We start from the raw sequence: 72,089 nt of genomic DNA on the forward strand, positions 1-72,089 counted from the left end.
TCCCCACCCTTGTCAGAGTTCTTAGAATTTTGCTTCTTAGGGTCACCACCTTGGTTCTGTACCTTCTGCCTCACTCTGGTTCTGACCCATTTGTCTGCCTTCTTTCCCAATTCTTGGGGAGAGGTCAGAGTCTACCAGGTACTGGTGCAATAGCTAATTCTGACAGTTATTAAGAATCTACTCGCTCCTTATCAGATTGTACAATCCTGTGAAGTCACACACCTTACTGCCCAATAACCAACCTTTCCGAGCCTTAGCAGAACAGTCAACAAAGTCCACCCAGTCTTGATCCTGTGCCTTCTGGGTATCCCTGAACTTTAACCTGTATTGTTCAGTGGTTAGGCCAAACCCATCTATCAGTGCCCTTTTCAAGACCTGGTAATCATCAGCATCCTTTTCTCTTACAGTGAGGAGCGTATCTCTACCTATGTCGGCAAAGGAGAGCCATACGATTGCAGCCCACTGCACTTGGGGGACCCTCTGTACTTTACAGGTCCTCTCCAAGGCAGTTGTCCATTTGTGGATGTCATCCCCACTCTGGTAGGGAGGGACAATCTTACTTAGGTTTCTACTGTCATAAGACCTCTCCCTATCTCTAGGGAAGTTACTGACACCAAGGGACTCTAGTCTCTCCTTTTTTCTAGCTCTGTAGAGCTCTAGGGCTTCCTTAACTAGGGCCATCTGTTGTTTTCTGAGGTGAAGCTGAGCTTGCTCATACTTCAGCAGTCTCTCCTCTCCTGGGAGGTTTCCCTCCCTCTGTGAGAAGAAATAGAGGTCCCTACAGATGAGGTAGAATGGACAGACTCCCTTGAGAGGGATCTATCCCTTCAAACCCTACTTTCAACTCTTCCTGGAGGGACAAAGAGGGGAGCATTGTGCTCTTCCTCATCATCCTCATCCAGTGCAGCTGGGTTGTGCAGATCCTGATCATTGTCATCAGTCTGGTCAGCAGCAGAGGTTGGGCCAGGGGGAGTTCCACCCCTAGGTCCACCCTCAACTGCTGCCCCACCCACTCTGCCTACCCCTTCAGGCCCACTAGGCCCTGAGAGATCATCCAGCCTGAGTATCTCCAAGAGACACTGGGTGATTGGGCTTTTGCCTGTCTTCAGCTTCCTAATAGAACATAAGGTCCTAAACTGAGCAAAGGTGAGATCCCCATATATATAGGGGAGAAGCCCACTGGCTTCTGGCAGGGCCCCACTGGTTCCTGGCTGATTAGACATTACTAGTGTGGTGTGGTGTATTGCACTACCTACACTAGTGTGGCCTACTAAACTCTCTTGAGTTGTAGAAAGGGTGTGCTAAGCCCTTGACACACAACTCTAAGTTCAGTAGAACTTACTGTATACTAAGCTTGATATTATATGTGCCTAAGGTACCTTTAGTGGTTTTAAGTTGATCAATTCAATTGAGATTATCTGGTATAACAATAGCAAGCTGGAATCCCAAATGCTGCACACAAATGTGAGAAGTTGGCCTGGTATATGCTGTCCACTAATTATAGTGGGCACCCTGTACCAGTCCAAACAACCCCTTATGGTGATAGGTTAAAGACAACCTTTATTGAAAGCTATCCTAGTGGTAGCTATGGAGAGCAGCCTTCAGGCTAAGTCTTGAAGGAATGTAAAGCAGCTCGTTTTACCAGTCTATAATCTCTTGAATGACCAAATGAAAGGACAACCACACCAGGTATATATTCAAAATATATGTATTTAAGATAAAACACACCCCTCTAGTCTCTTTATGAGGCTGCAGTTTCCGAAGTACTTAATTTACAAGTCAGTATTCAACAGTAAAAGCACAAATACACATTTGGGCCCTAGGGGCGTACCAAACGATATACCAATAAAGTGGTATAAGAACCACGACTGAACTAGACACAAGGCCTAGAGCCTTTAGAAGTGCTTGGGCCCCTAGGAACCACCCAAGGTAGTGACGTAGGGGACCCACGGGGGACGCGTGCAGTGTTAGAACACAGGCGCAAATCGCCGTTTACTTCTATGGGGAAAGTTGCGGTTGGAAAATTACAAGTTAAGGACACTTAGAGGACGGCTACAAGCAAACCCTTTTGGACTTAGAGGTGTCTAGGGCCAACACCAAAGGGTGTCTTTTGGTGTCGGGTCGCGGCGTCGTTTTCAAAGCAAGCTGGCAAAGAAGTGCTGCTGCCGTAAAGAGGAGAAGTGTCCAAAGAGATCCGAGCCTGGATCGAGGATGGAAGGGATCTGAAAGCAGAGGGGACAGAGTCTGGGTCACTTACCAGTGACCAGGGGCACGATAGTCCAATGCCCACAGATGTCGGGTGCTTCAGGTGAGTTGATGGGTGTCTTGACTCTTCAGCCACGAGGTCCAGGAGGCGTCGACGACCACCAGGAGCTGGATTCAAGCTGTCCCACAAAGTCTGTCGAGTGCTGCGGTGTCGGCGACCAGAATGGACTCAACAAGCCTTGGCAACAGCAAGTCAAGTGGAAATGGAAGAAAGACGTCGGTGCAGACCAGCAAGGTCTGGGGTACTCACCCAGCAAGGGTAAGTCAAGTCACATCTGGAGCAACCAGGAAAGCCCAAACAGAAAAGGAGCTGCCTTCGTGGGGACCCACTAGCCAACGGGCTAGCGATCGCGAAGTAGACTTGAGCATTCGCACTGGAAACTGGCCCACGGGTCACTCAAGGAGTGGAGGCCAGAGATCTTCAGTGCAGTCGGTGAAGATGATGTACCGGCAAAAGATCACGCTGTCCAGGGGTCATGGTTCCACGTCACCCATGATAGCCATGGGCCTCAGCTTTGCTGTGGACTCAGGGTAGCCTCGGGGAAGTCTGGAAATCTACATCTGGTGATGCAAAGACTTCGACGTCCGGCGGCATCCTCAGAGTCGCAGACCAGACAGTTGTTTCTTTGTTGCCTGCCAAGCAGGGGAGTCACTCCTTGACCCCAAGGGAGATTTCTTCAGTCTTCTAGTCGAAATAGAATGTCGAAGGTCCAGGATATATGTTTCAGAGTTTCATCCAGGGTAATCCAAAGTCTCAAGGACTGGGTTCCTATACTTATACTAAGATAGGGGGTTGGACATACTCTGGGGACCCACCAATGGGAGGGTTTGGAAAGAGGGGTGGTTACACCGATTTCCTTTGTCCTTTGAACTGGACTACGCACAGGGACACCAAGTGTGCCCCCAGTGCAGGACTTCAAAGCAGCAGAGAGTGCTCCCGCCAAGCCCCAATACACATCTGCCTGTCTGGGGAGGTGGTTACACCTCCCTGGGACAGGAAAACTATTGTCCAGGCCTCCCCTGCCGGAGTTTCGGTCAGCAGCAGGAGTCCAGACCCGTGTCTGTGGCAGTGACATCCATTTTGGGATGCCAGGGCTTTAGAAAGTTTTTACCAGGCAGACCAGTGTAAACATGTCTCTCCCGCTATAAGGGTGGAATGCTACCCCCGCCACCAGAACAGGTGGGGGGTAGCATTCCAAAGTGTTTGACACCAAACACAACATGTTTCCAAGCAGCCAGTCCAAAGTTAGCATTTACAGCGAGGTTATAATGCACTTAAGAGTATATGGTCAGGCTGCACCACAAACAGCATCAGAGGAGGTACACCGAATGCTGCAGAGGGGCTCTGCTCATGCAGAGGCACCCTCTCACATAAAAACCAAGCACTCTGCCTTCGGGATTGTTAAGGACTGCCAAAGGAGTGACTTATAGGTTTTATATGTGTGTGCAATGGTAGTGATATAGGTAGCCTATACCACAGTAAGGGGTGCATGCACCACCTTACCCAGGCTGTAGTAGCAGACCTGTGGTGTCATTTTGGAGTGCTTCCCTGGGGTGGCATAATACATGCTGCAGCCCCTGGTAGGCCTCTGAGGTAACTATGCCCTGGGTACATAGTAAACCATATACTAGGGACTTATAAAGCACTCCAGAATCCAATTAGAGATGCACCTAATATACATGGTAACCATTTTAGAGAGGAATCAGCTAGGCTGGGGTCCTGATTAGCATGGCCACAGCCAGACTAAGGTCGAAAAACATTGAAACACCAGCAAAAAGTGGGTGTACCCATGTCAAGCAGATCCTACTCTTCTACACAACCCCCCTCCCCCCCCCCAAGGAAGGGGCATTAAACTAACCTTGACCAGTTGAGTCTTCATGTTCTAAGTGGAAATACCTAGAGAGTCCATCTGCATTGGCATGGTTACTCCCAGGTCTATGTTCCACTGTAAAGTCCATCCCCTGTAGGGCCTGTGTCCACCTCTCAGCAAGCCCTAGGCTAGATGGACCCTAAGGACCTCCAGCAGTGAAGGGGACTTCAATCCCCATTTAAGAGCATGCCAGTTAGCACGTTGGCACAGTGGTGGGCAAAGGGAGCGTGGCCTGCTATGAGAATTTACCAATCCTGCTGTGTGGGACTTGCTGGAGGTAATAGGAGGGGTAGTTGGCACCTAAGTATCTACTTGGGGCCAACTACCCCTCCTGTTACCTTCAGTAAATCCCACACAGTGGTATTGCTAAGAGGTCTTCGGAGGCCACGCCCCCGTTTTCCACCACTCTGCAAACGCGTCTCCTGGCACACTACTGGTTGGGGGATGAAGTCCACTTTACTCCTGAGGGATTTTGGGTGCCAAGAAGCCCTCCTGGTACCTCCTGTAAGTCCTGCGAAGCAGAATTCCTGAGCGCTGGTCGGAGGCCCGGCCCCCTCACTCCACCTCTCGGCAAACGTGACTACTAGTTAAAGAAGCATTTGCATTGTAAAAGGTCTCGCATATGCAAAACTTGGGGATATTGGTGTTGTAAATGTAAAAGTTTTTTACTAACGTTTTTGAGTGGATTGAATGTGCGTTGTGAATAGTGGAATTATGTGGTATGGTGTGCTGTGAAAATATTTCAATACAAAGTGTGTGGTATTTAGTGTATAGGAATTATGTAGAATGGGATTATGTGTTATGGAAAGTAATTATGTGGTATGGTAGTCTGGATTGTGGAGTGGTAAACTCAGGTTTAGTCTTCGTCATTTCAATAGAAGCTAAACTATGAACTCAATGAGACAAAAAAAGAAGGAACCACTGAGGAGCACTTCTAAACCTAGTCAGAGGAATAGCAGGGCCACTGGAATTATACCACTGCTCGGCTGCATCGATTTTTGCATAATTAAATATTTTCTGCATTTGCCACATAATCCATCATCTACTGCATAATCTGCAGATTTGAACAAAAAAATATTGTTTCTAGCTCAAACGGCTCAAAAGTCACCAAAAATGCAGCCTCAAGTGTTACAGCGTGGTGGAAGGACCTTTGCAAACCTGGAATGGTCACCTGTTATTTATTGCTAAATGTGGGTGTTAAGTTGGTACTAATGGTACACAAACAACACTTGCTTCTTTCTCCGCCTCTCTTGTCTCCTTCTGCATTTCTCTTTGAGCACCTCTTTTCCTTTTTCAGCACTTCTCTTGCCTTTTTTTGCACATCTCTACCGCTTTCTGCACCTCCCTTTATTCTGCATCTCTCTTGCTTTTTTCTGCACCTCTCTTGCTTTTTTCTTCTGCACCTCTCTTGCCTCTTTCTGCACCACTGTTGCTTCTTTCTGCTCTTCTCTTACTGCTTTCTGCACCCTCTTCCATCTTTCTGTGCCTCTCTTGCCTCTTTCTGCACCTCTTTTGCCTCTTTCTGCACTTTTCTTGCTTCATTTTGCACCTCACTTGCTTCTTCCTGCACTTCCCTTGCTTCTTTCTGCACCTCTCTTTTGTCTTTTTGCACCCCTTTTGCCTCTTTCTGCACCTTTGCTGCTTATTGCTGCACTTCTCTTGCTTCTTTCTGCACCTCTCTTGCTTCTTTCTGCATCCCTCTTCCCTATTTCTGCACCCCTCTTCCCACTTTCTGCACCCCTCTTCAATCTATCAGCACTTCTATTGCCTGTTTCTGCACATCTCTTGCTCTTTCGAACTTCTCTTGCCTCATTCTGCACTCCTCTTGCCTCATTCTGCACTTCTGTTGCATCTTTCTGCACTTCTCTTGCCTCTTTCTGTATCCTTCTTCCCTCTTTCTGTACCTCTCCTGCCTCTTTCTGCATCTCTCTTGCCTCTTTCTGTAGGTCTCTTACCTCTTTCTGCATCTCTGTTGCTTCTTTCTGCACTTCTGTTGCCTCTTTCTTCACCCCTCTTGCCTCTTTCTGCACCTTCTTTGGTTCTGTCTGAACTTCTCTTGCTTTTTTCTGCATCTCTCTTGCTTCTTTCTGCAACTCTCTTGCCTCTTTCTGCAGTTCTCTTGCCTCCTTCTGCACCTCTGTTGCTTCTTTTAGCACTTCTCTTGGCTATTTCTTCACCCCTCTTGCCTATTTCTGCATTTCAGTTGCCTCTTTCTGCACTTCTATTGCCTCTTTCAACACTTCTCCTCCCTCTTTTTGCACCTCAACTTCTTCTTTCTGCACCTCTCATGCCTCTTTCTTCACCTCATTTGCTTCTTTATTCACCCCTCTTGCCTCTTTCTGCACCTCTCTTCCCTCTTTCTGTATCTCCCTTGTCTCTTTCTGCACCCGTGTTCCTTCTTTCTGCAATTCTCCAGCCTGTTTCTGCACCTGTCTTGCCTCTTTCTGTACTTCTCTTGTCTCTTTTTATGCCTCTGTTGCTTCTTTCTGCACCCCTCTTACCTCGTTCTGCACCTCTGTTGCTTCTTTCACCACTTCTCTTGCTTCATTCTATAGCTCTCTTGATTCTTTCTGCACCCCTCTTGCCTTTTTTCTGCACCCTCCTTCCCTCTTTGTGCACCTCTCTTACCTCTTTCGGCACCTCTCTTTCCTCTTTCTGCAACTCTGTTTCATCTTTCTGCTCTTCTCTTCCTTCTTTCTGCACCTCTCTTGCTTCTTTCTGTACCCCTCTTCCCTCTTTATGCACCCTTCTTCCCTCTTTCTTCACCTGTCTTGCCTCTTTCTGTACCTCTCTTGTCTCTTTCTCTAGTTCTCTTGCTTCTTTCAGCACCTCTGTTGCCTGTTTCTGCAATACTCTTGCCTCTTTCTGCACCACTCTTTCCTCTTTCTGTACATCTCTTGCTTTTTCTGCAGTTCTCTTGCCTCCTTTTGCACCTCTGTTGCTTCTTTCTGCACTTCTATTGCCTCTTTCTGTACTCCTCTTGCCTCTTTCTGCACCTCTGGTGCTTCTTTCTACACTTCTCTTGCTTCTTTCTGTACCTCTCTTGCTTCTGTCTGCACTCCCTCTTCCTGCACCCTTCTTCCCTCTTTCTGCACCTCTGTCGCCTGTTGCTGTACCTCTCTTGCCTCTTTTTGCTCTTCTCTTGCCTCTTTCTGCATTTGTGTTGCCTTTCTGCACTTCTCTTGCCTCTTTCAGCACCCCTCCTAGCTCTTTCTGCACCTCTGTTGCTTCTTTCCACACTTCTCTTGCTTCTTTCTACACCTATATTGCTTCTTTGTGCACCTCTATTGCTTCTTTGTGCACCCTTCTTGCCTCTTTCTGTACATCTCTTGCCTCTTTCTGCACCTCTCTTGCCTGTTAATGCAACTTTCTTGCCTCTTTCTGCAGTTCTCTTGCCTCCTTATTAACCTCTGTTGCTTCTTTATGCACTTCTCTTGCCTCTTTCTGCACCTCCATTGGTTCTTTCTGCACTGCTCTTGCTTCTTTCTGCACCTCTCTTAGGGGCATATGTATGAAATCAAAATTTAGTCGAAAACGCTGCGAATCGCAAAAAACAGCGTTTGCGACTAAATTTTCGCTATTTCATATGTATGACACACATTCCTAGTGAAAATTAAGAAATCGCTAAATTAGCGATTTCTTAGGCTGCGACACTCAAAAATAGCGAATATTTGTGCGATTCCTTAAATTGCGATATTTTTAATTAGCTAAATTCGCAATAAGGAAAATTAAGAAAACGCTAACAAATGTATGAAAAAGTCGCTAATTGCGATTTCACGAAGTTCGCAAAATAAGAAATTGCATTTAACACCAATTGCATGCAGGTGGTAAACTGGTGCAAGGTACTTAAACCATCCCACAATGCAACAGACCCAACCACAATGGCAGCAATGTTCGTGATAGCCAGGAGGCTGCGTATTCGGTCTCTTGCACAGAGGAGAATGAGACAGGAACGTATATTCAGGCTGCGCATCACTCTGTTCCAGCACACTGAAGAGGACATCTATGACAAGTACAGGCTGCACCCACAGACCATAATGGATCTGATTGAGGAGCTGAAACCCTATTTGGAACACCCTACACGCAGGACACAAACAATTCCCACACATGTGCAGGTCCTGTGCTCCCTGCACCTCCTGGCGTCAGGGAGTTTTCAACGGGTAATAGCGGAGGTTGGTGGGGTGTCACAGAGTGCACTTTCGTGCTTCTTACATGCCTTTCTAGATGCAATGCTACAGAGGCTCCCACATCACATATACTTCCCAAACACACAACAGGCATTACAGCAAACAAAACTGGGCTTCTACCAGATTGCACGTTTCCCCCACGTCATTGGCTGCATCGATGGGACCCATGTGGCCATCACACCCCCATCAGCAACTGAATATGTCTACAAAAACCGGAAATGCTACCATTCCCTCAATATACAGATTGTGTGCAACGCAAAGTATATCATCACTGACATTGTACCCAATTACCCCGGCAGTACACATGACTCTTTCATCTTTAGACACAGTGGAATACACAGACGTCTGAGTGCTGGAGAGTTTGGGGAGGGATACCTGCTAGGTAAATACATGGCACACATCAATACATCCACTACATCACTGGAGGGTGGGGGCATTGACTTACCTATTGTGTCTATCCCTGCAGGTGACAGTGACCCCATATCTGAATCCAGCAAATGCAAGTGAGAAGAGCTACAACAGGGCACACGCTAAGTCATAGAGCGTACGTTTGGAATCCTGAAGAGCCGCTTCCGGTGCCTGCATAAAAGTGGAGGCGCACTGCAATACAGCCCTGAGACCTGCTGTAAAATCGTGGCAAGCTGTGCAATGCTACATAACATGGCAATGAGGAAAGGCATCACACTTGATGTGACCGATACAGACACATCGGATGACGATCGCCCTGCTCCCCCTGGCAGACCTGCATCAGGAGTCGGGGCAGCTGCTGGACGCCAGAGACGGACTGAGATCACTCAAAACTACTTCTAGGTGAGCAATGATGACATGAGACAAAAAAGCTTGTTAATGTGTGCAGTGTTTATTCACACTTCACAATAATGAAAATTGTAGCTGTCCCCAGCACATGTTATGCACACAGTGCAGGTAAGGCACAAGTAACTATGCAAACAGCATAGTAGGGTTACTTCACCCTTTTTGCATTAAGTGTCACCGCACAGTTCACCTCCTTCGGTGACGCATTGGTGGTGTTTGGCGTTCAGGCTGAGTGCCCCCCATGGTGTTCCCTTGTCCTGCACCCTGTCTGAAATTGCGCCGTCTTTCTCCTGGCAATGTAGGAGTGATGCTGCTCCTACTGGAGGTGTCATCACTCTCGCCAGAGGCCATGAGAGCGCTGCCACCTGCGTTGGCCGACTGCAGCTGCTCCACAGCACTGGTGACCTGTGCTAGTCCTCTGGCTATGTCCTGGCAGCAGTGCGCCATTTCCACCTGCATGGTGACGCTTCTGTGTGTGAGAGTGTTACTGGTGGTGCAGAGGCGGTTCACAACCTTGGTATAGTTGTGAAGGCGTGCATTGGCACGTCGGCCAGCCCTCTCACCGGCGGATTGGTTGTGCCTCAGAGTGTCACATAGGTCACGGATGGCACCTGCCATGGCCATGATGCCCTCCCCCATGTTTTTCTGATCCTTGTGGATACGGCATAGCTGCCTATTTATTGACCTGAGTGATTTACTTTGCAGGCGCTGTTCCTGCAGCATGCTGTGTTCCAGGCCAGAAAAAACGGTTTCTTCGGCTTCAGTGGCAGTGCTGCTCCTGGGCCTTGACCTGTGTGTGTCCTGTGGTCGGATCCTTTGCCTTGGTGTGTCCTGAATGGCCGTGTGTGACACACCCTGACTCCCCTCTCTCCTGTCACTGTCCTCCCCTGTGGCACATGTGTGCGCTTCCTGCGCTGGATTGGTATGAGCTCTGTCTCGTCACTGGAGTCCCCAGGATGTGCAGGCTCCTCTCCCTCTGCACTGTCTTCACGTGCCCTGGATTGTGCTGTGGATGTAAAGGGGACTACATGAGTTTGTGTCTTTGTCTGCAATTAGCAATCAATAAAGTTCATACAGTTTGTATTGGCTAACCTCTGACACTGAATCATTCACTTATCCCCAACCCACATGTTGCATTAGATTTCCTTTGTCTCATGGACACACTGTCAGACATAGTACTACAAGTCCCATGATGCATTGCTGGGTGTGCTGTAACACTTGGACTGGAATGACATTTTGTTAGGTTATTTAGCGCATTTGGGGAAGTGTGCATGGGATGGGGATAAGTGCAGATTGATTTTGCATGCATCTTACCTTGGCTGCTGGATGCAGGGTCGGAGCTGTCAATGTCAGACACACCACCGACACTCTCAGGCAGGAGAGTGGACTCAACAAGCTCCTCGTGGGGTGTTGGCTGTGCTGCTGTGGATGGTCCTCCCCCAGTCTGGTTTGCGTCCTTTAGTCTGGCTGCCACCCTCTCCTTCGACCTCTGGCGCATATCATACCATCGCTTGCGCAATTCTTCAATGGTGCGATTGGTCACTCCCACTGCATTAACCTTACTTTGGATGTCCAGCCAGATTTTGCGTTTCCTTGCCTCTGGGACACGCAGTACCTTCTTGCCAAACAGGAGCTCATGGCTGCACACCATCTCCTCAATGAGGACCTCCTGCTCCTTTTCTGAAAACTTGTGTTTCCTCTTCCTCTTCTCTGCATCCTTGCCCACCTGTTGTTTGTTGGCCTCCATTGCTGTTTGCTCTCTCCTGGGATGCCTCCTCACACTCTCCAAGCAGCCTCTGGGTGTTGCTCAGGTGAGCAGGTGCAGGAAATCACTCCAGTTTCCTGTTTGTGATGTCATCAGGCTGCACCTGTTTTGCAGATTTCCGTTTTTGCAATTTCTTAATTTGCAAATTTCGCAATTAAGAAATCGCAAATGCGGTTTCTGAGAATATTTTGCGATTTTTAAGAAATCGCTAAACATTAGCGATTTTTTTTTACATCCCGCTTTGCGAATCTCAATTTGCTAATCGCTAAATATCGCAAATTGGGATTCGCAAAACGGGAGTTTCATACATATGCCCCTTGCTTCTTTCTGTGCCTTTCTTCCTCTTTCTGTACATGTCCTTCCTATGTAGTCAAAGTTAGAAAGCATTTAAAAAACCTTAGCAATTCACTGAAAAAACCATAGGCTTCAGGGATGTTATAGTTAGGAATTAGCATAAAAAACAATAGAAATTCACTTAAAACAACACAGGTTTCAGGGACGTTATAGTTAGGAATTAGCATTTCAAAAAAACCTTAGACATTTACTGAAAAAACACAGGTTTTTGAGTACCCAACTACTCACCAACAATTTTCAATGGTCTAGCAGACTCAGGTGCAACTTTTGAGCATCAGGACTCAGTCACCCTGGCTGCACGTTGGCAGTCAGAGCTTCTTTAGCTTTTGTGGCCCTGGTGCTGTAACAGGAAGTTAGACTTTTGGGATTCACTTCCTCTGTCTGGGGCTAGGAAGCGACTTTTTAATGAGAAAAGCACTGCATGAGCAGACCTCTCTTTGCTAGCCCAAGGAACAGCAGGTGCACTCTAGTTGTTGGTGCAGGCTCATTGCTAGTTCAAGGAAACAGCAAGGATAGCTCAAAATGGCATCACCCAAAAATCACTTGCCACATCTGTTTTAGGCTCATTCCCTCGTTAATATCACTGTCATTGCCTCCCCCCAGAACATCTTCAAAGAATCCCACCCTCTGGTTTGGCTATAGAGGTCTGGACTCTCTCTTTTGTTGAGTGGCCTGAGGCAGACCCTCTTACTGGCACAGGATGGCAGCTGGCTGACTGATGCAGAGAATCAATACCACCCTCCTCCAGGGCTGACTTAAGCAATGTTAATGGCTCCCTTTGATGGGTGAAGCCTTTGTTCATATACCTGAAGAGAAAAGTAATTAACACAACCCAGCAGGGTAACAAATGGCCTGGGCTCTGATCCTGAGATGAGTCAGAGAAATATGACATTACAGGATAAGCCATTAGCTTTACAGCTTTTGGACTTTACAGAATTGTTCTTTTCACCCCGGTTACAGTGCACATTGATGGAATCTGGAACTGTCGCTGCACCATAAGGCAGCCTTTCCCATGGGAATATAATGGAGAGGCACTACTGTCAAAGACAGCAAAAGAACACTGACTTCCCTACATGTGTACCCTTCCTTTATAAGACCTAATCCAACTTAAACTTAACTGCACCAGTGTACTTGTAAACAGTTCTTGGGTTGTCCTCAGCAGGAGTCTCCCACATTCAGCCCTCTCACATGTGCAAACTTGTCCACATGCAGCCAGCACAGTGCCCCTTATCATTGCTGCACCGTAGCAGCCTTATCTTAAAAAGCGGACACTGGCAGTAAATACGTGCAGTCTATTGTACCATGAGTTTGCCATGGGTGAGTCACAGGTTATGAGGCTCTGCCTTAGTAAAAGGTAAAAAACTAGGTGATCAAAAAGCAAACCATCCAAGTCAATCAGATAGTCAGGACCTACTCTCTGTGTAAATTGTGAACATGATTGGTTTTCCCTGATTGGCATATTTGATTTAACAGTAGGTCGCTAGTAACGTGCACTAAGTGTGCCAGGGCTGGTAAATCAAATGCTACTTGTGGGCCTGCAGCACTGATTGTGCCACCCACAGGAGAAGCTCTGAAAATATTTCTCAGGCCTGCCACCGCCCTGTCCAGGGGTGTACCTTGGGACTACCATAGGGGAGTTCTATGTGTAAGAAAAGGGAAGGTTGGGGCCTGGCAAGTCGGTGCATTTGCCAGCTCGACATGGCAGTTTACAAACTGCGCACAGACTTGCCAGGCCCCAACCTTCCCTTTTCTTACACATAGAACTCCCCTATGGTAGTCCCAAGGTACACCCCTGGACAGGGTGCAGTGTATGTGAAAGGTAGGACATGTACTAATGTGTATAACATCTTCTGATAGTGAATTGCTGCCAATTTTGTTTTTCACTGTTGCGAAGCTACCTGTTCCCACAGGACAGAATGGGCAGTTTGTTTATAACATCTTATAAACATAACTGCCCCTGCGAACAAGGTAGGAAAATAAAGTTTATTTTGCCTGAGCTCAGAATGTTAAGATGCATTTTTTAGTGAGGTTGATTATTACATTCTTTGTTTGAAAATACCACTTTTAGAAAGTAGGTAGTTTCTTGTTCAACCATTCAGTGTGCCGCTGCTGAGATTGTGGATTGCCTTTCTGGGGCTGGAGTGTCAGGGGCTGGAGAGGAGCAGTGGCTCTAGAGAGTCTGATGAGTCAGGGCTGGGTTGAATAGACCTGGGCTGCATTTAGAGTGGGGGGAGGAGATTTCCTTTTCACCTGAATGGGCCTAGTCTGCCTTCCACAATGCTGGCTCCACATCCTGCCAGGAAGATGCACCAGAGAGGACAGAACTGGTTTTGGCTGGGTACAGGGCTTCTCTGCCACCAGAACTCTGCTGGTGTGAGTACTGACCGGCCTAGAGTTGCCTGTGCCAGTTTTTGGGGTCTCTGGAGGTTGTTGCTGCTGTTTGGGAGCTTGAAGAAAGAAGAAACGTGAAGAGCTGCTAAAATCAATGCATCGCTCTTCTTGCGGCTGTTTATACGACTCATCTCCACTGCGTGAGAAGAATATCCACGCATCGCCATGCCGCTGAGAAAACCATACCAGCACCTGTCGCCACTGCAAGAATCGACGCATCGAGGGATCACGGCGGAAGAGGGTCGACGCAGCGCCGCGCAATATCGTCACATCGATCGTTGACGCATCCTGAAGATCCACGCATCATACCTGTGTGGCACGCTTTCCCGACGCATCCCCTGCGAACCAGAACCGGCACAAAGAATCAAAGCATCACTCCCCATACAGAATGCAGAACTGTTGCATCGCCTTCCTAAGGTCTCAGTTGTGGCACATCTCTTTGTTTTCCAAATTTGTGGTTGTTTGGCTTGGTAACTTTTAACGCATCTACAGGTACTTTGGTGAAAAATCACGCAGCCATAGATTTCTATGGTTCAAGTTCTTGAAAACTTTTGAAAGTCATATTTTTAACTGTGTATGTTGTACTTTTGTCGTTTTGGTCTTGTTGAGTTTAGATGAAAAAGATACTTTATTTTACTAAACTGGTGTGGTGTTCATTTGTGGTACTATCACTGTGTCACTGTGAGTGTTGGTACAAATACTTTACACATTGCCTTTGGGATGAGCCTGCCTGCTCATGCCAAGCTACAGAGGGGGTGAGCAGGTGTTATCTAAAGTGTGTATCCCCCTTACCCTGACTAGAAGCTCCCGTGGTCCGGTTCCCGCTCTGGTTCCAGCTTGCAGAGCAGTGCAGCGCGATAGCCTGCTGGGAGACTCCCTTCAGCTTCTTCCAGCCTGCTGCAATCCCCCTCGCTTTGCCCTCCCACTTGGCTCCATCAGTTTATCTCCCGGCTGGGAAGCCTGCCGTGAGCGCCGCGGGCCATGAGCCGCGGGTGCAGTGAGTGCCGTGGGTGGCTCCAAACGGCCACCAGCAGCCTTGTCCCTCGGTTAGTGGTGTGGTGCGGTGGTGAGGTGGCACCGCGGGTGGTTTCAACCAGCCTGTAGCAGCTTGTGGCAGCCCTCGCTTGGCCCCCACTGGCCTCCTCAGCTTGTAGTGTGGCAGTGGGGCACTCCAAGGAATCCGCGAACAGCGAACAAAAGCGGGGAAGCGGAGCTGAGAGGGCTTGCTGTCCTCCCAGCTTTGGTGTGCATTGAGCTGTGGTCTTCCTTTCCTCTGGCCCATGTGCCCGACACTGGACTTCTTGCCTCAGACCCACATGAGGCATTGTGAGATCGGTGAGGCTGGTGGAAAGAGGAGTGGTGAGCTGCGGCGGGGACGTCCCAAGGCCTGAGGAAGGCTTGAGGAAGGAGCGTCGGGGGCCTCCAGGGTTCTGGCGGGGTCTGGCGGAGTCTGGTGGAGTTGAGCTGGGGGGTGATGCAGGTAGGTGGAGAGGTGTAGGTGGTGGGGATAGTGTAAACACAGCTGTTTTCAGTGGTGACCACTGAGTGAAGTACCAGGCGAGCCCATGACAAGGTTGGGTGTGGCTAACGGGACCCCAACGTGCCCTGCTTCTGAGCCTCTCTCTCTCCCTCTGCCCCCTCCACTCTGCCCCTGCCCTCACCATCTCATCAAGGCCTGGTAACTGCGGTCACTCCCACCAGTGCAGCCTTCACCAGCCTTCACCAACCTTCACCGTCGATAATCATCACCCGTATCCTATCTGTATTCCATCTGTATCCTACCACACTCTGCCACACGCCGCCTAGAGCAGCCTGGTGCTGTCGTAACATACTTGGACTACGGTGCTAATACAGTCATGAGATCGGGCCGAGTAAGGAAGACTCCCTTAAGGCCAAACACCAAACCAAAAAAAGAAAAAATAAGCATAGATGTTTCAAGTGGCCTTGGATTAGGACCAGTATCCAACAAAACAATCATAGAAAGCAACACAGCCAAGGGGGACACCAGCCCTTGCTCTGGCATAATCTCTTCAATCAATGGCGAAGGTGCCAGTGAAGTGCGAAGAACGGGAAAAATAACTTCTCGTCAAATAGCTGACTTGGTGCCGTCACCAGGTACCCAAATGGATAAAGATCTTATAAGTATTGACCGGGCACCCCAAAGGAAAAACCCCTGTACTTTCCAACCAAAAATCGACACAAAACTATCTTTCTTGAAAGATCCTGGAACAGTAATTTACTCCAAAAGTGAGAACGTAAAAAGGCTGCAAACGCCTTTACAGCCAGAGAAGTACGGATCAACTCACCAGCCTCTTATTGCGTCCCCGGAACCCCTATCCCACCACCATGTTAAAAACCATCAAAGGAACACGCTTACGGTGGGTGACCAGGTTCCATTAAAAAATACCACCGACACCCAGTCAGGTGGAGATTCCGAAGTAACAAAAGGCGTAAGAGTCGACAGGAATGACAGTGTGCCAACCCAGGCGGTAGCTGCCAATATGTTAGGCAGTCCTAAAAACCATGTAAGGCCTGGGAAACTCCAACAAGTGGATACAAAAGGTCTACAAAATACAAGCATTCCAGAGGATTTGGAGAATCCGGAAATTGAAATCGACTTACGAGGGGACATGAGGGACCCTCATGTCTACTCCCAAGTCAGTCTGCAGAACACATGGGAACGGTCCCCCATTTGCAGACAAAAAACAGCTCCCCACTACAGCTGCAAGAATTACAAGCAGGTGCTCCTGCAGATCTGGCAGCTTTCAATAGAGCACTGGACAGCAAACCATCTGAGTGCGGTTTGATGTCTCCATATGAAGATTCTCACGCAACAAGTACGGAGCTCGTTGCTTCCTATAATTTAAAACCTGTTCGAAATCATACACCCCCTGAAACAACTAATATACCGTTGTTGGAAAGATGCACACAGAATCTATTTGGGTGGCAATCTTAAATACAAGGCAATAGTCAACTACAGCCCTACAATACCAATCGCATAAAATAGATTTACAGCTCACGGTCCTTCAGACCTTGGCCGACTTTACGTCAGGGATTGACAAAAAGTTATCAGAGCTCAATAGCTTAATTAAGCGGGGACAAGAAGCGGTACATGGAAACCAAACAGCCCAACTTGAATGCACCTGCGCCCCAATAATTGATAAGCTAATAACTTTACCATCTATGTTAGGAAATCTCTTATCAGACATAAAAGCATCACTTCAACGTCCACCAACTCCATAGATGGACTGTGTAAGCCAGGAACAGCTCCATCCGAACCCCAAATATGGATCCAACATCAGCCAACTTATCCAATAATCTTATAGGCAGTAAAGCAACGGCAACAATGGCCCCAACACAAATGAGTCCTGCCAAAAAAATCCCCACACCTCAGAAAGCCCATCACAAACAAAAAAGGAAGGGACGAAACAAGAAGCCACTAGCCCTCGCTCTTAGTGTTTCAAGCAAACCATATGCAACTGTGGCTGCACCAGACTCTGATGTTGAAGAAATTGGGCCCGACCCCTTCTCCACCTTGGCAGGCAGGTCAGATCACTCTATCGCAGGGCCTACTACAACCACGGCTGCCACTTTGGGGCCACCCTTGAGGTAATCAAGACGGAACATCTAAAAAACGGACGACAGACAGGAGTCAACCCTATTAGTAAAAGAGCCAGTAACTCCAACGCAAGAACTACCTTACAACATTAAGGAAGAACAAACCTTAAGGACGTCCTCCAATGAAGTCCATCTGTCTGAAAATGAAGACGGAGCACAACAGTCGGCTGGGGGCTCCGCAAAACAAAGTTGCTCTCCTAGCAAAACTCAGGGGCATATTAACAAGCCAGGCGATAAAATTATCGCCGCTTTAGCGGCAGAAAACTGCCGCTAAAACGGCGAGAATGGGCTTGATAATATGCTCTATGGAATTCCAATTGAAGCCCATGTTAAATGTGAGGACGTCTAACATGGGCTTCAATTGGAATTCCATAGAGCATATTATCAAGCCCATTATCGCCGTTTTAGCGGCAGTTTTCTGCCGCTAAAGCGGTGATAATTTTATCGCCTGGCTTGTTAATATGCCCAAAAGTCTCTAACTGTCCTCCTGCCAATCTCCCATACTCATACCAACCAAGGAGCGGGACAGAACATCCTTTTGCAATCAAGGCTTCATCCTCAGGAGAAAATCTCTACTCACGGAACGAAGCCGAGCACTACTGAAGAACAGGTCACCATCATTTTCATCCCTGAATATGAATCCCGGGGAAGAGTTGACATATTAAACAGAGGGAATGTACTACGACTTTTAAATTCCATCCCGAGCCTTGGAAACATAAGCTCATCAGACCTACTCTCCAAAGAATTCCTTCCAAGTAATAATCGGAGTTCCAGTGGAATTGCGAATAAAATCAAGGAAGAAGAAAGCAAGCTTAAGCTCTGGGGTATAAAGCTGGAACCCAGATTGAAATCTCCCTGCCCAACTCCGTTCCTAAATGCTTGGATCAACGACCCAGATAAAATTACCACCTCAGTATTAAGAGGGGCAAAGAAGCAGAACTCCTGGTGAACTAACTGCTTGCATAAAGGTTTTCAGTCCAAGTACAAGCTTTGGGACATCAATTCCAACTTTGACACCGGGAACACAGACTCGGACACAAATAACACACACAATAATAACAGAGCATCCAAATTTACAAGAGAGCTGCGCCTTGCAGATACTCCCTGATTAGCCAGAAACTGGTCCCAGGATGCTTGTTTCCGGTCCAGCGAAGACATGGCTTTGCAGTTCGGGCTGGACTGTTCCCATGCGGCACAGGGTCAGACTGATTTGCATATGGCCATGTCTGAACTGGGGTGACGGAGTGAGCTAAAGAATGATAATGGATTAAACCCAGATCAGTTGACTGGGGGGTGAGTGCTTGCAATGTTCAACACTCCGTCCATCATCCCCTTTGGTTTTGCTTTGTTCGCCCTAAGTTGGCATGGTATGCCCAGACGTGGGTCCCTTGCTGACTTTGCCACTGGATTCATGCTAGTCTGGCTGATGATGGCTGATTAGCCAGAAACCGGTCCCAGGATGCTTGTTTCCGGTCCAGGGAAGACATGGCTTGGCAGTTCGGGCTGGACTGTTCCCATGAGGCACAGGGTCAGACTGATTTGCATATGGCCATGTTTGGACTGGGGTGGCGGAGTGAGCTAAAGAATGATGATGGATTAAACCCAGATCAGTTAACTGGGGGTGAGTGCTTTCAATTTTCAACACTCCGTCCATCATCCCCTTTGGTTTTGTTTTACAGATACCCCCTGCAGAGCAATGGAAAATCAAACTGTGTATTTGGAACATTAATGGCCTGGCAGGTAAAAGTGACGACCACAAGGTAGTTAACTACTTAAAGTCATTTGACAAGATACTCCTCCAGGAAACCAGGGTAGATAAGGCCTTAGAGCTCCAGAGGTACACCTCCTATTTCGTTCCAGCCATAAAGGGCTCTAATTTTGGTCGCCGTTCGGGGGGGTTAATGATGCTAGTTTCAATAACTACAATAGGCAAAACACAGTCCATAGAGGCGAAAATCACACCACCAAACGTGGTTCAAGCAGTAATGATAACGCTCAAGTTCAACAATATGCCTCAAGAAGTTATAATAATTAACACCCATGTGCATCCCAAACAAAAACAAAAAGCTGTAAAGGAGCTGATAAAAGAAATAAAAAGGATTATGGACAAGCAAGATACCGACCATATAATCCTTGCTGGCGATTTCAATTGACACCTTTTGAGGTCAGGCCAAGATGACGGCCCTGCACACGAACTCACAGCAATATGGGGGATACCGAATCAAGGCCGAGCAAAAATTAATAAACCAACTAGATGGTCTAAACATCTGCTACTGGAATTAGAACACTTACATTTAAGAGCACTGAACGGCTGCTTCTTGGAGGAGAATCCACCAGTCACCACATTCAATTCTTCAAAAACTTCCTCTTATCTAGATTTTACGTTTACAACATTATCTATGTTCAACAAAATAGCAACTTTTAGAATAGGTGTCAACACACATAGTGATCACCTACCGCAGGAAGTGCTGTTGAATGCGAGACCGGCTTTTATACTAGATGCTTGGAATCCCATTGTAACTGAAGAGATCTCTAACCTAAAGCGTAGAAGGTGCAATCTTAACAATATTGAAGCACTATCAGCCTCCACCAAAATCCTACACGAGAGAGAAAAAGAATCCACCTTCCCAACGGTAAAAGCATGGGAAAATTTTATTACGACCTTCAGTGGGAAATTTGCAATTAGGATAGGGACCACACCAAGACAACTGAAAGATGATCTAACAAAAGTGAAATGCAGGCTAGAATCAAAGAGTCTAAAACGCACCATAAATCAAACACTGAGACAACTTCGAAAAACACCAGGGAACTTGGACTTGCAGTTGACCCTTCGGCATATGAAGGTATTACTGAAAAGGAGGAAGTGGAGGAAAATAAGATTAAAGAATGATGAATTGGTGGCCAAGTTACTGCATGATGTCAAGCAAAAACACAGCGCTAAGTTTTGGCAAACGATCCACAAGATAGAGCGACCGAACCATACACGAATAAGCTCCAATATAACAGAGGCCGCTTGGGTAGATTATCTCTCCACCCACTTGAACAACAATAGGCAAAAGGAAGCGAAATCGAACAAGAAAACGGGTATTGTGACAATGGATAGGGAACCCCTCAAAAGGGTAGAAGTGACACAAAATCGCACTATCAAAGATCAATCGGCCGATAGTTCTAATACCCGCAAACAACAGGGGATCCTCCTGGCCACCAATTTAGATTAATTAGCCTCCATTTAAGAGGAATGGTATGCACCCATGGAAAAACAGATAAAATATCTGATAGCCAGGGATAGAGCTATGGGTGCCCCTGGCCCCAATGGCATCCCTCGGTTATTGTACAAACATGACGCCGACTTCTGGAGCAAGGCTTTATTACCAGTCTTTAGGGGCATAACTTCTACAGCCACCATCCCAGAATCTTGGGAAGGATCAATTATCAGTCCTATTTTTAAACAGGGCAATAGAAACGATCTAAACAACTATCGACTAATCGCCCTTATCGACGTAGATGCAAAATACTACGCAGGAACAATCTTGGACGAGTTAACTTCTTGGGCCTCAGAAAACTCCATCATTCCTACCAATCAAACTGGGTTTTTCTGTGGCCAAGGAACAACAACTAACATCTTGGCCCTAACACTGTTAATGGATGCAGATAAGGAATCAAAAACCCCCTCTTCCTCAGCTTTATTGACTATACAGCCGCCTTCGATCATGTTGACCGAGCCAAACTCTGGGGAAAACTTGAAAGCTGGGGTTTACGTAATTCACTATTGGATCGGCTTAAACAGTTACACACAGATACTTGGATCAGGATTAAATTAGGCGCAGGGACACATATCTCAAAACGAATCATGACCACGAAAGGCCTCAAGCAGGGGTGTGTCCTTGCGCCGCTTCTTTTTCACCTCTTTTTAGCTGATCTCCCACGGGAGCTGGATAGTTGCATATCCCACGCTCCAAAATTGGGAAACAAGTTATTGTCAAACCTGCTATATGCTGACGACCTGGTTTTGATTAGTCAGACTCCCATTGGTCTTCAGCATCTTTTAAATACGACAAGTAGTTTCTCACATCGGAGCGCTCTCCAAATAAATCTCAAGAAACCTAAAATTATGGCAGTTAACTATCATAAAAAGAAGAATAACAGCTGGTTCCTAGATGGCCAACGTTTGGATCAGGTAACGAGTTATAAATATCTGAGAATACTAATGGACCATAAAAGCTCCTTTAAACCTCAGCTAGAGTCCATGCGGAGAAAGGGAACTACAACTCATTTAGCACTGAAATCATTGAAGAGACGGCTTCCCGACCTCACGCTTGATCCCCTCCTACAGGTTCTGCGGGCCAAACTGTTGCCAGCACTAACATACAGGAGTGAGGCTCTTAAAGACAAAGACGCGGCAACCCTAGGCGTAGTAATAGCCAATTCTTACAGAGCAATTTTCCATCTTCCAAAATATGTCTCCCCTGCTCAAATACGGCTGAAATTTGTGATCCAAAGACAATGGTGGAAAGAAGTAGTGCTTATGTAAAAAGTTGGCATAAAATCCGAAGTGCAGAGGCAGGATCCCTAAACTCCCACCTCTGGAATGCCTTACTTCGTCAAGGTAAATGCTCAGCCAGGGATTACCTGTTTGACTCCATTGAGCTACTGGGTCTGTCTGAACTCTGAGCCATACCAACAGATGATCTTTCCTTCAAAAAAGCAGTGAAAAAGACAACGTCCATGTTATCTGTTTTAGAAGACAAAGCAATTGTTACTAAAAAGGCACACGGCTGGATAGTGCTCAGTGATTACGTAAGGCTCAAACCCCAATCCTACTTGAGTGCAGGAGTCAACATAAGAACGAAGGAAAATTTTCTAAAGCTCCGATTGGGGATAATTGCGATTAATCCCCATCTCTCACCATGGGAAAGAAGAGGAGGTACACCAACTTGCGGTCTATGCGGAAGCGGGAAGGAGGACATTATTCATGTAATCGGTAACTGTCCCAACTTAAAGGATATAAGATGCACCTTGTTACGTCCCTTTTTCAGGTATTATGGCACCCGGCCCTACAGGCAGGCAGTGAAGCTTTGCTTCAACCCTGTTGACGTTCAGCTTAACTGTCGGCTAACAACATTTTTGGAGACGGTAACCAAGAGACTCAAGATTTTGTCGTTATTTGAAGTATATTAAAAATAGAGTACAAGGGCATCAGAAGGGAGTCGCAAAAAATCAAAAATGAATATTTACCATTTTACAATTGTACCAGCACTTTTATTTGTTGCCTAAAGGTCAAGAAAACACTTTTGTATATGTTAAATGAACTTAATACCTTCCTATAGTTGCACTAGCATTTTAAATTAATAATGCCCAATAGTTTGAACAATGGACTTGGTTATGCTGTGTCAGGCGGCATGTAATTCAATGGTAGTTATTGCCAGCTCAGCACTATTTGAAGTATAAGTACTTATGTGTAATGTCTTACAGAACAACTAATCGTACATACTGTGAATAATTTACTGATGATCATTTTAATGTTGTTTTTAAGCTTAATAATTTGTGTACAATGGGAATCTTTTTGTTATGTATTTGCAAAGATTTTAATTAATCAAGCAAAAATAAATATTTCCTTACCATACCTGACTAGAAGCAACAGTCCCTATTTGCACAAAGGTACCTACCTCTGCCAACTAGAGAACCCCATTTCTAACATTGGTGGTCAGCGGTGAGGATTTGAACCTGTATTTGTTCTTGACCCACAGTGATTGGTGTACATCCCTAGTTTAGTGAAGATCACTATGAAACCACATACTGTGTTTTGTTTTTGGTTCTATTTTTGAGTGACCCTTAAAGTAGCCATGCATCATGTCTCAGAAGGGTACACCCGGAAGCGAGATGGAAGAATTGGAGTTTGATATTGAGATTTTGCATACCTTCAGAGTAGATCAGCTGAAGCAATTTTGCAAATATTTTGGATGTCCCATGAAGAGCAACTTCAGGAAGGAGGAGCTACAGAAGGCCTCAAGGGCCTGGTGGGAGGCCAAAGAGGCTGGGGAGACAGTTGATGCAGAGAGGGATGAGGATGCATAAGGGAATGGTTTCAGGTCACAGTATCTGCCTGTGTCAAGAGCAGCCTCCAGGGCGGCTGCAACTAATCCGCTAGGACTTTTCCCCAGATGAGTTGGAGGAAAACCAAAGGGTCAGAGATCATGCGTTACAGATTTTAACCTTTAAGATGAAGCAATTGGAAATGGAGAACCAAAAGGCTGCCATGGAGAGAAAAAAGATGGCAGAGGAGAGCAAGAACGCTCTTTCTTTGGAGGAAAAGAAATTGCTTTTGGAGAAGGAAAGGTGGCAGAGGAGAGCAAGAAGATGTATGCCCTGGAAGAAAGGAAATTGACCTTGGCACATGAATTAAGAATGAGGGAGCTTGATTTGGAGCTCGAGAGGCTTGAGGCCATGAGTGTCTTAGCCAATTAAGAGGAAAAGTGTGCAGCTCATGAAGTGAGCTTGGCTGGGTTCAAAGTAGAGTCCAGCTTAGATGGTGGCCGCAAACATTTAGTATCTAGTGCTGAGAGAGAAGTACTTACACCCAGAGATGTGGCGCTTGACTTGAGGGATAGGGGTTGACACAAACCAGGGGGTTCAAGGATAGGAGGTAGCTCCAGTGGTATGCGGTGTCCCTGATGTGGATTGGGGAACTGGCACAAAGGTTCATAGGGTTCATAGCCCTAGTGGTGGGAGAGACACTCTACTGACTCTAGATGAGAGGTGCAGGGAGAGAGGTTCCCCCAAGGTAGAAGCCTTAGTGTATGAGTGTGGAGACCGCCCAGATGTGTGTGGGTTGAGTGACAGAGATAGTCAGACACTGTCTTGCCAATCTCAGGAGAGTGGTGTGGGGTACTAGTGTGAGGCACTGGATAGTGAGGCAAAGGGTAGCTTGGATAACGCTTGTGTGGGGCTGTATGTTGGAGGGCATATTTGAAGTCCTTCTGTCCCAGAGCTATTCCAAAAGCCGGTGGAGTGTGAGTTCTCTGACCGCAGGGAGCTTGCACTGGAGGCAGACCTTTTGGTGGATTCCAGAGGGTCTGAAGAAGCTTTTGGGAGTGATCTTGAAGGGGGTGGCTCAGGGTTTCCCCAACCAAGTGAGGTAGGGGAGGTTTGTGGTAGCCCAGATAAGTCTCAGTGTAGTGGGAGTGGTGTAAGGTCCCACATCCTGTCTCAGAGGAGAAGGCGTGGGAGTGGGCTGTGACCCAAGGTGCCTAAAACCCAGTCCCAGGGCCTGGTTGGTTCCATAAGTGAACACCGGGAGGGGGGCCTAGTCTGTACTGGGAGGCCATTTCCTGTGAGGGATCCCAAAGTGTCAGATGAACTCGGGGGGGACTGCAGTAACAAGCATCCCACCAGTTCTGGTGTCTAGGAGCACTGCTCCACTGGGGAGGGTGCATGAGTCCAGAGAAAAGGGGGAGGAGGGGACACAGTCCCCAGTGGAAGGACCAGTGGGCCCGGGGTTGCCAGCTCTGAGGTCAGAGCACCCCAAGACTGACCCTGGTGAGGCCCCGTTTGGCCTGGGGGGTCTTCATGCACTGTCAAATGGGCAGGAGGCTGGAGACCTGTGTCAGGCAGACTCTCATACAACTCATGAGGAGTGTGTTTCCCTTGGGGGGGTTGGTGTGCTCCGCCGGAAGTCCTAGTTTGCCAGGCACAGGCCCAACCTAAGGGTACAGACCCCGGGTTGGTAGACCAGGTTCAGGGTGTCCCCCTTGACCTGGAGGAAGGTGTGACTGCTAATAGTGCCCCTACCAAGTTGTCTTCTGGGGGTACCACTCCAGGTGGGAGAGTGCAGAACCCCAAGGAGAAAGACAGGGTGTGGGAGAGTTTATTGTCCAGCTGCAGGGTACAGAACCCTGAGCTGGTGGGCCAGTGTAAGGATGCCATACCTTACTTGCCAGGAGGGAGAGGAAAGAGAAGGTGGCAGGCACCTGGGGCTACCACCCCCCACTTTCTGATGCCACAGAGGTTAGAGAGGCCTGATGGCATAAGGCCTGGCTATCATCATTGACAGTTGTCAGTTGCCACTGTGGCTTGCTGTCCTGGTGGACAGAGTTGCCCCGGGGAGGGAGGCAGGAGTCACACCCCGGGGTGGATTGGGCCTCACCACTGTGTTGGCCATTTGGTTCCTATCTACCTATTGGGACACATCTGTGAGCAAAGTAAGTTTAGGTGCCTCACAGATGGGGTCCCCGGGTTAGCAGAAGGGTCCCCCTTGGGATAGCATAGTGGGCCCTGAGAGTATGGTAGAGGGATCCAACTGGGTTCAGGAAGGCATAGAACGGGAATAGGCCCCTGCTGTTTGGGCCAGGTTTAATGTTCTATCACCCTGAGCATGTAAGCCCTTCGAGGTATTAATTGGTCTACCCTGGCTTTAGGCTGGAGGGGGGTTGTGTTGGAAATTGCCCTTTTTGCAGAGTTATCCCCAAACCTTTTGCTTCTTCCTCCTATTTTTTTTCTGATCTGTTGTTGTTGGATTTAGGACTCTGGGAACTTTACCATGACTGATCAGTGCTAAAGTGCATATGCTCTCTGTGTAAATTGTGAACATGATTGATTTTCCCTGATTGGAATATTTGATTTATCAATAGGTCCCTAGTAAAGTGCACTAAGTGTGCCAGGGCTGGTAAATCAAATGCTACCAGTGGGCCTGCAGCACTGATTGTGACACCCACAGGAGTAACCCTGAAAAGATGTCTCAGGCCTGCCACTGCAGTGTCTGTGCACAGTTTGCAAACTGCCATGTCGACATGGTATGTGCACCCACTTGCCAGGACCCAACCTTCCCTTTTCTTATACATAGGACACCCCTATGGTAGGCCCAAGGTACCTCCCTGGGCAGGGTGCAGTGTATGTGAAAGGTAGGACATGTACTGATGTGTGTAACATGTCTTAAAAGTGAATTACGTCATTTTTTGTTTTTCACTGTTGCAAAGCTGCCTGTTCCCATAGGACAGAATGGGGAGTTTGTTTATAACATCTTATAAATATAACTGCCCCTGGGAACAAGGTGGTAAAATTTAGTTTAGAATGCCTGAGCTCAGAATGTTAAGATGCGTCTTTTAGTGAGTGTGATTTTTAGATTCTGTGTTTGAAAATACCACTTTTATAAAGTAGGTATTTTCTTTTTCAACCATCCAGTGTGCCTATGCTGAGAATTTGGATTGCCTGACTGGGTTTGGAGTGTCAGGGGCTGGGGAGGAGCAGTGGCTCCAGAGAGCCTGATGAGTCAGGGCTGGGTTCAATAGACCAGGGCTGCATTCAAAGTAGTGGGAGGAGATTTCCTTTCACCTGAATGGGCCTGGTCTGCCTTCCACAATGCTGTGATCACCTTCTGCCAGGAAGCTGTACCAGAGAGGACAGAACGGGTTTTGGCTGTGTTTCAGGCCTTCTCTGCCACCGGAGATCAAAGGATTTTGTAGTATAAATATTGGTGCCCATACCCCAGAACTTTAGATCATTCCTGGAATTTAAGAAGGCCCTTTGCCAAGGAGAAGAGCTGGAGAAACTGTGGAGAAGCACTGCCCTTGCTGTGTGTCTGGGCTTGGCCTGCAGTTGCTGTTTCTGCCAAGGAAAGGAGAAGGATTTTGCTGTGTGATGTGTCCCCTGCTTGAAGAAGATCTCCAAGGGCCTGTATGAGCTGGCCTCCTGTTCTGAAGTCTCAGGGACACAAAGACTTCACCTCCAGCTCCCCTGAACTCTGCACTTGTGAGTTCTGACCTGCCTAGAGTTGCCTGTGCCAGATTTTTGGGGCCTCTGGAGGTTGCTGCTGCTGTTTGGGAGCTGGACGAAATAAGAAATGTGAAGAACTGCTAAAATAGACATATTGCTCTTCTTACAGCTGTTTTCGCAACACATCTCCACGGTGCAAGAAGATTTCCCATGCATTGCCGTGCAAAATCTTGTAGCGCCTGTCGCCGCTGCAAGAATTGACAAATTGATGGATTGGGGCTGAAGAGAACCGACGCAGTGCAATGCCGCCACATCGATCGCCGACGCATCCCGAAGATCCACGCATCGTACCTGTGCAGCACGCTTTCCCGACACATCCCCTGCGAACCGGAACTGGCACAAAGAATTGACGCATCACTCCCAATACAGACCGGAACTGACGCAACTTACCTTTGCAGACCGCAGAACTGTAGCATCGCCTTCCTTAGGTCTCAGGAGTGTCGCATCATGGTTAACATCCTGAGAGCATTGCACTGGAACACTACTGCCAAAGTGCGTTTTAATTTGGAAGGGGGCACTACGGCACCTTTTGCTTGCAATAGTGGGGTCAGACAGGGATGTATTTTGGCCCCGTTTTTGTTTTCCCTAAATATTAATAATTTAGACCAGGCACTAGGCAAATTAAAAGTAGATTCCCCTCGAGTAGGTTCCCGCCCTGTCCCTGTGTTGTTGTATGCAGATGATGCGGTTCTTTTAGCCCGCACCCCCAAGGGACTTCAGTACCTGATAGATGGGTTTGTCAGTTTTATGGACACCTTAGACTTGTCGGCAAACCTGACTAAGTCCTATGTCATGTTGGCTGGAACCAAACCTTGTAAGAAGTTCTCATACAAAATAGGCACACACAAACTAGGGCAGGTACAGACCTTCCCCTACCTTGGCTTGTTATTTGATGGGCTTTTAAATTTTAAATTTTTAATTGAAGAGCGGTGTTCCAAATTAGTGGCCTCGACGGGGGCGATCATGAATTATGGACGCAGGCTGGGCCGGTGGTCGCCAGAACAAGTTATGAACCTGTACAGCTCAATCTGTTGTTCAAAAGTGGTATATGGGTCTGAAGTTTGGGGTTTTGTTATCACTCAGCAGTTACAGACAGAGTAGAATAAATATTTGAGAAAGGTGCTCAAAACCCCACAAAGTACTCCCGCCTACATCATCCATGAAGAATTAGGAAGGGCATACATTGAGGACCTGATAAAGGTCAGACCTCTTATGGCCTGGCTAAAGACAAATTATTAGAGACTGTATAGAAAGGGACAAAGGAATTAGTATCCCCTGGCTAAAATACGTGAAGTCCACACTTGAGGGAATTGGTTGTAAGGATCTTTTTACCAATCCAACGGAAATTATCCCCCAAGATACATTGAGAGTCAAAAAAAAAATCCTGGACCTGGTAGCCTCACGTAGAGCGGCTGCGGAAGAAAGTAAATCCTCAGTCTGTGCTCATAGAATGGTGAAAACAGAGGAAGGAATAGAACCTTATCTCGCTCTTATGTATAACGCCCAGGATAGATTTTTAATCACTCGTTTTAGGCTCAACCTTTTACACCACCTATTGGCTGACCCACCAGGTTTTACTTCAACCGTTGAGCAGAAGGGTTCCTGCGGCTGCGACAATAGGTCTCCGCAGGATACCCTTCATTTGGTACTATTATGCCCATTTTATGTTTTACCTAGGCGTAGCTTTTTAGTAGGAATTTTAAAACAGGCAAAGTTTAAACATGCCAAGGTTGCCTTATTATTCTTGCAAAGGGCTAATGATCCTCATACACTGGTTTGTATTATGAATTTCATTAAGGTTGCTTTAAGGTTAAGGGACTCAAGAGGGCGTTGTTGAATGAATTTTATTTTTTTGGGCCAATTGTCTCCAACCATGTGTTATGAACCGTATTTTACTGATTTTAACTGTATATGTACTTTTATGGTATTTTTTAAGTACCGAATAAAGGACTATTGATTGATTGAGTGTCGCATCTCTTTGTTTTCGGAATTTGTGACTGTTTGGCTTGGGGTATTTTGGTGAAAAGTCACGCATCCATAGATTTCTGTGGTACAAGTTATTGAAACCTTTTGAAAGTCATATTTTTAACTGTGGATGTTGGATTTTTGTCGTTTTGGTCTTGTTAAGTTTAGATAAAGATACTTTATTGTTCTAACCGGTGTGGTGTCCATTTGTGGTGCTATCACTGTGTTACTGTGAGTGTTGGTACAAATACATTGCCTTTGGGATAAGCCTGTCTGCTAGTGCCAAGCTACTTAGGGGGTTGGCAAGGGTTATCTAAAATGTGTATCTCCCTTACCCTGACTAGAAGCAAGGGTCCCTATTTGGACAAAGGTACCTACCTCTGCCAACTAGAGTACCCCATTTCTAACATTTGGTGGTCAGCGGTGAAGATTTGAACCTGAATTTGTTCTTGACCCACATGATTGGTGTACATCACTAGTTTAGTGCAGATCAATACGCAACCACATACTGTGTTTTGTGTTTGGTGCTTTTTTTGAGTGACCCTTAAAGTATCCACGCATCGTGTCTAGACTAGAAGCAAGGGTCCCTATTTGGATATAGATACCTACCTCTGTCAACTAGAGACCCCGATTTCTAACAACCTGCATATGCTATCCGATTGAAGCACAGTTGCTCCATATTAGAGCACAGTAGTTTCAATAAATATTGTAAGTTTCCCTGGTGTCTCTTTTACATTTATTGTGAACATGTATGGGTGAGAGAACGAAAGGTAATGATCTGCTAACACGATCACTGAGAGGGTCAGGAGTGTTGTGTTCTGGGGTGCCAAATCACTTCTTTTGTCTGGATTTCGGCACATAGGTACTGATGTGGTATGGTGTCTCAGACCCTACATACTGATGTTCTGTGGTCCCAGTTATAGCTCAGTTTCTTAGTATTGTATTATATTGTAATTGCATTTATACAGCGCCCACTACTCCTGAGGCGTCGAAGTGCTTTTTCAGCGAATATCACGCTACTCCGGAACCCATAAAGGATTAGTGTTGAATTAGTAGAGTGAAATATGAAAGTAATGTGAGTGATGGATAGGTTAGTCAGTTATTTGGATTGAGAAGGATAGCGGAGGGATAGAAGAGGAAAAATGTTTTGCATTTATATAGCGCTTGTTACCCCTGATGGGGTGTTGAAGCGCTTTTTTGGTGAGTAACACGCTACTCCAGAACTCATAAAGGATTAATGGTGAATTAGTATAATGAAATATGAAAATAATTTGAGTGGTGGATAGGTTAGTCAGTTAGAAGAATCATTACAACAAAGTCAGCACGTGGCACTGTCATCATAAATGCACCACCATGTTCTAATACACACCTAGTGAGTTACTGTAGGAGAGTAGGGTCTGCTATCCTATGGTCACCCCAAATTTTTGCTTTTTGCTTCACTGGTTTTTGACATATTGAGGTTGTGGGCCTGCCAATCAGACCCCCAGCCTGCTGTTCTCTCTACTAAATTAAAACTATGCACCCTAGGTGCATAACCAATTGGAAGTGGATCACCCTGTCAGCCCCTGTACCAGTGTACACTAGGTACCCAGGGCATTGGTGTACCCAAGGCCTGCCCGGGGTTGAAGCATGTATTATACCACCCCAGGCTTGGCCTAACAAATCTGACACAACTGGCTGATCACTCAGCTGGGGTAAGTTGGTGTAACCACCTCTTACTTAGGTGTAGTATACCTATACCTAACCTTAAATGGGACACCTGGTAACCTATAAGTCACTCCTATGGCAGGCCTTAACAATCCTGAAGGCAGAGTGCTTGGTTCCATGTGAGATGGTGCTCTGGCATGAGCTGAGCCTGTCTGCAGTGGTCGGAACAACTTCCTTCTACTGTTTCCAGGTATCGTCATACCATATACTCTTAAGTGCATTATGAACCTCGCGGTTAAATGCTATCTTTGGTTTGGCTTTATCAAAACATGTCGAGTAAGGTGTCATACGAATTGGAATACTAACCCCTCGCCAATTCTGGTGACGGGGTTAGCATTCCACCCTTCTAGAGGGACACGACATGTACAGTACCTGAAACCCGGGTAAAATCAGACATAGCCTCAGCTCCACAAAATGGATGCTGCCACCACAGACACAAGTCTGCCCTCCTGCTGCTGGGAGTCCTTCCAGCTTGGGAGGTGTGGACAAAGGGTTTCCTGCCAGGGGAGGTGCGTGCACCACCCCAGACAGGATTTTGTGTATTGGTCAGGTAGGGCTTGAAAGAAACCAGACATGCCTGTGGCTCACAAGGAGCCTCGGGGCATATGCCAGTTCAAACCGGTCCTGGGGCACACCAGTCCCGGGCCTGGGGCGAGCTGGACAAAGGATTGGGGGTGTAACCACCCCCTTCCTGGTCCCACCCTTAGGGAGGGACCTAGCAGGTAGTCCGGCCCCTAGAATCCGCTTAAAGGTAGGAGCTGTGTCCTAAGACTTCAGACATCCTGGAATCAACTTGAAACTAAGAAGAAGACGGGAACTTCGATGCTCTGCCGCACAGAGGACTGAAGCCAATCTCCCCTGTGGTCAGGGAGTGACCACCTTGCTAACGCAAGCACCATCCAGCGAATCAACGTCTGCTTTGCCGCCGCCTCCCGCCGGAGCCCAAGCCCAGAGACTGACAAGACCTGGACCTCCAGACCTCTCACCGCCCGATCCACAGTCCCTGAAAAGAGGAGACCCGTGGAGGCACCGAGACACGTGGAGCCAGCCATCTTGGAACGACTACGACAAGCTGACAAGTGCAACAACCGAGGCTCCCTCCAAGTTGTGCTTTGGGATCTGAGAAGCCCAACCCTCGAGCAGCATCTGCACCAAAGGTGAGCCCTCCAGCATCTCCACGATCTGCGTGGGGCCCTTCTGCATTTTGCCACTCGACGCGCCTAACCGGTTGCTGGCCCGCTGGCTAGTGGCCATCTTGGCGACGAACTTTACAAAATACACCGCTGGTCTGGTTGCTCCAGACTGGCCCTTGCTCCCCTCCAAAGGAGCAGTTCCTCTGACCTTGCTGGTCAGAGCCATCAGCTTATTTCCTTTCCTACAACAATTGCTTTTGCCAAGGCTTGTTTGCTTCGATCAAGTCGCCGACACTGCCGACAGCGAGAGCCTGCGTGGGACAGCTCGTGACTCGACTCCTGGACGTCGTCGACCTTCAGGGACCACGTGGCTGCAGAGACAAGCTACACCTTTCTTCCTGTTTGCACCCGACATCGCCTGGTACCCACCTGGTGCCACGCTGGTCACTGGCTAGTGACTGTGAACACTGTCCCCTCTGCTTACAGGTCTTCAACATCTCCGATCCACCCTTGGATCCACTGCATCTCCTCCGGGCCGGTCGCCTGCAGCATCTTTGTCTTCAGGCTCCACGGAACAGATAGAAGAAACCCGACGCACTTCGAGGCCTATGCACCCGCTTCCTGTGGGTGAGGTAAAGCTGGCACTCCTGTGCCCAAGTGTAGTATTACATCTCTAGTGCCTGTGTTCCAAGTCTTGAGTTCCTAGCCCATCCGGAAGATCCTCTTTGCAGTAACTTTGTACTTTTTACGCACCCATTGAAACCTATGGGAGCACGCGTGTGACTATTTGCTCTGCACACACAACCCGTGGACCTCCTGGTCACTAACTGAAGTTAGCTCCTTGTAGGCCCAGCGATTCTAGAGGCCCTAGGCCTTTTCCCTTTTCTGTTCGTGGTACTTATACCACTATTTTAGTATATGGTTTGAGTGGCCACCAGGGCCTATCCATATAAAGTGCAACTTCTGTGTATTCTGTGATAATCTTGTTTGACGATTTGTGCTCCTGTGCTCATAAAGAGACTAGGGGTTACTTTGAGAAATAAATACATATATATTTTGAATATATATCTGTGTGGTGTCCTTTCATTGGTATAAAAGGGGGTTGCATTTGGTAAAACAGCTGGCTTAACACGCATCACGAGTTTAGCCTCAAAGACTGCTTAGCCTACGCTACCACTAGGGCAGCTAGTCCGAAAAGGTTGACTTACAACCACACCATAAGGGTTGCTTGGCATGGTACAAGGTGGTCACTTTAACTAGTGAACATCATATACCAGGCCAACTTCTCACATTGGTGAGCAGCGGTTGGATTTGAGCGTGCTGTGTTTTACCATTGTAATCTCTTGGTTACCAATTGAAAGATCACATAGGTACCTGTAGGTACATATAAAACAAGATTAGATATACTTAAGTTCTACTGAACTTAGTTGTTGTAGAGCAAAGGGAGTAGCACACCCTGACTACAACAACTAGATAGGTTTAGTAGGTAAACCCAAGTGTAGGTAGATTGCAACACATCCACCCACACTTAAGAGCAATGGCTGGGGCAGAGGGGTCCACTGTACCCATCTCTGTTGAGAGTGACCCCCCGAGGGCACCATCCATCTTTGCTACCCTTAATCAGAATGAGCTCAGACATTTGGCAACTCTTAGAGGCCTTAAACAGCCCAAGAACCCTACCTCTGCTAAGCTCAGAGAACTCTTGCAGGATGATGAGAATCAAAGAGAGCTCAAGAAAGCCTCCCAGTTAGCCCCCTTAGGGACAGGAACAGGAGGCCCCCCTTCTGAAGATGCCACTGAGGTACCCCTTTCCAATAGCCATCCCTTAGATGAACACCATACTACAGAGGAGGAAAGTGAGGGGGATACAGATGTGAGTGAGGAAGAAGGGAGAACTAGCCCAGTGCCAAGTGTTATACTTGGCTCAGCTAAACCAAGGCTATTGGGGACTGACAGTGGGTTTACCCCATTGGATCTCCCAAGTGGACTTAACCCAGGGCTTGGGAGGCAAAGGAATCACTCAGGTGAATCCAATGCTTTCCATGGCTCTAGAGGCTCTCAAGGTCACTCCAGGAGAAGGATGACCACCCCTCAGAGGAGGGAACATGAGGCCAAGATGCAAGAAGCCCAGCTGAGGATCAGGAAGCAGGAGCTAGAAGTAGCCCTGATGGAAGAGAAACTGAGCAAGGCTAGGCAGCATAAAGAGAGTGGGTCTATACCCACTGGTGGCAGCATTGTCCCTAGGGACAAAGATAGGGTTTTCGATAATAGAAACCTGTCTAAGGTTGTGCCCCCCTACAAAAGTGGGGATGACATCCACAAGTGGATAACTGCTCTTGAGAGAGCCTGCAAAGTACAGCAGGTTCCTGAAGACCAGTGGGCAGCAATCCTCTGGCTCTCCTTTGAAGGAAGAGGCAGAGACAGACTCCTCACTGTTAGAGAAGAGGATGTCAGAAACTACAGAGTCCTGAAGAGTGTCCTAGTTGATGGGTTAGGCTTAACCACTGAACAGTACAGGTTAATGTTCAGAGACACCCAAAAGACACAGACTCAGGACTGGTCTGAATACATTGAATGTGCCACTAAGGCTTTGGAGGGTTGGTTGCTGGGAAGTAAGGTATCTGATTTTACAGGATTGTATAATTTGATGATGAGAGAACAGATTTTAAATAACTGTCAAAACCAGCAACTGCATCAACACTTGGTTGACTCTGATCTGACCTCTCCCCAAGAATTGGGAAAGAAGGCAGACAAATGGGGCAGAACCAGGGTTAAGCAAAAGAACCAGAACCAGGGCCAAGGGGGTGATCAGAAGAAAACAGACCAGAAGGGTGGAGATCAGAAACCTAAAGACCAGAAGTCTTCAACAGGGCCCCAAACTACTGCTAAGGAGGCTGGGTCCCAACAGTCCAAAAAGAAGAAAGAAGGTCAAAAGAAACCCTGGTGCAATCATTGCAAGAATACAACTCACTGGACTAGTGATTGCAAAAAGGGTGGAGCCCCCAACACTCTTGCCCCTAAGGCACCTGCTCCCAGTACTACTGTTAGCAGTGTTGGTCCCCAGACAAAGGGTGTAGTGGGAATCACTATGGGAACTGAAGGAGATTCTGACTTAGACAGAACCCTGACACAGGCAGTCCTGATCTGTGATGGGGACATCGATTTGTCCCTGACTGTGAGCCCCAGTAACCTGGGCAAGTACAGACAGACTCCTTTAATTAATGACAAAGTGGCTCAAGCCTACAGGGACACATGTGCCAGTGTCACTATGGTGACACCAGGCTTTGTGGATCCTGGACAGTACATACCAGGTGAGAATTACCTGGTGACCAATGCCAGCAATGCCACTACTTCACATAGTGTGGCAGTTGTTAACTTCTCATGGGGAGGGGTAACTGGCCTCAAAAGGGTTGTGGTTAGTGCAGACCTCCCAGTAGAATGTTTGTTGGGCAATGACCTAGAGAGTTCTCTATGGTCAGAAGTGGAGTACAGGACTCATGCAGAGATGTTAGGTATATCATCACATGTCCTTGCTGTGACCAGGTCACAGGCCAAAAAGTGCCTCACTGAACCACAGGTCTTGGATCCTGGAACAATGGACCAAGCACCTACCAAGAAGAAGAACAGGAGGGTCAAGGCTGTGCCTTCCCCCCTGCCTCAGAGTGATGATCAGCCTTCCCAGGAAGCTGATCTAGAGGACCCTGAAGGAACTGTCCCTGAAGAGCTTGAACCTGACCAGGTTGAGTTTCTGGGGACAGGGGGACCTTCAAGGGCTGACTTGAGGCAGGCTCAGTTATCCTGTCCCTCTCTTGAACCCCTCAGACAGCTGGCTGCTGCTGAGGCTGCTGGGAATGCTCAAGGTACCCATAAAGTGTATTGGGATGAAGGGCTCCTTTATTCAGAGGCTAGAGACCCCAAGCCTGGTGCAACCAGGAGGTTGGTTATACCTCTGCAATTTAGGGGCTTCCTTCTTACCTTGGCCCATGATATTCCTTTAGCAGGACACCTAGGCCAGAATAAGACCTGGGACAGACTTGTCCCTCACTTTCACTGGCCTCATATGAATGAAGATACAAAGGAGTTTTGTCGCTCCTGTGTTACCTGCCAAGCCAGTGGCAAATCAGGTGGCACAACAAAGGCCCCCCTGATACCACTACCTGTGGTGGGGGTTCCCTTTGAAAGAGTGGGAATAGATATAGTGGGTCCCATGGATCCTCACACTGCATCTGGGCACAGATTTATACTGGTGGTAGTGGATCATGCCACCAGGTATCCAGAGGCAATTCCCCTTAGGACCACTACAGCACCTGTTGTGGCCAGGGCCCTGCTGGGAGTATTCTCCAGAGTGGGGTTTCCTAAGGAGGTAGTATCTGACAGAGGTACCAACTTTATGTCAGGATACTTGACAGCTATGTGGAAGGAATGTGGTGTCAACTACAAGTTCACCACCCCTTATCACCCACAATGCAATGGGCTTGTTGAGAGATTCAACAAGACCCTAAAGGGTATGATCAAAGGATTACCTGAAAAGCTCAGGCGAAGATGGGACATCCTTCTACCCTGCCTTCTGTTTGCTTACAGAGAGGTCCCACAAAAGGGGGTTGGCTACAGCCCCTTTGAATTGTTGTTTGGGCACCCTGTGAGAGGCCCACTGTGTTTGGTGAAGGAAGGATGGGAGTTACCTCTCAAAAAGCCTAAGCTAGACATAGTGGACTATGTACTTGGTCTCCGCTCCAGGATGGCTGAGTATATGGAGAAGGCATCCAAAAACCTTGAGGCAAGCCAGGCCTTACAGAAAGCTTGGCATGACCAAAAGGCTGTCTTGGTTGAGTATCAGCCAGGACAGAAGGTATGGGTGTTGGAGCCAGTGGCCCCAGCAGCACTCCAAGACAAATGGTCTGGACCCCATACAATCCTGGAAAAGAAGGGAGAGGTCACCTACTTGGTGGACCTAGGAACTCCCAGGAGTCCCCACAGGGTACTCCATGTTAACAGGCTCAAAGCATATGTTGACAGGGCAGACATGGGCTTGCTCATGGCTACAGATGAGGGACAGGAGGAAGAGAGTGACCCTCTCCCAGACCTGTTGTCTCAGAACCCTGAAGATGGCTCAGTGGAAGGAGTGACCCTTGGAGGCAACCTCACTGCCCATCAGCAGACTGAATGTAGACAGGTTCTACAATCATTTTCACATATGTTTTCCTTGATACCTAGTCAAACTGACTGGTGCACCCATGTGGTGGACACTGGTGACAGTCTGCCTGTAAAGAACAAGCTTTACAGACAACCTGACCACGTCAGGGACTGTATAAAGGCTGAGGTACATAAAATGGTGGAATTAGGTGTCATTGAACCCTCGGAGAGCCCCTGGGCTAGCCCAGTGGTTCTGGTCCCCAAACCTCACACCAAAGATGGCAAGAGAGAGATGAGGTTCTGTGTGGACTACAGGGGTCTCAATGCTGTCACCAGGACAGATGCACACCCTATTCCAAGGGCAGATGAGCTCATAGACAAACTAGCTTCTGCAAAGTTTTTGAGCACATTTGACTTAACAGCTGGCTATTGGAAAATCAGATTAGCTGAGGAGTCTAAGGCCAAAACAGCATTCTCAACCCCAGGTGTGCATTATCAGTTTGTGGTGATGCCCTTTGGTCTGAAGAATGCACCTGCCACCTTCCAACGGTTGGTGAACCAAGTCCTCACTGGGTTGGATGACTTTTGCGCAGCATATCTGGATGACATTGCTGTCTTTAGCTCCACCTGGGAGGATCACCTGATCCACCTGAAGAAGGCTCTTGAGGCCCTGCAGAGGGCAGGCCTCACTATCAAGGCTACTAAGTGCCAGATAGGGCAGAGTAAGGTTGTGTATTTGGGCCACCTTGTAGGTGGAGGCCAAGTTCAACCACTGGAGAGTAAGATCCAATCCATCAAGGACTGGTCCCCTCCAACCACCCAGACTCAAGTTCGAGCTTTCTTGGGCTTGACTGGGTACTACAGGAAGTTTGTTAAGAACTATGGGTCCATTGTGACTCCTCTTAATGATCTGACATCCAAGAAGATGCCCAAAAACGTTCAGTGGACAGTAAGCTGTCAAAAGGCATTTGATGACCTGAAGGAAGCCATGTGCTCTGCACCTATCCTGAAAAGTCCTGACTACTCCAAAGAGGTTATTGTCCAAACAGATGCTTCTGAGTTGGGTGTGGGAGCTGTGCTGTCACAACTTAATGTAGATTTTCAAGACCAACCCATTGCTTTTATTAGCAGAAGGTTGACCCCCAGAGAGAAGAATTGGTCAGCTATTGAGAGGGAGGCCTTTGCTGTGGTGTGGGCCCTGAAGAAGCTGAGGCCATACTTGTTTGGCACTCACTTCAAGATTCAGACCGACCATAAGCCCCTCTTGTGGCTAAATCAGATGAAGGGTGAAAATCCCAAACTGCTTAGGTGGTCCATTTCCCTACAGGGGATGGACTTTACAGTGGAGCACGGGCCAGGTACTGACCATGGGAATGCAGATGGTCTCTCCAGGTACTTCCACTTAGGACATGAAGACGAGACTGGTCAAGGCTAGTTTAATGTCCCAGCGTTTGGGGGGGGGGGTTGTGTAGGAGAGTAGGGTCTGCTATCCTATGGTCACCCCAAATTTTTGCTTTTTGCTTCACTGGTTTTTGACATATTGAGGCTGTGGGCCTGCCAATCAGACCCCCAGCCTGCTGTTCTCTCTACTAAATTAAAACTATGCACCCTAGGTGCATAACCAATTGGAAGTGGATCACCCTGTCAGCCCCTGTACCAGTGTACACTAGGTACCCAGGGCATTGGTGTACCCAAGGCCTGCCCGGGGCTGAAGCATGTATTATACCACCCCAGGCTTGGCCTAACAAATCTGACACAACTGGCTAATCACTCAGCTGGGGTAAGTTGGTGTAACCACCTCTTACTTAGGTGTAGTATACCTATACCTAACCTTAAATGGGACACCTGGTAACCTATAAGTCACTCCTATGGCAGGCCTTAACAATCCTGAAGGCAGAGTGCTTGGTTCCATGTGAGATGGTGCTCTGGCATGAGCTGAGCCTGTCTGCAGTGGTCGGAACAACTTCCTTCTACTGTTTCCAGGTATCGTCATACCATATACTCTTAAGTGCATTATGAACCTCGCGGTTAAATGCTATCTTTGGTTTGGCTTTATCAAAACATGTCGAGTAAGGTGTCATACGGATTGGAATACTAACCCCTCGCCAATTCTGGCGACGGGGTTAGCATTCCACCCTTCTAGAGGGACACGACATGTACAGTACCTGAAACCCGGGTAAAATCAGACATAGCCTCAGCTCCACAAAATGAATGCTGCCACCATAGACACAAGTCTGCCCTCCTGCTGCTGGGAGTCCTTCCAGCTTGGGAGGTGTGGACAAAGGGTTTCCTGCCAGGGGAGGTGCGTGCACCACCCCAGACAGGATTTTGTGTATTGGTCAGGTAGGGCTTGAAAGAAACCAGACATGCCTGTGGCTCACAAGGAGCCTCGGGGCATATGCCAGTTCAAACCGGTCCTGGGGCACACCAGTCCCGGGCCTGGGGCGAGCTGGACAAAGGATTGGGGGTGTAACCACCCCCTTCCTGGTCCCACCCTTAGGGAGGGACCTACCAGGTAGTCCGGCCCCTAGAATCCGCTTAAAGGTAGGAGCTGTGTCCTAAGACTTCAGACATCCTGGAATCAACTTGAAACTAAGAAGAAGACGGGAACTTCGACGCTCTGCCGCACAGAGGACTGAAGCCAATCTCCCCTGTGGTCAGGGAGTGACCACCTTGCTAACGCAAGCACCATCCAGCGAATCAACGTCTGCTTTGCCGCCGCCTCCCGCCAGAGCCCGAGCCCAGAGACTGACAAGACCTGGACCTCCAGACCTCTCACCGCCCGATCCACAGTCCCTGAAAAGAGGAGACCCGTGGAGGCACCGAGACACGTGGAGCCAGCCATCTTGGAACGACTACGACAAGCTGACAAGTGCAACAACCGAGGCTCCCTCCAAGTTGTGCTTTGGGATCTGAGAAGCCCAACCCTCGAGCAGCATCTGCACCAAAGGTGAGCCCTCCAGCATCTCCACGATCTGCGTGGGGCCCTTCTGCATTTTGCCACTCGACGCGCCTAACCGGTTGCTGGCCCGCTGGCTAGTGGCCATCTTGGCGACGAACTTTACAAAATACACCGCTGGTCTGGTTGCTCCAGACTGGCCCTTGCTCCCCTCCAAAGGAGCAGTTCCTCTGACCTTGCTGGTCAGAGCCATCAGCTTATTTCCTTTCCTACAACAATTGCTTTTGCCAAGGCATGTTTGCTTCGATCAAGTCGCCGACACCGCCGACAGCGAGAGCCTGCGTGGGACAGCTCGTGACTCGACTCCTGGACGTCGTCGACCTTCAGGGACCACGTGGCTGCAGAGACAAGCTACACCTTTCTTCCTGTTTGCACCCGACATCGCCTGGTACCCACCTGGTGCCACGCTGGTCACTGGCTAGTGACTGTGAACACTGTCGCCTCTGCTTACAGGTCTTCAACATCTCCGATCCACCCTTGGATCCACTGCATCTCCTCCGGGCCGGTCGCCTGCAGCATCTTTGTCTTCAGGCTCCACGGAACAGATAGAAGAAACCCGACGCACTTCGAGGCCTATGCACCCGCTTCCTGTGGGTGAGGTAAAGCTGGCACTCATGTGCCCAAGTGTAGTATTACATCTCTAGTGCCTGTGTTCCAAGTCTTGAGTTCCTAGCCCATCCGGAAGATCCTCTTTGCAGTAACTTTGTACTTTTTACGCACCCATTGAAACCTATGGGAGCACGCGTGTGACTATTTGCTCTGCACACGCAACCCGTGGACCTCCTGGTCACTAACTGAAGTTAGCTCCTTGTAGGCCCAGCGATTCTAGAGGCCCTAGGCCTTTTCCCTTTTCTGTTCGTGGTACTTATACCACTATTTTAGTATATGGTTTGAGTGGCCACCAGGGCCTATCCATATAAAGTGCAACTTCTGTGTATTCTGTGATAATCTTGTTTGACGATTTGTGCTCCTGTGCTCATAAAGAGACTAGAGGTTACTTTGAGAAATAAATACATATATATTTTGAATATATATCTGTGTGGTGTCCTTTCATTGGTATAAAAGGGGGTTGCATTTGGTAAAACAGCTGGCTTAACACGCATCACGAGTTTAGCCTCAAAGACTGCTTAGCCTACGCTACCACTAGGGCAGCTAGTCCGAAAAGGTTGACTTACAACCACACCATAAGGGTTGCTTGGCATGGTACAAGGTGGTCACTTTAACTAGTGAACATCATATACCAGGCCAACTTCTCACAGTTACCCCTCACAGCACATCAGAGGTGTGTGTAATATGCACACACAGACATCCACATATCTTAAAAAGTGTTCTCCAAGTGTTATTTGAGAGAAGCGGTTACTGTATATGGCCTTCAGAGACTCTTCTCCCTCTGAATCAAGACCTGTTTACCTCTTACGCTTCTATTAGCTGTTTCTACAGATTCACATACATCTCTGTGGTGCATGTGAGTGGGATGAAGGCAACTCCACCCTGGGCATCGAAGGTACATTCAGAAGTGTAAAATCAGCCACTCCTGGACCACGCTGTCCATCAAAGACAGCACAGTTCTATTCTGCTGCTGTTCTACGTTACTACCACACAACGGGGTAGAGCAGAAAACAGAGATTCCCCCCCGCCCCTCCCCCCCCGTTGTACAGCAGGAGGTCACGTTTACCAAGGAGGGGAGTCAGGAAAAATGAGCCAAGGAGTTAGAGAAGTGCTAAGAGGACCCCTGGTGCTGGTCCGCCATTAAGATCCTTGACATTAAGAGGAGAGCTATCCGGTGGCAGACAAATACCAGCCCTGGTGCTTCCCAATGTGTCAGCACATTCTGCAAAAAGCCTGCCATGACCTCCTGCCATTACCTCCTTGGCCAGCTGCTGGCACCTAAGGAGAAGTATGATGGGGAACACATCCCCACCCTATGCAAATTGTCATTATGTACATGTAAACCATGCCTATGACATGCCTGGTATTTTAAGGTATGTCATTGCAACATTACTTTGAGGTACATGTCATAAAATGTGACAGGCATACAATAATCATTCATGATGTCATGGTGAGATCAGCGGTAAGATAGAGAGAGCATGTGTTTTTGTGTGTGTAGTGTGTGTGGGGGGAGGGTATATTGAACTTGATACAGTAAGGAATGTGGCTGACATTGATTAAGGGATATGTAGGAAAGTTGGTTTCTTTTGCAGTGCCCCCCCTTTTTTGCCTAGCTTAGGATGCAACTTTGACTGTAGAGTACTGGGTCCCTGCTACACAGATTTGCAGTACCAGTGTTCTTTCCCAAAACTGTACCATTGTTTTCACAATTGGCTCACCTCTGGCTCGCTTAAATGACCCTTGTAAACCAAGGAGGGTCTCTTAGGGCTGCAGCATGTATTATGCCACCCCAAGAGACCCCTCACCTGACACATGCACAGTGCCACTACAGCCTGTGTGTTTTGATGCAGATAAAAGTGAACAGTCGACCTCACACACCTCCCTGTGTGCCTGGCCTACCAGCACTGCAAGAGGCAAAGGTAAGTCACCCCTAAGGCAGGCCTTACAGCCCTAAAGCAGGGTGCGCTGTACCTCATGTGAGAGTATACCTGAATGAGCAGAGGGAGTGGACATACAAAGTGTGCAGTCTCCCTAAAAGGTGAGTAGCCTATTGGCTACTACCTTTTAATCCCTGTAATTCTAGATTGAGAATTGAGGGGCACCCCCGAACCTTAATTCTCATATTACTGACGACCTATGAAGAAGAGGACTAAGAAGAGCCGTGCAGCAGTGAAGATTGAAGACACCAATCAACTTAGTCCCAGCCCTACCGGCCTGTCTGAAGCCCTCAAAGACCCTGCTACCAAAGAGCGACTCATCCCACAGAACAACAACCTCCAGAACCCTGGGAAGACTGCCTGCCTTCTAAAAATACTCTTGATCTCTTGCGGACAGTGGAGCAGTCCAGAAGAAAACCAAGTTTATTTAAAGACCAAATCTCTGCCTGTGGAACCACCAACCGACCACCTCTGCACCCGACAACAACGGCCTGAGTCCAAGTGGCCCACCGGTCCAGAAAAGGTTCCCCAGCGATCCTGAGAAACAGTCCCTCATCGGTTATCCCTTACAGTCTCCACATCGAGACGTGCAGCCTCTGCACAATGCCCCCCAACCATGACTGCACCAGTAAGCTGATTTCCGACGCCTACATCGGGAGCCCCTGGGCCTTGGGGAGATCAACCAACAGTGTCTTGATGCTCCAGCACATCCTAACTTTCTAACTTACATGTGCAGCTACAGGATTATTTTGTTCAGTTTCCTGGCCTGAGCCTGCAGCCATTTTCCAAGTTCGAGATTCCCCATTGGTTTGCATTGGGCGCCCTTCTCTGTGTTGGCACTCTGCACCCGGCTATCGCTGTGCCGCTGGAGATGTAAGTTTAATGCTGCCTTGTAAATAAGGCCCCCTTTCTCGCTCTGCTTAGTGTGAAAGGGAAGAGCAATGGGTGTTGCAGTGGGCGTTCTACTGCAACACCCATTGATTCTGACGCTGCCCCCTATTTACAAGGGAGGCATAAATAGGAGGCAGCGCCAGAATTATGTCCATGGAAAACCTCGTCTTACCCTGGGGCAACGAGGAGAAATGTTTCATTTCTTGTAATTTTTGCTGGTTTCATGCGTTCTGCATTGTGCATACAGCAAAAGGCGAAAGATTGTGTATGCACAGGAAGGTCCCCCTTCCTGCACATAAACAATCATTTTTAAGTCGAGCATCAGCGATGACCTGTTGTATCTCACTGTGTGGCTTTGGAAAATCCACCCATAGCTATTGGCTGTTAGCTGCAGCATTCAGAAATGCTGGTTTCTTACTGGTGCATTTGTGTTAAAGTCCCTCCTTTGTGTGTTTAGCTCTCTTTCCGGGCGATTTCACTCAGAGAGCATTTTGGTCAGCTATCACACATTACAGCATGTGATGGCCTCTCTTTCCCCCTCCCTGCAGGCTACTGCAGGTTAGCATTGCTTTCCCCCAACCCCCTTGTTTTTAGGTCTCGCTAGAGCCAGCAAATGGCTGGTCTGGCGAGACATTTAGTAATCAGGTTTTTAAAGTGCTACCAAAGGGGCCACCAGCTTGCTGTTACGCGCACAAGGGCGCGCGCCTCGCTCCACCTCTCCAATGTTCTGTTGCTGATCTCTTTCACTTTCCCGCGCGCGGATGCGCACACAACTCCTGTTCGCGCCCGCATGTTTTGTTTACACAAACATTAGCGGCTTGTTTAACTTGCAGCGTGAGCCCTGCCTCAGCAGCACCTGCTGAGTTTGACCTGGCCGTTCCCACGCAGGCAGGAAGAACCATTTTAGTTTGCACAGTATGTACGTGCACGCGTTTATCTGTCGACGACACGCATTTAGCACGGCCGTTGAAAAACACAGGAGCTGTAGTGTGAACTCGGACACTTTCAGAAGCAGCTGGTTGTGTGTTAAAAATGGCTCCTCCTCATCCCTGGACGAAGTACGTTTAATACAACTTACAAGGTTTGTGATGCTCACAAGGACAGCCTCGAGGGAAGGTGATGCTCTCCGACCCACACACCAGGAGCTAATTATTTACATGAAAGGATTTAAAGCTGTAGGAACTTTCTCTTCACAGGGCGAACACCATTCTAACTCCCAGAGTCACAATCAGGTCACGGGACAGAAACTAGGCGTTGGTGCATCAACTAGGCGGTTAGTAAACTGGGCAAGCAATGATGCAAATACTAACCAAAGGGTAACACACTGGGCAAAATGTAGGACATTGGGCACACGCTAGGCCAAGGGAAAAAAACAGATAACAGAATGCACAATAACCAGTGGCAATAAAGGCAACAGTGAGCACACTATGAAATGCGGCACACACAATGCCAACAGCAGTCTCGTGCAGCAACGCTGTCATTTTCTTCCAAGCGGCACGTCTACCAGATAAGCATGACTGCAGCCTCCCAGGGCGTGATAAACCCAACATCACTCTCCTTCAAGCTCAATATCTTTACAAACAGAAGCTGACAATTAGTACGGTGCCCTCAAAAAGGCACAATTCCAATAGAGTAAAATAACTCCCATCATGAAAACGTTGAAATGAGAAATAGTGTGTAAAAAATTTTTTGGAAACCCTATGGATGTACAATAAGCAAAATATACTATTTGTAGGGATACATATAACATTCTCAGACAAAAAGAGCAAACATGCTCACACGGACACAATTTACGACCCCATCTATGAGACCCTAGCAGTTTCCTGGTCTAAGGAACAACACAGTAATAAAGAAAACATGCCAACCGTTTTGCCAGCCCAACTTTAAGCTTAAAGAAGCTGAACGCATTCTATATAGGCAGGCGATGCGCGTTAGCTCACTCGGAAGATGACGTACATGCTCAGCTAAAATGGACCATCTTCCGGTCACCACGTGCCACTCGGCCATGTATGCTCCTTTGCGTCAGTAATCCCTTCACATTGAAACAGGCATGCCGCTGTTTATGCGAGAGCGTACCCACTTGCGTCTGGATGGGACAAACAAATCTCGTCAAAACGAGAAAAGGCAATCTCGACGACAGATGACGATGGCCAGAACTGTCGCCTTCTCGGCCCAATTTCACAGAAAGCTGTAAAACTGCAGACTCGTTGTCTCCAGCACCGCTGTCTTTCTTCTTACCCTGGGGATATTAGTCTGTGTCTTTCCCAGGGCTTTTCAGATTATATTACGAATTTAGGACGGGGAACCTTTGCTTTTAGAAGCAGTTCCGTGGATGAACACTTTTTTTGTAAAGCATAATTTCCATACAGTCAGTCAAAAACAATGTTTATTTAGACCTTGGTCTTTAAACAATTATGGAACCAATTAAAAAAACAAAAACAAAAAAAACATCACAATATATACATTATCAATGTTAGGGAATTGATCAATTTTTCAATAAATAGTACATGAATCCAGTTTTCCTGCTCAGGGAGGCTCAACACATTTTAAAATATATGCAATATAAAGATATTCTTATAAAATACGATATTAGTACCATAATACAAAAGTTAAAATGGTTTAAAATCATTAAATCTTTTAACTAATTCATTGCTAGGAAATGTATTTATTTATTTTTAATTTCTTTCATATATTTCCCAATTGCAATCGCTATATCAAGATTTGGCATTTCAGTAAGTAGTTCTGCTGCCTTATTCCTTTGCCTTATTTCATATTTTAAAAATATTGGGCGGAGATAACATTTACGCTGTTCTAGTAGCGTTGTACAGTCCAACAGAATGTGCAATATATCGCCTTTAGTGCCCAAATTACACTTACAATTAATAATAATTCCCATACATTACTCACCTTGCTCCAAAGTGATACCTTTGCTGAAATTCGTGCACCTCGTCTACCCCAGAGGCACCCAAATGCCTCCATCACTCCTCCTCTACATTACATTAGAGACACTTCACAGCGAGATGTGAGCATCTGAACAGCAGTCCAGACCACAGGGCCTGCGGTGTCTCAGTCAGCCTGGAAAAACGAGTGCCAGATTCCTCCAAACCAGAGCTTGTGTGCCCTCATGCAAGCAGGATTCCACAACATGTCTAATTGTGCAGAAGGATTTCAAGGTCTGGCTGCTGCACTGGTCTGCTCCCAAATTTAATGTGAATTCGGCTGATCTCCAGCTCCCCAAACCACCAAGGTGAATATTGTGTGCTGGCACAATGTGCCACCCTAAGCCTGTCTCCCGCCTATGCTATTCATTTCCATTATGCACAAGGGGTGAAGACTCATGAGTACAAAGGGAAAAGGCCTGGCCCCTGTGGCTGAGGCGATCCATCTGATACCACAAACAGGCGGGGCTCTGGTGACAAGTCTAATGACACCACTGGCGTTAATAAATCAGATCATTTTCTTTGAGGTCACAAATCCATAGACAATGGGGCCCGGGCATGGTGAAGAAAGCCCTGCTCAGTTCATTACTTTTCCTCATGGGAGGGTGCAATGGAGGGATTGGCCTTTGAAGTTCCCTGGAATGGCCCAGGTGATGTGATGGCCAAGTACTGTTCGGCTAGTGTAGTGATTTGAGGGCCTGCTGCAGTGACCTGTGGCCAGCTAGCCACGGGTTACTATCCCAGCAAGTTAGGGTCATCCTTTCATCTTTCACAGACACAGAGTTCTTCAATCTGTGGGGCGCGCCCCCGCCCCCCCCCAGGCGGGCGCGACATCATCTCAGGGAGGGCGCACACTCCAGCTAAGAATTTACCTTTGTAGGACCTTTACTCAATCAATCAATCAATCAAGGAATTTGTATCGCGCACTACTCACCCGGAAGGGTCTCAAGGCGCTTGGGGGAGGGGGTCTGCTACTGCTCGAACAGCCAGGTCTTGAGCTGTTTCCTGAAGGCGAGGTGGTCCTGGGTCAGCCGCAGGTGGGCGGGCAGGGAGTTCCATGTCTTAGCCGCCAGGGAGGAGAAGGATCTTCCTCCGGCGGTGGCTCTCTGGATGCGAGGGACGACGGCGAGGGCGAGGTTCGCGGATCGTAGCTGTCGGGTGGGCGTGTAGATGGTCAGGCGGTCGTTGAGGTACCTTGGGCCCAGGTCGTGGAGGGATTTGTGTGCGTGGGTGAGGAGTCTGAACGTGATCCTCTTGTTGACAGGGAGCCAGTGCAGGTCTCTCAGGTGGCTCGAGATGTGGCTGCGTCGGGGGGCATCCAGGATGAGACGGGCGGAGGCGTTCTGGATACGCTGAAGTCTTTTCTGAAGCTTGGCTGTTGTACCGGCGTAGAGGGTGTTTCCGTAGTCTAGTCTGCTGGTGACGAGGGTCTGGGTGACAGTCTTCCTGGTCTCGGTCGGGATCCATCTGAAGATCTTGCGGAGCATGCGGAGGTTGTGGAAGCAAGATGAGGAGACGGCGTTGACTTGTCTGGTCATCGATAGGGAGGAGTCCAGGATGACGCCCAAGTTGCGTGCGTGGTCCGTTGGCTTGGGTGCGGTGCCCAGGGCCGGGGGCCACCAGGAGTCGTCCCATGCGGAGGGTGACGGTCCCAGGATGAGGACTTCTGTCTTGTCCGTGTTCAACTTCAGGCGGCTGATGGTCATCCATTCGGCGACATCTTTCATCCCTTCGTGTAGGTCGGCTTTGGCGGTGTCGGGGTCTCTGGTGAGGGAGAGAATCAGCTGGGTGTCATCGGCGTAGGAAATGATGTTGAGGTTGTGTTGGCGTGCGATGGCAGCGAGGGGTTTCATGTAGATGTTGAAGAGAGTGGGGCTGAGCGATGATCCTTGCGGGACGCCGCAGATGACTTCGGTGGCCTCAGAGCGGAACGGAGGGAGGCGTACTCTCTGTGTTCTGCCGGAGAGGTATGAGATGATCCATTCCAGAGCAATCCCCTGGATGCCGGTGTCGTTGAGGCGTTGGACTAGGGTGCGTGGCAGTCAGTGTCAAATGCTGCGGAGAGGTCAAGGAGGATGAGTGCCGCTGTTTCACCTTTGTCGAGCAGGGCTCGGATGTCGTCGGTGGCTGCGATGAGGGCGGTCTCGGTGCTGTGGTTGGCTCTGAATCCGGATTGCGATGGGTCGAGGGATCCGTTCGTCTCGAGGAAGGCGGCCAGCTGCTTGTTGACGACCTTCTCGATGACTTTGGCAGGGAATGGAAGGAGCGAGATAGGGCGGAAGTTCTTGAGGTCGGTCGGGTCCGCAGTTGGTTTCTTCAGTAGTGCGCTGAGCTCGGCGTGCTTCCAGCTCTCCGGGAAGGTGGCTGTGTCGAAGGAGGCGTTGATGATGTCTCGGAGGTGGGGTGCGATGGTAGAGGCGACCTTGTTGAAGACATGGTGGGGGCATGGGTCGGTCGGAGATCCGGAGTGGATGGTGTTCATCATGCGTGTCGTGTCTTCGAGGGTCACTTTGGTCCATGTCTGGAGGATAGCGGCGGGGTGCGTAGGTTCGGTCGATGGGTGCGGGGGTGGAGCGCCGAAACTGTTGTGGATGTCGGCGATCTTGCGGTGGAAGTACGAGGCGAGGGAGTCGCAGAGGTCCTGCGAGGGAGTGATGTCGTTGTTGCCGGTGCTGGGGTTGGAGAACTCCTTGACGATGTTGAAGAGCTCCTTGCTGTCATGGGCGTTCTTGTCCAGTCGTTCCTTCAAAGATTTCTTCTTGGTGGTGCGGATGAGCTGGTGATGTCTGCGGGTGGCGAGTTTGAGGGCGGTCATGTTGTCGGTGGTCTTGTCGAGGAGCCAGGCCTTCTCGAGGGTGCGGCAGGCCTTCTTGGAGTCCTTGAGTTCGTCGGTGAACCAGGGGGCCTTCTTGCTCCTGGGCCTGGTGAGTGGGTTCTTCAGTGGGGCGAGGTCGTTGGCACAGGAGGTCAGCCATTGCGTGAGGTCGAGGGCTGCTGTGTTAGGGTCCGTTGTCCTGACCGGTGGGTTCTGGCTGAGGGAGGTGGTGAGCTGGTCGACGGTGATCTTGCTCCAGTTCCTGTGGGGAACCTGCTTCGGGTGGTGCTGGACCGTGTTCTTCTTGAAGCTGAAGTGGACGCAGCTGTGGTCAGTCCAGTGGAGTCCGGTGCAGTGGCTGAAGGTGATGTGCTTGCTGGATGAGAAGAGGGGGTCGAGCGTGTGGCTGGCGTAGTGGTGTGGGGTGTTGACCAGTTGCTGGAGTCCGAGGTTGGCGAGGTTGTCCAGCAGGGTGGTCGTGTTGCGGTCGTTGTTGTTCTCCAGGTGGAAGTTGAGGTCTCCGAGGAGGATGTAGTCGGTGGAGGGGAGGGCGTGAGGGCTGATGAAGTCCGTGACGTCTTCGCAGAACTGTGCGCGTGGTCCCGGGGGTCTGTAGATGAGGGTGCCTCTGAGGGTAGTCTTGGGGTCGGTGTGGATCTGGAAGTGCAGGTATTCGGCGGTGTTGAATGCGTCGGTGGAGTCAGTCGAGATGCGAATGGTGCTTTTGTGAGCGATGGCGATGCCCCCTCCGGTCTGGTTGTTGCGATCCCTCCTGATGATCTTGTAGCCGTCCGGGATGGCTATGGCGATGTCGGGGGCTGAGGAGTCGTTCATCCAGGTTTCCGTGAGGATGGCGACGTCTGGAGATGCGGTGTCGAGGAGGTTCCAGAGTTCCACGGCGTGTCTGTGGATGGAGCGGGTGTTGATCAGGATGCACTTGAGGTGGTTGCTGTTGTCCGTCTTGGTGGGCGTGGTGCCTGTTTGGAGGCAGGAGAAGTTGCAGGATCGGCAGACGAAGGGTCCATGGGTGCGTCGCGGGGATGCTTGGTAGCATCCGGGGGCTCGGGCGGTTTTGAGTGCGATGAGCGTAGCGAAGTCGTAGGTCCTGCGGGGGGGCTGGCGGGCGCGGGGGCCAGGGGGTCTGGCGCTGGGCGCGGTCCAGGCGCGGACGGGCGCAGACGGGCTTACCTTTGGCGCACCTTCGGCGCTCAATCGGCGCTCCCGCTGCGCGCGTCCGCTGCGCGGTCGCTGAGGGGGTGACATAAATAAGGAGCCGGGAGGGAGGGTCAGCGGGAGGCGGGAGCGGGGTGGCCAATGGGCAGGGAGGGGGGGCGGGCCGGAGGTGGAGGCGGGAGTGGGAGGAGGCGCCTGGGGCAGCGGCGGCGGGAAAAACGGCGGGAAACGGCGGAGCAGGCAGGAAGTCACCCGGTGCCCAGCGGAGGTCAGCAGGTAGGAGGAGTGAAGGCAGCGGCGTGAGGAGCGGCCAGGAGGCAGCAGGCGTTACCTGGGAGGCGGGAGGCGGTATCCGGAGGCAGGCAGCGGTGTCAGGTAAGTGGCGGGAAAAAGATGCGGCGGGAAGAAGATGCGGAGATCAGGCGTCAGGCAGCGGAGGCAGGTAAGTGGCAGAGCAGTGGCGGGGAGCGTCCGTTCTGTGAGGACAGGACTGTCCCGAGGCGTGGCAAGTCTTCACCAATTTCAAATGGTAATTCTTTATTGGCGAGCTCTGGTAACAGAGGGTTGGAGGGGGGAGGGAGGGAAAATAGATGAGGTACAACTTGCGCTTTTGTCCTGTATAGAGCTAATAGTTAACCTTCCCAGGAGGGGGTTGATTAGTAGAGCTGAAGTACTTGGGCTGCAGTGGGAAGCAGTGTCTCCTCTGCTAAAACCGAAAGCAAATCCTTTGCCTTTGATTTCATATCAGAGGAGACATCCTGCCTCCCACTGCAGCTGAAGCATTTCAGCTCTACAAGTTTAACCCCGTCCTGGGAGGGTTAGCTCTTAGCAGAAAGGAGACAACGTTTCTTTTAAATTTACACAGGCAGGCGCCACAATGCCCACAGGGCTTCAAGTTACCAACAGAAAAATGCCAGCCAGCCATGTGTTTTTTAAACAGCCTGCAAATTGCTGATCTTGACACTAAATATGCTTATAAATAAATAAGTATATATACATTTGAAATGTGACTTTTCTGTCTTTGTTCCATTTTATTATCAGTCATGGACAATTCAGGCAGCTATAGAACACAATTAAATGTGCTACTATTTATATTTGCTGTTCAAAGCATGCACAGACGAGTGCTGACAATACAGCTTTAGGTGACTGTTTATTTTTCGTACTGCATGGGACATCAAGAGAATGAGCTGGCAACCCTAATCATAAAACTGAAAGTTTGTAGCACATTTATTTCCTCCACCCTGATCCCTGGTAATGCCATAATAGCAATAGTTCAACATATCTGAAACCCTACGCTGCCGTCAATAACCTCCTGAGTTACTTCAAGTGTCTGGGAATGCACCATGCATTCAGACAACTCAGTCCTCATTCTCACACTTCACTTTCATGCTCACCCTGCACTCACAGCGATCACAATCCACTCACACTGATCACCATCCACTCACACTGATCACTCCTCACCCTGAACTCAGTAATCACTCTGCACTCACAATGCACTTGTGCTGTTCACCCTGTACCTCACCCTGCAGTCACACAAGCACACTACTCACCCTGCACTCATGCAACACTTCACTCACATGTCCCCCCTTACTGCTCAATGTGCAAACTCACTCAAATAAGACCATCACTAACGATACATTCATTTGTCCCACTCTGCACTTACATCTACACCCAAATTCATATGGGAGACCTTACCTGTCGCGAGGGGCTTTGTTGGTGCCTCGTCCCTGGGCCGTTGTTGCTGCCACTTGCTGCTCTGTCCCTCCATCGCAGCTGCCGCCATCTGTGGGATCCACACGCTGGTAGTCTCCCCTATCGCCGCAACTTCACCGCGGCCGCGAATAGGGGGAGACTACAGCTCCCAGACCTCCCTGCGGCTGCTGACGCGATTAACGCGCCCGGAGGCGCTGAAAAGGAAGCAACTCCCTCGACGGAGCGGGAGACCTTACCTGTCGCGAGGGGCTTTGTTGGTGCCTCGTCCCTGGGCCGTTGTTGCTGCCACTTGCTGCTCTGTCCCTCCATCGCAGCTGCCGCCATCTGTGGGATCCACACGCTGGTAGTCTCCCCTATCGCCGCAACTTCACCGCGGCCGCGAATAGGGGGAGACTACAGCGCCCAGACCTCCCTGCGGCTGCTGACGCGATTAACGCGCCCGGAGGCGCTGAAAAGGAAGCAACTCCCTCGACGGAGCGGGAGACCTTACCTGTCGCGAGGGGCTTTGTTGGTGCCTCGTCCCTGGGCCGTTGTTGCTGCCACTTGCTGCTCTGTCCCTCCATCGCAGCTGCCGCCATCTGTGGGATCCACACGCTGGTAGTCTCCCCTATCGCCGCAACTTCACCGCGGCCGCGAATAGGGGGAGACTACAGCTCCCAGACCTCCCTGCGGCTGCTGACGCGATTAACGCGCCCGGAGGCGCTGAAAAGGAAGCAACTCCCTCGACGGAGCGGGAGACCTTACCTGTCGCGAGGGGCTTTGTTGGTGCCTCGTCCCTGGGCCGTTGTTGCTGCCACTTGCTGCTCTGTCCCTCCATCGCAGCTGCCGCCATCTGTGGGATCCACACGCTGGTAGTCTCCCCTATCGCCGCAACTTCACCGCGGCCGCGAATAGGGGGAGACTACAGCTCCCAGACCTCCCTGCGGCTGCTGACGCGATTAACGCGCCCGGAGGCGCTGAAAAGGAAGCAACTTCCTCCGCGTCGCGGGACGCGCGCGGGCGGACGCCGGGCTAAGCCCGGGCAAAGGGCGGGCCGTCTGTGGCCGTCCGGGGCAGGAGGAGGCAGGGCGGGGCCATCCCCCTGACACCGGACATCAGAGCTCCTGCCGCTTTACAGGTACCGCTATTGTACGATATTCTGTTTGCCGTGCCCCTTGCCCACTGCTGCGGGGTTGTGTTGTAGAGACGGGCTTTTGGCTATTGTCCGTATACTGTCGTGGGGTCTGCCAATCCCATGATGTCAGGTCCAAAGAAAAATAAGGTAGTCTCGGGGGCGGGTTTAATGACCAATTTTCTAGTGAAGAGGGTAACCAAGATTAACGAGGATAGAAGAGCCTCATTGGGTAAAATAGACGACACGGATCCTGCCCCCTCTCTAGTAATAACCGCTACATTGGAGGACTTCTCAGATGGCGATAGAACCACAAACTGTTTTCCACAAGACCATAACGTTACTGAACTCACCTGTAATACAGTAGCGTCTATTGCCCAGGTGCAGGATAACGATGCAATGGTCTCTACATTTAATGACACATTACGCCCTGACTTCGAGGAAGACCCAGAAACAGTGGAAGAAACTAGGGACAAGAGACCAGTTAGATCTTGCAGAAGGCTTCAAAGTAAGAGGGGGGGTAAGACCACCCAGAGGAGAAGGGTGGAAACTCATCGGCCAGATAGACACAGTTCTCCCAAAACTATCTCAAACGTAGAGCCTATGAAGGATCCCAAGACTGCTTTGAGCCTAGATCAGTTTGATCTGTTAATCGAGCGTATTGAGGCTGCCATAGATCTAAAAGTGAAAGCTCGTATTGACTGTCTTACAGCCAAACTGGACACTGCTAATGCGGAAATTAAAAGACTTGGTGATTTACTGGATAGACAACTGGTTAAATCTTCTCAGGCGAATCCCTTACCCTCCCATAACAGTTTAGCTAATCTCGAGGTGAGGGGATGTAGTGGCACAAAAACTCCCAATTCTTCATCTGTGACTCGTCCTGTTGTTAGTTCAGGCCATAATCTTACTGCCCCCGTAGAAATTCATCCCCCATCAACAGTTGTGGATTCCGATCAGGCTAGGGGTCTGCAGAGATCTGGCAATAACATTAATGCTGTACAAAGTAGACGCGCTAACACCATTAATTTACCCCCGGAATGCGCTCCATACGTCATCGTACTTGCAGATGTCCCACTACTCGACACAGGCAACTTAGAACCGCAAGTGGAAGCGCATGAATCCCTTAAAAACAAAGTGGTGGCATGGTTAGGCGCAAAATGCGATTTTCCGCCCAAACTTGCTGGAGATATAATCACGACAAGGAGAGTGAACTGGATTGGCCCATCAAGGAAATCTTGTAGAGGGGACTGCGTGGTTGTGAACTTTAAATACCCACAACACGTGGCCACTGTCCTCCTGCGGGCAGCATCTTTGCTGGAGGAGAGCAACAGCATCCGTGTTCGCCCATTGGGGTATTTTTACAATAAGGCCAATTTTCCCTCCGCGTCGAGACCAAGACTTTATCCATTTACTCCGGTGGGGGCAAATTGGGCGCAGCAACCTTCTTTGCAGTGCCGTGAAATTGCCAGCTCAAGGGGTCCCCCCATTTCAACACATAACAGGTTTGATGTGCTCTCAGGCCTCGAACTCTGCGATTGACGAGTAGAGGGAGAGGGTACAGAGGTCGCTGCGGTTGCGGCCTGTACATCCACGGTTCCCGTACCCTCTTCTGTGGTGATCGAGAACAATTTACCTGAGATTGCTGCTAGTGACTTTGGGGGATCAGTTAGGCTGCTATCTTGGAACATTGCTGGTTTGCGGACTAAGAAGGGAGACCCCAGCTGGGTAAGCTTTGTCAAGAGTTATGATGTCATCGCCTTGCAAGAGACTTGGGATTTGGAATGTGACTACTGGATAGATGGCTTTACATCTTTTTTTGTCCCTGCCTTGCCTTCCCCAGCTGGTCGGAACAAAGGTGGCCTTATGATGTTGGTCTCAGTGAACATAAGAGGCAAATTGATTATGTTAGATTGTGCCTCCAAAAATTTTATTTTTCTGGAGTTAACCGTTGAGGATGGTGGTAAATTGTTGTTGGTTAACTGCTACAATGCTCCCAATAGTAATCCAGAATCCTCTCATTTTAACTGGTTATTAGATTTTTTAACCCTCTATGGAGACAAGCAATCCACTTTGTTTCGGATCATTTTAATGGGTGATTTTAATGCCCATTTGTGTTCAAAATGTGTTATGGTTGACATGGAGGGCCTAGGCTGTGTGTCACCTCCCCATTTAGAACACACACTGAATGGTCGTGCACTTGAAAATGTATTGCTGCTAAATGAGTTATTTGAATCTGAATTTTCGGATACTACCACACGGGTTGCCACTTATACGGGCAGGGCTAGCGACTCGATTATTGATTTTATTTTTATTTCGAGATTTTTTCTTAATCATGTGATTACTTATAATGCTATTGATATGCCCATGAGTGATCACAACCCTGTCAGACTGGTGTTAACAAATAGTGCCTTACTGTCAAAACTGATTGTCCTCCAGCAGACTATTTTGCCTGTTAAAGTAAAGGATCAGGGGAGAAGACTCAAATGGGAGGCAGTTGTACCAGAACATTTTTTTGTGACTCTTTCTAATTCGGTTGCAGATGAGTTACGGGTGTGTGCTACTCCTCTAGCCGGGCACAATGACGTTATATCTTCATTTGAAGGTATTTGCAGGTTTGTGTCTAGCAGTCTCCTAGCCAAAGGACAGGGGGACAAACAATATCAGGCAAAAGGCTGGTTCGATAAAAACTGTAGTAAAGCCCATAACCGCCTCAAAAAAGCCCTTAGTGCGCGCCCAAGGAATAAGGAGCTTGTGGCTCGACTGAGGAAGGATTACAATACGGTCATTTCTCTACGTAAAAAAGAATTAAAAAGTAAAGCTTGGGAGGACCTAAGGGATAAAGCTATCCTAAAAAATAGTGCTGAATTTTGGACAATTATAAATTCTCCTTTTCTCACAGGCGCCCAAAACTCAGTACAGGAATTAAATATCCCAGAAGTTGAGTGGCTGTCTCACTTTGAAAAAATATATGACAGTCACAGAGAGCTGGACACCTTTATAATCCCCGTAACTGATAGTCCAATGGAACCTGTGAGTTTTGAAACTTGTGAGGTACTTAGAGCCATAAAGGAAACAGCTGGGCGTAAGGCACCAGGTCCAGATGGAGTACCAGCAGATATGTACAGGGCAAATCCACTGTTTTGGGCTAATATTTTAACTAGAGTTTTTAATGCTGCCGCAATAGTGGGTTTCCCTGAGTCCTGGTCCCTTGCAACAATCGTCCCTATTTTTAAAAAAGGGCAGAGAGGAGACCCAAAATGTTATCGACCCATTTCGCTTCTGGACTCCTCGGTCAAAATTTTAGGCAAGGTTGTCCTGGCGAGGATCTCCGCGTGGACCAGGGGAAATAACATCTTATCCGAGGCGCAATATGGCTTTAGGTCAGGGAGGAGTACTGAGGACCAATGCCTCAACCTCCACCTTATATTGTCCAAATATACTAAAGCAAAGGGGGGCAGCTTATATATGGGTTTTATGGATTTGTCCACAGCTTTTGATCTTGTGAATAGATCGAAACTGTGGGCAATGTTGTTGGAGATGGGCCTGGATAGCGCCCTGGTGCACTTTCTAGCGGAGCTTCATAAAGATCTGAGGGCCCGCATAAGAATGACCACCGATGGAAAGTGCACCGAGTGCTTTAGATCCACCAGAGGGGTCCGCCAGGGGTGTATCCTGGCTCCAATGTTGTTTACGCTCTATGTAAACTCTCTGGAGGGTTACCTAACGTCTGCTACAAAAGATTTCCCGTGCATGGGGGGTGCACCAATTCCGGTGCTCCTCTATGCCGATGACGCGGTACTCATAGCTAGGACCCCAGTTGCCCTACAAAAGCTATTAGATGCTTTTTGTAATTTTATGAGTAGTCTGGATTTGGTGATCAATAAAAGTAAATCGCATACCATGTCTGTCGGTCGTGGCATGCGTAAAGAAAAATCTTTTCTATGTGATGGAGAGGTGATCACTAGTGTTAAGGTCTTCACCTATCTGGGTGTGATCTTTGATCAGAGGGGATCTTGGACACCGCAGGTAACATCCAAAATTAATGCGGTTAGAAGTTCGTACGGTGCCATTTTGGGTTTTGCGAAAAGATTGGGGGGGAAACCCATGGAGGCCATTATGGCCATCTATAAAGCCAAGACAATTGCTATTGCTAGATATGGTGCAGCGATCTGGGGTTACGTTAACGTCATAGATATCCAGACAGAGGAAAATAAATTTTTTCGCTCATTGCTGGGGTTACCCCAGTCAACTGCTACCTTCTCAGTACATTTAGAGCTGGGAATGGGTTACATCTTAGACATTTTAAATCTAGCTCCACTTTTGATGTGGATAAAGCTTTGGCTAAACCCAAACCTTAGCCTAAATCACCGGATCATCAAAGATTGCCTCCAACTTGACCACAGTAGGGATATTCAGTGGCTGACATATATCGAATCTATGGCAGCTCTTTTGGGTCGCCCTGAAATTTTTAGTTGCCCTGAAGCCTTGTGTAGAGCTGACCTAGAGTGGGTGAAAATTAATTTTCTGAGAATTCGCACGGCCGAGCGTGAAGCATGCGATTTGTGCAAAACCTCTGTGAGGGCTCACGTCCTGATATCCCCGTCTTGTGAGCTGGCCCCTTATTTAACCGTGGTAAATAATCCATTCCATAGATGGCTTTTGTCCAAATTTCGGTTCAACCAAATTTATACAGTGTTGTGGGATGTGAAAAACTGGTGCAAGCTGGAGGAATCGTCCCCTTGCAAATGTGATGGTTTCTCTATTCAGGATAATGCCCACTTTTTGTTTTTTTGTTCCTTCTATCATGAACCGCGTACAAAATACTTAAAACCTATTTTGAAGGACTTGGGTTTTATCCAGTACAAGCCTGCACTGCTTTGTTTACAAATGTTGCTCTCTCCTCTCATTATGTATTGCACTGCTAGTTTTTTAGCCGCATCGGTGCGATCCAAGAGAACAAGGCTTAGTTTGGAAGAACAATAGGAATTTGGACTCAGCAATATTGCCCAGTCAAGTGCTTTTTAATCTATTTTATGTATTTATCGCCCTTTTAATTTGCTTTTTAACCTATAAACTGTTTAATACTGTATTAATTCTATCAATTGTTTTATAGATGAACTTTTGATATTTGTTGTAGTATGCTTTTATGATTTTAATTAATCGAATAAAGTGGAATTTGACTGACTGACTGACATATGGTCACCTCACTCACCCTGCACTCGCTCCTCTTACCCTACTCTCACACTGTTGCATGGCTCACCCTGCACTCACATGGGTACTCATGCCACCCACACAGCGCAGAGGTTTAATGTGCCTGCTACAAAGAACGTGTACCATCCAGATCAAAGAACTGAGTGTGGGTAAACTATGAGTAGTGCTATAAAAAAATGAAATGTTTGCCAGAAAGGTGCTATAGAGAGATGGGGTGCATTGTTGGTGAGCGGTAGTGAGGAAATTCATGGAGGAGCAAATGAGGGAGGGGCGCCAAAACAGACCGTTGCACTGTGTGCGACCAGTGCTAGGGCCAGCCCTGGATGGGAGTGTTAGCACCCCCCCCCCCCCCCCCCCCGAAGTTCGGGTCTAGTTGCGGCCCTGTACACAAGTATGGGCATGTCGTGCCCCATCAAGGTTTTCGTCCTACATTACAAAAGGACAAATTTACATGCACTGCAATCCAGCCTTTCAGGGGGCTCCTTGATAGAGGCAGCTCTGTTTTTGACCTGATGGCCTGGAATAATTCCTAAACAGATTCTTGTAAATACTGTTTTGTTTCATTTCTTTTTAATGTGATTGATTTGAGAGAGTCTATTACTATTTGAAGAGAAATGTTTTTGTTTCATGCAACAACCATAAAAAAGTTTATTTGAGATCAAAACAGGTCCTCACATATGAGAAATTGGAGGATATCCCAGATATTATTCGTTGTAAAATTAGTGGGCTGCTGCGTTGTTACAACAGTGAAAACAGACATCGCCATCTGTGAATATTAGATGTAAACACTTTTAGAATTTCGACCATAGCGCCTGTGTACCGTTAGTAGCCTGGCTAAAGAGGGTATGGCAGAGCTGAAAGTGAATGATTTAATCTCAAAGCTGTTCTGAACAGGGGCCCCCAAAATAGTACTGGCCCAGGGCACCCAAACTCCTTAACATGTCCCTGCCACCACAAAGTCTGTCAGACGATATTGCTCTGAAGTAAAATAGGCAACATCATTAATTTATTATCAGTTCTATTTATTTTTAAACATAAGCCTGACGTGTCCTAAACCCCCACTGCTTCAGGTAAGCAACTTATCGTTCCACTAAGGAATTCTCAATTAGGTGTTCTTTCAGCGCCCTCTCTGTGGACTTTCACCTTTCTCTTCAGATCTATAACTGGTTGGTGGGCAATAATCCCATTATAATGCTGTCTAAAACATTTGTTAATGGTTTCTAGAGAAGAATTGTTTCTCGTGTACCAACTCTGAGCTAGGCAGTGCTTGAAAAATCTGATAACACGGTCTCCCTTACAGTCACTGTTTTGGCTGAAAATGTCTGCAGAGTATTCAGCTTTGAGAGAAACTTCTATCAAAACTCTCTTCCCTTTCAGCTTGTCCTATTTATGTGAGATTGGGTTCTCAGCACTTGCGGTATTAAAGACTAAGTACCGTTCAAGACTGGATATGGAGCACAACCTGTGGATGGCAGTAGCAAAAATCCATCCAGAGATTGACAGTCTATGTGGATAAAAACTGGCACACTCGTCACATTTATGTTGGTGGTGTTATTATTAATCTATGTCCTGTATTAAACAAAGCATCCTAGTAAAAAGAATTTGCGCACTTAGGGGCCGATTCACAGAACAAACTTAAGACAAAATCCTAAACTTAGTACCATTTTGGTATTCACAGAAGGAACTTACTACTTTTGAGATTCACAGAATAAACTTACTACTTTTGCTATTCACAGAATGGATTTACGACTACTAAACTTACGTCCGCACTCGGGCCGGAAATTCCGGCCCGGAGGCAGAGCTTCCGGCCCGGAACAACCTCCACTGCATCCTGGTCAACACCCGATCCATCCACAGGCACGCCATCGAACTGTGGAACCTCATCAACTCTACGAACCCGGACATCGCCTTCCTCACCGAGACCTGGATGAACCCCTCCTCGGCACCCGACATCGCCATAGCCATCCCCGACGGCTACAAAATCATCCGGAAAGACCGCACCAACCGCATCGGAGGAGGCATCGCCATCGCACACAAAAACTCCATCCGCATCTCGACCGACACCGACAACTCACTCCCCGACGCCGAACACCTCCACTTCATGATCCACAGCGACCCCAAAACCACCCTCAGAGGCACCCTCATGTACAGACCACCAGGACCTCGCACCAAGTTCAGCGAAGACATCGCAGACTTCGTCAACCCTCACGCACTCTCATCCACCGACTACATCCTCATAGGAGACCTCAACTTTCACCTGGAGAACCTCACCGACAACAACACCACCGCCTTACTGGACAACCTCGCCAACCTGGGACTGAATCAGCTAGTCAACAACCCCACCCACGACGCCGGACACACGCTCGACCCCATCTTCTCCTCCAGCAAACACATCACCTTCAGCCACACCACCGAACTCACCTGGTCGGACCACAGCTGCGTCCACTTCATCTTCAAGAAGACCACCGTGCCCCACAACACCCAGCAACCACCAAGAAGACACTGGAATCGTATCACCACGGAACAGCTCGCATCAACCCTCTCCCAGACCCAACCCACCAGCACCACCGACCCCAACGTAGCCGCCAACAACCTCACAAACTGGATCTCCGACTGCGCCAACCTCCTGGCCCCCCTGAAGACTCAAGCCAGCACCAACAACCACAAGAAAAACTCCTGGTTCACCCCCGACCTCAAGAACTCCAAGAAAGAATGCCGCGCCCGCGAGAAGACATGGCGCCTTAACCAGACCGAAGAGAACATGTCAGCTCTCAAGGACGCCACCCGCCAACACCACCAACACCTCCGCGCCGCACGAAAAACAGCCTACCGGAACAGACTTGACAACAACACCCACAACAGCAAGGAACTATTTGGCATCGTCAAAGAGCTCTCCAACCCGGAAGCAGAAAACAACTCCATCCCTCCCTCACAGGACCTCTGCGACTCCCTCGCAACCTTCTTCCACCACAAGATCACCGACATATACAGCAGCTTCCCGACCGCCGACACGAGCCCCCCTCCGGAACCCGCCACCGACACCACCACCATCCTCACCTGGAACCCTACCACCACCGAGGAGACCACCGGCATAATGAACTCGATCCACTCCGGATCCCCATCGGACCCCTGCCCGCACCACATCTACAACAAGGCCGACGACATCATCGCACCGCACCTCCGAGACGTCATCAACGCCTCCCTCACCGCCGCCACCTTCCCGGAGAGCTGGAAACACGCAGAGCTCAACGCCCTCTTAAAGAAACCTACAGCAGACCCCACCGAACTCAAAAACTTCCGGCCCATCTCTCTCCTGCCGTTCCCCGCCAAAGTGATTGAGAAAATCGTCAACGCTCAACTCACCAACGCCCTGGAAACCAACGACTCCCTCGACCCCACACAGTTCGGTTTCAGGGCCAACCACAGCACCGAAACCGCCCTGATCGCAGCAACGGACGACATCAGAGCCCTGACCGACAAGGGAGAGACCGTGGCCCTCATACTCCTGGACCTCTCTGCAGCCTTCGACACGGTCTGCCACCGCACCCTGATACGCCGCCTCAGCAACGCCGGCATCAGAAGCAAGGCCCTGGAATGGATCGTCTCCTTCCTGTCCGGAAGGACTCAGAGAGTCCGCCTTCCCCCCTTCAGATCCACAGCCACGGAGATCATCTGCGGCGTACCTCAAGGATCCTCCCTCAGCCCCACTCTCTTCAACGTCTACATGACCCCCCTGGCGAACATCGCACGCAAACACGGACTCGACCTTATATCATACGCCGACGACACCCAGCTCATCTTATCCCTCACTAACAACCCCACATCAGCTAGGACCAGACTACATGAAGGAATGAAGGAAGTGGCGAACTGGATGACAGACAGCCGTCTGAAACTGAACACAGACAAAACGGAGGTCCTCATCTTTGGCCCCACTGCCACCGCATGGGATGACTCCTGGTGGCCCCCCGCCCTAGGCAGCACTCCCCAACCCACCGACCACGCGCGCAACCTCGGCTTCATCCTGGACTCTTCCCTCACCATGACCAGACAGGTGAACTCGGTGACCTCGGCATGTTTCAACACCCTCCACATGCTCCGCAAGATCTTCCGCTGGATCCCCACCGACACCAGGAAGACCGTCACCCACGCCCTCGTCACCAGCCGCTTGGACTACGGGAACACCCTGTACGCCGGCATCACCACCAAGCTGCAGAGGAAACTCCAACGGATCCAGAACGCTGCCGCAAGACTCATCCTGGACATCCCTCGCCACCACCACATCTCTGGACACCTGAAAAAACTCCATTGGCTACCCGTCAACAAGCGGATCACCTTCCGACTACTCACCCACGCACACAAAGCCCTTCACAACCTCGGACCCAAACTCATCAACACCCGCGTCTCCTTCTACACTCCCCCGCGCACTCTGCGCTCCACCGGACAGGCCCTGGCAGCCGTACCCCGCATCCGCAAAGCCACCGCCGGAGGAAGATCCTTCTCTTTTCTAGCAGCGAAGACCTGGAACTCTCTGCCCAGCCACCTTCGCGCCATACCTGACCACCTCTCCTTGAGAAGGCAGCTCAAGACCTGGCTCTTCGAGCACTGACCCCCCCCCCTCCCAGCGCCTTGAGACCCTTGATGGGTGAGTAGCGCGCTTTATAAATGCGATTGATTGATTGATTGAGGCGGAGCTTCCGGCCCGGAGGCGGAGCTTCCGGCCCGGAGGCGGGTTTCCGGGCCAGAGGCGGAGATTTTGGCCATGGCTAAATCTCCGCCACTGGCCGGAATCCCCACCTTCGGGCCGGAAGCTCCGCCTCCGGGCCGGAAGCCCCGCCTCCGGGCCGGAAGCTCCGCCTCCGGGGCGGAATTTCCGGCCCGAGTGCGGACGTAAGTTTAGTAGTCGTAAATCCATTCTGTGAATAGCAAAAGTAGTAAGTTTATTCTGTGAATCGAAAAAGTAGTAAGTTCATTCTGTGAATACCAGAAGTAGTAAGTGCATTCTGTGAATACCAAAATGGTACTAAGTTTAGGATTTTGTCTTAAGTTTGTTCTGTGAATCGGGCCCATCTTATCTTGGAAAATTTTGTTTTGAGCTGTGTAATAAGCCTCTGTCATTCCTCCACACCCATTCACAAACCTGCAGTTTACTAAACACTCTTATTGTGTTGAACATTATTTGCCGAATATGGCCCGTGATATGCGCGTGGCAGTTGATTATGTAGTGTTTCAGATTCCAGAAATTTCTGTCAGGTGGTGGGGGGGTGGCCAACATCTAAAAAAATTCAACTAGGGGGGCTCAACGTACAAAAGTTTGAAGACCTCTGGACTAGGATAACAGCATTATCTGCAATTAAAGAGATCAAATGCTGTGCACTGTATACACTGTTTATATTCAATATAACAGATATGATCAACTTCTGCACCACAACACGGAGGAGCCTGGGTTTTGGGTCTACATGTTGTTGGAAGCCAAGTACACATGGGGGTTGATTCACAGAACAAACTTAAGACAAAATCCTAAACTTAGTACCATTTTGGTATTCACAGAATGCACTTACTACTTCTGGTATTCACAGAATGAACTTACTACTTTTTCGATTCACAGAATAAACGTACTACTTTTGCTATTCACAGAATGGATTTACGACTACTAAACTTACGTCCGCACTCGGGCCGGAAATTCCGGCCCGGAGGCGGAGCTTCCGGCCCGGAGGCGGAGCTTCTGGCCCGGAGGCGGAGCTTCCGGTCAGGAGGCGGAGCTTCCGGTCAGGAGGCGGAGCTTCCGGACCACAGGTGGAGATTTTGGCCATGGCTAAATCTCCGCCACTGGCCGGAATCCCCACCTTTGTGCCGGAAGCTCCGCCTCCGGGCCGGAAATTCTGGCCCGAGTGCGGACGTAAGTTTAGTAGTCGTAAATCCATTCTGTGAATAGCAAAAGTAGTACGTTTATTCTGTGAATCGAAAAAGTAGTAAGTTCATTCTGTGAATACCAGAAGTAGTAAGTGCATTCTGTGAATACCAAAATGGTACTAAGTTTAGGATTTTGTCTTAAGTTTGTTCTGTGAATCGGGCCCCACAGGTTTAGTTTGATATATTCCATAAAGATCAGGCAACTTGATAAGTTAATATATCTGCTTCAGAGATCAAAGTGTTATCAGGTGGCCATGGCTAAGAGTCCCAGCAGATGGCTTCAATCATTCATCAACCTGAAGTCGAAAACTTGGATTGAGCTTATTGCAATCAAGTTATAGTATGTTAATTATGGTATGTGCCCATATGTACTCCTGTCCTCACAGAGGTGATCGCTGGAGTACAACTAGGATGTAGAATAAGGCTTTAAGAGTTCGCTGAAGGCCTTCTAATTTGGTTGCCTTCTTGCAGGTCTGGGAGCAAAATCATAAGCATTATTGTCTGACCTATTTTCGAGGATACAGAGGTCATATTTGTGGCAGGCAAGGCCCAATAAAAAGGTCTGCATGTTTCTTACAGCTGAAGGTGCTGGGAGCTGACAGTGCATACTCGTGAGAACAGCTGAGTAAACTGTTGCTGATCTTAGATATTCAAGAGTCTTTCCAGGTGAATGCTTTGAGTTTGTCTTTGCTTCAATATCTTGGAATCTTTATAGATACCTTCCTAAGTTTTTGGATGCCTGTGTTAAAGATGTTGCAGCAACAACTAATCATGGCCTTCCTAGATGTAGGGACTCACATGTTGATTTATTTTATGTAGCATGGCTTTGTACTAGTGATGTGCGAAATATGTATAACTTGCTTTTGCATAACTTAGCAAAAATACACAAAAATTAGGCGAAGGTATGCCAAATTCAAAGCTGGTATTTAGTGCTATATTTTAGGGTGAAGTGCGCCAATTTAGGACAACGAGGAGCTATTATAGTACAAAAACTTTAGTGCCACAAAAAACAGACACTCACGTTCCAGTCTTTTGCGTTGTTCCCGTGCTTCTGCGCTAACATTTTCTGGGAATTTTGTGAAACAAGTGTAGTGCAAAATGTGCAAAAGTACACCAGCGTAACAGATATTTTGCTGGGGCATACTTTGTACTGCCACACAGACTTATTGGCCTGAAGGCCTGGTCCCAATTCTGAACATAAGTGGTCATACTTTGTTTTGGTCTCCACTACTGGGATATGCTTTTGACATTCTTAAAGGGCCTGAGAATATTGCAGCAATATTTCTAGTTTGGGCTAAATGCAGGGTGGAGATGGCCTGGATGAAATTTCCTTTCCTAGAATCAAACATTGCATAAAGTATGTTGCCTTATGCAAACAAATAAAATGCTGAGAAGTACAGTGCTCTGTTACCCGAGGCATCACACCTAAGAGTTATCTGGGAGCCATTATGAAAGTATATATGCGGTATTAATACCATTACATGTTGAAAATGTACATCTTCTACATAACATCTGTTTATGGGGCCCTAGTAAGTTCTAAAAGCTATTTTTACAGTTTTTGCCAGTGCATTACGGATTTATGACTGTTCTTTAACTGACGCTATCCTTAAGTTAAGACAGACATTTACAGAATGGCCATTAAGATTCATGTACAATATGCTGTTCTCCCTAAGTAGCCAGGAAATGTGTTTCATTATTTATCAATCAAGTCGACTCTTCCCTAAGTGAGATTTCATCGAATGCCTCTCTTATAGATGGGAGGGCAGTTCCAATTTTGTTATATGCGGATGACGCTGTCTTGTTATCCTGCACACAGATTGGATTGCAGCGTCTTATTGACAAGTTCGTAAAATTTATAGAGAGCAGGAAACTTGTAATTAATAAATCTAAGACCTTTGTGATGACTTGTGGAAGGAAAGTTAAGCCAGCTAGTACCTTCTACATAGAAAAGGCAAGGATGCAATCTGTCAAAACGTTTTGTTACCTTGAAATAACATTTGCAGGGGATGGGAAGTGGACAAACGAACATGATAATGTGAGCCTTAAGATGAGTAGGAATACTAATAGTATTTTTAGATTTTCAGCTAAACTGGGGGACAGAAGAATAAAAGAAATGATGGCCATTTATAATGCAAGGTGTGTATCATCTGCATTATATGGGGCAGGAGTATGGGGCCATCAATGTGCCAAAACGCTCCAGCATGACGAAAATAAGTTTCTCAAACGTTTATTGTGTGTTCCCCCCTCAGCATCAACACAACTAATTCATGAGGAAGTAGGAATCGAATATATTTCGGATTTAGCTGCATTACGCCCTTTGACACTCTGGCGTTCTATTTGGCCCAAAACTGAAACTTTATTCACACAAACTATTATTAAAGATTACTTGAGGCTTGATCATTTTTTGCGTATACCATGGTTTAAATATATCTATTACTGGTATAACCTTTTATTTGAATGCAATATTTTTTTGGACCCTGAGTTTGCAGCATCAATCCCAAGGAAAGAGTTAAAAACAAGGTTTCTATTATATAAAAGGGAGGCTAGAGAGAGGTTGTTTAGGAATTTACCAACCTCTGTTTTTTATTATGACTTAAACCTAAATAAACGTTTTCAGGCATATTTCACCATAGTGACAAGCAACTCCCATCGATTCGTTTTGACACGCCTTAGGTTGGGAATCGGTCACCACCTAGTGTAATTTCTACTTGATCTAATTCCGTATGCCCATGTGATAATACCTCTAGACAAAGTTGTTGCCACTTTTTTATGTTTTGTAAATTTTATTACTTCTATAGGAAATGTTATTTGAAACCCATTTTTTTAAAATATAATGTGCGCTCTACTAAAATGGCAATGAAGTTTTTATCATCTTTAGGAGATGCAGAAATTTGTTTTTATGTTGCATCGTATATATTGAAATGTATTGCTGTAAGGAAATCAATTATTCTTTCTGTGTAGCATACAATTCTTTATTGCTCAATTTGCACATATCTTCTAAAACGAAGCCTGTACATGCACTTTATTAATATTACGCGATACTTTTGTGAAAATTGCACATAATATATCATTTAGAATTACAGAATAATTTTTAGTATTGGTATTGCTGGAATATATGTATAGTACTGTAGTAGGTTGTATTATACATTATATGTTTTCCATTGATTTTATTTCATAATTTTGTGAAGGCATTGTTTACTGTTCTGCTTATATGGTTGTGTTTAACAAACCGAATAAAGCTTTTGAACTGAACTGTATATCATTGTTAAAATATACATACAGTTTTTATAAATCACAAGCTCCCACTGCTATGTACGCATATGCAATTAAGGATCCGATGTGCTAACTTCAATTAAATAAAATAAATACGAAGTTGCTGCAGTCAAGCCCACTATTTGTGATAATTTGGGCTATGGTGCTCCATGTCCAAAATATGAATTGCATGTGTAGACCAGACTGCGATGGCTCTTTTTGTTGAAAGCGGGAGCTCACCTTTTGGGGACATGCCTCTCAACCATACAAAAAAGAACATATATTTTTAAAAAATATATTTTTATCGAGTTTTGCAAACAAAAAGCAACATACATTGGCATCAAGATTAGCAGTATATCCGCCCATCGGGAGTGCAGAGAATCTATGCAGGCACACTCAAAAGACATTGGCGCCCCATCGGTATCATACAATAGTATCCACATCATTCTGCGAGCAAACGAGAGTTCGGCTATTCTTGGTCGCTGAGTTCAGAGTCTGAAGCATCGCGTGGGGGTTCACATATATTTCCTCTATATACATTCCACCCACCCCATACTGAGTCCACTTTCTGGGGCAGCCTCTATGCACATATACAGTTTTTTCGACAATCATTGCGGAGTCCATGTCCCGGATCCACTGAGCGAGGGTCGGTGGTTGTCCCGATCCCCATCTCTGGGCTATATTGCGCTTCGCCAGCATGAGTCCCAGTGTCACCCAGAGTTGTGTCACTCTATTAAAGTCTGTCTGTTCCCAGATGTTGAGGAGACACCTTCGCGGCTCCGGGAGTGTCGGGACTTTGGTCATCTAGGAGAGTGTGTGCAGTATTCCCTTCCAGTACAGAGTTATGACAGGGCATTCCCAGAGGGTGTGAAATAGAGTTCCCTCCATCCCACACTGCCTGAGACATTGGGGGGGAGTCCGCTCGCTTCAGTTTAAATAAGAGTGTACGGGTGTAATACGTGCGGTGTAGAATTTTTAGTTGGACCAGCCGTAGTTTGGACGATATGCACACCTCCTTAGGGGAGGAAAGCGCCGCCTGCCAATCCGTTTCATCAAAGTCCCCCAGTTCTGCCTCCCATCTACTCTTAACGGTCGCAAATGGGTCAGGTCGATTGTTTATAATTTTCCGGTAAGTTAGGGACGTCGCTCTTTGTGTCAGATGTTCCGTGAGGAGCCGGTCTTCCAGTGGCGACGACTCCGGGAGCCGGGTCCCGGGCGGGATCACCGCCTGAAGTGCGTGACCGATTTGTAAGTACCTGAAACGTTCGGTGTCAGCCAGGTCGTAATCTGCTTGTAGTTGGGCAAACGTGACCACCTCTCCCTTCTGCCAGAGGTCACCTACCCTGGAGATGCCAATTAGATCCCACTGGTGGAACCCCTTGGTGGTGCGTAGCATCCCCAGCTGTTTCACCTCCCATAGAGGCGTAGCCTGGGTAACCCTTCCTGCCCATCCCAGAGTTTGCTGTGCCGCAAACCATATCTGTAGGGTATGCGCCGTAGGCCCCGCCGGAGAGCGACCCCTCTTGGGGTTGTAGAGCGCTCCCATGACCACCTCGACCCCAAGTAGCTGCCGATCCATACGATACGCCGGGTCATCTCCAGGCACATGAAGCCACTGATTCACAACCATAAGTTGCGAGGCCCAGTAATACATTTGCATGTCCGGGAGGGCTATACCTCCATCGTACCACCCACTGGTGAGCTTATGGAGTGCTATCCGCGGCGCCTTATCCTCCGATAATAGGCTGGTGACCTCTGCATTGACGGCGGCGAAATACGTAGGCGCAACCGGGAAGGGAGTGTTTTGGAGTACGTATAAGAATCTAGGGAGGGCCAACATTTTGAAGAGAGCGGCCCTCCCCAGCAGTGTAAGGGTCAAGGAGCGCCAGTGCTTGACGTCGCTGCGAAACCTATGTAGATTTTCAGCAACAAACCTTTCCTTATCAGCGGTTACATAGATGCCCAAGTAGTTGAATCCGTCCTCCACCACCCGAATCTCACATCCCCTCGGGAGCCGAGGCGGGGATCCTCGGAGCATGTATATAATAGATTTCTCCCAGTTTATCTCATAGCCGGACATCCTCCCGTACGACGCACAGATGTCCAGGAGGCAAGCGATGGAGCGCGCCGGCGAGGCCAGGTACAGCAGAACGTCGTCCGCATATAGGGAAATGCGATCCTCCCATCCCATCGTCCATTTTAGGCCCCGGATCACCGGGTCCTGCCGCACCCACGCCGCCAGCGGCTCCAGAGCCACAGCAAAAAGAGGCGGGGAAAGAGGGCAGCCCTGTCGCGTCCCCCGTCCCAACAGGAAGGTGTCCGAGACATGCCCATTAACTACCACCTGTGCCAGTGGCTCGGTATACAAAAGCTGGATCCAGGCGCACATCTTGGGACCGAGTCCCATGTGGCGAAGAACGGCAAAGAGGAATGGCCACTCCACCCTGTCGAACGCCATCCGTGCGTCCATGGACAAGATGGCCGCATCCTCCTCTATCGAGGAGCGGCACGCGAGAATCCCGTGGAGACGCCGTATATTCAGTAAGCCTGGGCGAAGCACTACGCTACGCTCGCGTAGTTTGCGAAGTTCGCGCTACTTCGCACTACGCGAACTGCACGTAGCACAGTGAGAACACGCGTAGCGTAGTGTTGCGTAGTGCTGCGGTAATTTTTTGCTTGCTCGCGGTCCTCAACGTCAAGTTGGCGACCGCGAGCAAACAAAATGACATCCCGGGGAGACTTTTTCCTTGTTCGCGATCAGCAACATCAAGTTGGCGATCGCGAGCATGGAAAATAAACCTCCCGGCGAGATTCCCCACGCGAGGAGGTCAGGTTTCTCATTGCGAGGGGTCGCGTATGCTCGTGACCGCTCGCGGTGAGAAACTACCAGTTCGCGTTGAGAAAGCTGCCGCTCGAGTAAAAATCTACTCGAGCAGCAGAAAACTACAGCTCGCACTGTGCAAGATGCCATTTTCAATGATTGCACAGTGCCGGTTGCTTGTCCGCACTGTGCAATCATTGAAAACAACATCTTGCACAGTGCGAACATGTTACTACGCAGTTCGCGAAGTGCTATGCGTAGCTCGCGTAGTGCGAACTTCACTTTGCGTAGCTTCGCGAAGTGCTACTTCGCGAACTACGCCCACCCTTAATATTCAGAGCTGTATTTCGGTGAGGCATAAATCCCGACTGGTCCGGGTGTATCAGGGTCGAGAGGTACGGCTGTTACCTCGTCGCCAGCACCTTTGCTAGGATCTTCGCCTCTGCGTTCAACAAAGAAATTGGGCGATAGGAAGCGCACTCGTGCGCGGGTTTGTTAGGTTTCGGGATTGCCACTATGGCAGCCACTCTGATCTCGGGGCAGGATCCCTAGCGATAGGCTGTCGTTGTACATGGCCAGTAAGTGCGGGACCACCAGAGCGGCGTTCTGCTTGTAGAATTCAACCGGAATTCCATTTGACCCCAGCGCCTTCCCAGCGCGAAGGGCCAGTACGGCCAATGTGAGCTCCTCAGCCGTCAGGTCTGCCTCCAGGGCCTCAGCCCCAGATGGGGAAGCAGCGGCATTGCGATGTCCCAAAGGAAGGCCTCATTATCCGCCACCGTAGATGAGGCCTCCGGCGTATATATCGTTCTGTAGTGGGCCGCCAAGGCCTCCGCGATTTTCCGCGGCTCCGACGTATAGTCTCCCGAGTCCAGCCTTATCCGCGCCACCCATCGCGCCGCGCGCTCCCCCTTTTCAAGCCAGGCCAGCAGTTTACCTGCCTTGTCCCCCAGCTCATAAATCGTATGCTGCGTTGCCACCTGTTTAGCTCGTGCGTCCTCCCAAAGATGGGACTTATATTCCTGCTGCGCCATGCGGACTCTATGTGCCGAGTCTTCATCCGCCTGTGCGGCATGGTCCGTCTCCGCCTCACTCACCCCTCGCTCAAGCTCCAGCACCGCCAGCTGTTGGGTTCGCTTGTGGTCGGCAATCATGGAGATAGCCTGTCCGCGAAGGACTGTTTTATAAGCCTCCCAGAGCGTCGTTGGGCTCCCCACGGAATCTTTATTTTCAGCGAAGTATTGTTTGGTCGCCGCCTGAAGGGCTTTGCTAATTTAAGGGATTTTGAGATAGCCCGGGCGAACTGGGAATACCCTACGTTTACGCGGGTCGAAGGTTTACAAATGTAATGACCACCGGAGAGTGGTCAGAAATGCCCCTGGGTAGGTGCGACACTTCAGTCATTCCCTGTAACCCCACGGGTGATGTGAAAATGTAATCCATGCGGGAAAGCGTGTTGTGGGCCCCCGAGTGAAATGTATATTGCCTCTCCCCCGGACTATACTCTCTCCAGGTGTCTATGAGGCCGAGTGCCTCCGTGAATTCACGCAGATTGGGGGTGGCGCTGCCGTGGTCCCTGAATGAAGACCTATCCAGTGGCGGGTCCATGGTCGCATTAAAGTCCCCGCCCATGATGAGCTCCCCCTGCGGTAGCGCAAGCAGGAACTCACCCAATGCCCGGAAAGTAGCCTGGCGGAGTGTCGGGGGGATGTATACTGTCACCAGATTATACAGTTTCCCTTCCCATTGGCAGGTCAGCGCCGCGAAGCGGCCCT

The sequence above is a fragment of the Triturus cristatus genome, chromosome 5_1 (assembly GCF_964204655.1).
Source record: "Triturus cristatus chromosome 5_1, aTriCri1.1, whole genome shotgun sequence".
Taxonomy (NCBI): domain Eukaryota; kingdom Metazoa; phylum Chordata; class Amphibia; order Caudata; family Salamandridae; genus Triturus; species Triturus cristatus.